The sequence below is a fragment of the Rhipicephalus microplus genome, chromosome 3, assembly GCF_043290135.1.
Source record: "Rhipicephalus microplus isolate Deutch F79 chromosome 3, USDA_Rmic, whole genome shotgun sequence".
In the NCBI taxonomy this organism is placed as follows: domain Eukaryota; kingdom Metazoa; phylum Arthropoda; class Arachnida; order Ixodida; family Ixodidae; genus Rhipicephalus; species Rhipicephalus microplus.
Window position 1 is genome coordinate 112,792,143 of NC_134702.1, and position 72,089 is coordinate 112,864,231.

The window sequence follows — 72,089 nt, forward strand, 5'->3', positions numbered from 1 at the left end:
AGCTTACAGATCGCTGGTCTGCAAGCGATTCGGGCAACGAAAATTCCTGACGGAGTTCTTGCCGCAAAACTTCGGCAACGCAAGCCACGTTATATTCTTGTGGAGTCACAAGGAGGTTTCGGATCTCCTCGCGAATGACCTCACGAATGAGCTCACGCAGAGAACACTCACTGCTGGCAGCCAAAGCAGAGAGGCTGGGAGATGTGTTGTTTGTTTGGTTGTGGAATCGGTGCCGTTGCTGCAGTGCTCGCTCGATTGTTGTAGCCTCTTTGATAAATTCCGCTACGCTTGTTGGCGAGTTGCGTAGGAGACTGGCAAACAGCTCTTCTTTGACGCCACTCATCACATGTCGGAGTTTTTTACCTTTAGGCATCCCGTGGTCAGCCCGCCCAAATAGGCGGGTCATGTCCCCCACCAACGTGGCGACACTCTCGTTGGGTTTTTGAATGCGTGCCTCGACGAGCTGCAGAGCAGAATCCCGGTAGTCAAAGTTTGCGAATGTCCAGAGAATTCGCTGCCGAAATTATTCTCATGAAGGAAGCGTTGACTCGTGGTTCTCCTACCACGTACGAACGTTGTATGCAAAGCAAAGTACAAGCGCGATAGCTTTTGTTCAGTGGGCCAGCGGTTGGCCTTGGCAACTCGCTCGTACTGAGCTAACTAGTCCTCAACGTCTTCATAAACCTCGCCGTGAAAGGTCTCGGGTATTTGAGGCTGCTCAACAGTAAGCTGTGAAGGCCCTCCAGCAGCCATTTCTCTAGGCATGGTGTCTTGCTGGAGAAGTTCGAGGGGGATCGCCTCGGGACTAAGGCCTCACTGTCGGCGACTGTAGCGGTGGACAGGAGTATCCAATTGAGGAACGCGTTGCGGTGGTGGACTTGAAGTGCCAGGGCGCGGAGGGGTCCCAAGCATCAGTTGGAGAAGTGCAGCACTTCCACCAATGTCGCGACGTGAAAATAACAGGACATAGGACGACGGTGTGACCAGGAAAAGCAAGGTCTGTATTAACAAAACAAAAGTTCAGCCGCTTCGACATCGTCTTCCTCGGAGCCACCGTGGGTGCTGTCCACGCTCATCAATTCGTCATCGCCTGTCTTCTTGCCCGATAAAAATGAGATGCGTGTCGTTCAAGAACAAGACCCCTTTCCAAGCTCATGATGCGCTCGTGGCTGTTTCGCTAGCTTCACAGTACCAAACTCGGTAATACGCAACTCGAACGCACGACATAGTTAAATTACACATACAAACATGATAATCATAACATGCATGTCATGTAACAACTTGCTAACATGTCACACTCACTACGTGCGCGCGGCCATTTCGCTAGATTTATATATGCCAAATTTGGTATTACGTGTCGTCAATAGATGACGGAGGTATGTTACTGGTGCAAACATGATAATTATGAGAGGCGTGTCTTGTGAGAACATGACTACATAGCACAGTCAAGGCGCCAATACATTTCGACGTTAAACGGGGCGCATGCTCATCGGCGTTCATATTGTCGGGTCACGCTGGCGTTGCCACACCAGACACCGCTCTTGCCATATACACACAGGCGCACGCCACGCTGCGTTGAATTGACGCATGCGCGTATTAGCGCTTCCGGCGTCAATCCGTAACGAAACGACGGAGGCACAGTGTTGTTTGATTACCGCATTGGCGCGAAATGTAGCAAGTCGCATTTCGCGCTGGTTGCTGTCGGGCCGCGCCGATTAACGCTAGTCGCGCCTGGTATGAGTCTATAAAGAGTGCTCGCATTTTGCTAACGTATACATCGCTGTGCCCAGGGTGCGTGCGCGTCAACGCTACACTGAAATATATTGGGCCTTTCATGATGCACTCGTTGCCGTTTTGCTAGCTCCACACATACGAAATTTGGTTTGACGTGACGTCAATGGAAGACGAAATATATGACTGGTGTGAACATGATAATTCTGACACGCGTGTCTTGTAAGAATATGACAATATACCCCGCTCGTAGCGTGCTTGCGGCCGTTTTTCTAGCTCCTCGTATACTAAATTTGGTATCACGTGACGTCAATAGACGACGAAGGTAAGCAATATATCAAAACATGATAATCATGACACAGAAATCATGTAAACACTACTGAAAATTCCTACATGTACAGGACCTGTACATACGATGTTATTGGATACGGGGCATACAGGTGTCACGGGTCATACGGGTGGTACGGGTCATGCGGGTGGTGCGGGTCATGCGGGTGGTGCGGGTCATACAGGTGGTATAAGTGTAACAAATGTATGGGTATTACAGGTTATGCAGGTGATATGGGTTGGATTAGCTATTTGGGTCAAAATTAACATGCAGTAAAAGAATGTATACATAAGAAAGGCATGCTAGTTCATGAAGCACACAGTAAAATAAACAATGTATGTAGGTATGCTGCAATGATATCAAATAAACACGATCAGGCTAGAGTAATGTTTTGACGACTCATTTATTTAGGTCGTTCAACATTTCAGCAATGAATCTATTCATTTTTCTTAACCTCTCCATTGGTGCCGTTTCACTGGGTCTCCCAGCAATGTACTTGCTGAAGGCATCTGTAAAAATGAGCAGGAATATGTAGCAATTAGGGACTTACTGGTTCATATAAATGATAAATTTTATTGTCCCTAAATTCAGCAAAATATACTAAGCATAAAACACTTACTTCCGACTGCCTCCAATTTCTTAGGCGTGAGTGCCCTCCTGGGTGGTGCCTGGTTTTCTGAGCGCACATAGCGCCGACAAGGGGCTCCTGTGATGCTCCTGTTGTGGAGGGCACTCACACCCCACAGAAGCTTGGTCGCCTCCTTACAGAACAAGCTGTCTCTCGGACGCGAAAGCAGCCATGCCCATTTTTCCTGCTCCAGGAATATGCCGTTTCCTAGGTGAATCTGCGCGAAAAATTGTGGAATCATAATAAAAGACTCAAGAGATATCTTGTTTTTGAAAATGTTATGTGCGTTCTTTGGTCGTGCGAGTATAGTTTTGCTGGTATGTATTCAAATAGTTCTGATGAATCTTACAATTCACTTCTGCAACTGCATGCCATCTTGTATAACACTGGCATACTAAACGTTATCCAAATATTCTTTTTCTAAAGCAAATACAGTTCACAGAATGTATGTAAGTCCACAGGTGCATATAGTGCTTATTAATGGCAATACTACACCAGCCTTCACAAGGAGAATCATTAATTTTTAGATACTAAAAGACTGGGCAAAAAGTGGGGTGGCATAGTAAGTTAGAAAAACATCAACACAATCCCTATTTAGAAATTTTACACTAATGTGGCTCCAGCGAAACAAAAAAGCATTCGTTTCAATGATCAATGAAAAGCAAATCACATACATCATTGCTGTCTTTACGTCTCACCTGAACAGTTTGTGAGAAGCTGTAAGACATTTTAAGAAAAAAGCATATTTACAATTTTGAGTGCTCTATATATGTGTGAAAGTTAAATTAACAACTATGTAACATATCTTACAGTTGTGTTACAGTTGTTAGTAATGTTGAGTCCATAATATTCTACTAAAGACCACCAGACACCCTAAAAGGCACTTAGAGCTGGCACTGACAAAAAGTGCTCTGGCACATTGCAGATAAAAATTTCTTTTGTCAACTCCAATAATGAGGAACTCAGGAATCAAAAAGACAGAGCCTCAATTCATTCCCCTTTTTCCTGACATTAGGACTTGTCACAAAAATATTTATGAAGCTTTTACTGAATGCCGTGACATTCCAAAAAAGGGTAATGCAGAAGATTGCACTGGTCATTCGTGAAATAACCTCCTGAATGTCTAAATTCACCAGTTCGTAATTTACAAAATTATCCGTAGTAGATGAATAAACTAAGCATAAACATACAAGGAAGTGAAAGTGCAATGCAAGTTGCATAACCATGTATTCAACCCAGTAGTGAAAGTATTGCACTGAATAAACATAAATTTACAAAAAGTAGAGCTACTTCATCGTTTAACTGAATAAGGGCATGCACACAGAGACGGACAATAGAAGAAGAAAATGCACACAACATAAGCGGTGTTCAATTGTCTGTATGTGCCCTTATTCCGTTAAAAGATGAACGAATACCAACTAGCCTAACTATCCAAGCTACTGTAAAGCTACTTACTTGATTGTCCACCTGGAAAAACAGCGGCAGTTCATCACTGGCACCCAAACCCTAAAAGGCAGAACAAAGGAAAAGTCGATCAGCTATAAAAAATATTAGGCACACAAATGCCAGCATGGCTTCCAGGTATGAAAGTTAAGCATCATTTCCAAAACTTTTTTTTTATTTTCAGACACAACATAACTATCAGCCCTCATTTGTGCTTTGTTCAGCCCAATAACAGCTGCTGAAACTTTTAACCCTATTGTTTTTCCAGCTTATGCTCCATAAATTGTTAAAAGCCCAATCACTGAGCTGCACAACGAACTGATCAGTGTTCTACATTGTGTTATTAAAACAACCTAATTTTAATCCCACTTAAGTTCATGGTTTATACAGTTTCTAAAACAAAGCTCCCTTTTAATTGACTATCACAATTTAATTCCTACAATTCGGTGTGTTTTCTAGGCCAAAAACTTGAGCCTAACGTGAAGTTTACCCATCATATTGCTTATGCTAAACAAAAAACTGCCTTCGGTGTACGAGCCCTCATTAAATCTTCTTTATTTATCTCCTGTGATGCCTTATTGTTGCCCTGCTTTCATAAACAGTCAAATCACCTAGCATTATTACATGGGCAAATATGCATAACAATAATCTTTTGCCAATAGAGAACATTCAGAATACACATAATTCAGGACATACAGGAGAACATTCAGGACATACACATTATTACCAACAGTTATTTTTACTCTAATGCTGCTCACCTTGTCTAGGCTAACTTCATACTACTTGCATCTGACTTGTTATCACTTAATCATAACGGTATTCAAACTAGCTTTTGTGTGAACTGAGTTATATAAAATGTTCAAAAATAATAATTGTGCAAAGTTTGCCCATAATTACAACTTCCTTACACCTAAACATACATTAACTATGGCAGAATGACATCCTACTTTCCAGTGATTAAATTATAGAACTTACTCCACACACATGAAGATTTTCATCTAAAAATAGCTTGTCAAGAATGTTTGTTAATGCAAAAAGCATATGCAATTACCGTATTTACTCGATTCTACCACGCCCTCGATTGTAACGCGCACCCGATTTCCACCGCGAAAAAAAAAAAACGTAAGACATCAATTGCAACGCGCACCCATTTTTCTCGCCGGCCCGCACGATCACACCACTCGAAAAAACTACTCCTTTCAAGAGCATATTCTATTTAAATATGAGGTACGGGCGAAGCTTGTGCCCATCTGACGTGTAACAGAGCTTTCCGTCACGGTAGTTTTACCGTGGACCGATGTCAGCACGCGAACTTGCTTCGCGCCCTTCTTCTCGGCGGTTGTGGTGCCAGGCATGTCGAAGTAAAGAGGCGTCTGATGGGCATTCCCGATTTGCCCAAGCAGGTAGCCGTTGTTGCGCCGCAAGTTTAGGACGAACCTCTGAAAACTGTGAAGCTTTTCATCGTACTCCTCCGCAAAACTTTTCGCATATGCATGTTCCCCTTCGGAGGGAAAAGCCTTTCCTCTAAATAAAGTTAGTTAGCCAGCACCTGCTCGCTTTAAACTGGCTCTGCATTAGACCTTTTTCCAAGACTAATTGCATAGCCCACACTTGGAGCATTTCTGTCGTCACGGGCTGCTGTGCCGCTCGCTGCTCAAGCACATACTTGCCGAGCAGCTCTTTAATTTGCGGAAACCGGCCCTGCTGTGGTCCACTGAAGCCTTCGCGTGAAGCTTTGCTGTCGAGAATCTTCTGCTTTTGTTTCCGCCGGTCCTGCACGCACGTTTCGGGAACTCCGAACGACCCCGATGCGGCCCGATTTCCGTCCGTTTCTACACACGCCATAACTTTTCTTTTAAAAGCGGCATCGTGGTGCTATCGAGTTTTTGGAGTCGGCCCTTCCACGCCGTCGATGCTAATGCACTACTAGATGACGAACTCCTCAGCACACGTACGAAGTGCCGCACATGGGAAACACATAGGCAGAAATGGCCGACGCGCCATGCCGACGCACGTAGGGGGCAGCCATTTTGGATTTGCCGATGGCAATAGATTGACCGTAATTTTTTTGTTTGTACTCGATTCTAACGCGCATGCTATTTATAAACTCGCTTAACCGGAAAAAAGGTGCGCGTTAGATTCGAGTAATTACGGTAGCTTAAAAATCTTTGTAAATTTACATTTAGGTTTTATGGTGAGTAAAGCTACGTGTACAACTATTATTATGTTGAATTCGACTGAGAGATCCAGAACAGCCGCCCAAGTCTTGAAGCGAGCACACGGCTTACACCGTTTTTAGATACTGTCAGTTGGGAAAGCCCGCTATGGAGGCGGCACCGACTCGTACACGCTCAGAGGGGCGTGGTGCTAACGTAGCTTTGAGAACGAGCTACCGCTGGCTTCCCGCGGCAGCGTTGAATTTGTTTTTTCCTTTTAGTTTGCTTGCTCAGATTACAGAGGCGGGAACTTGAAGGTTAGATTACTGTCACGCAAATCGTATTTAACATGGTACACAACAATCAAGCAAGCTTGAGTGAATTAGCAGTTTAACACAGTAAACATGCTGACCTTCAGTGCGCCGGGCTGTCTAAGTGGCTATGCCTATGAGGAAAACACTTGTGATCAGCAGTACTCCTTCAAACCCCCCAATTACCCTGCAGTTCTCAAGGACTGAACAGCTGCTATTCCATGAAAAGTCTTGCGGGAATTGGTCAAAACATGCATAAATAATCATACATTTCTTAGGTACAGGCCCGAACCTTATTTATCACTAAGTAGTACAGTCGAGCCCACATATAACGGCCCCACTTAAAACGAACTTTCGCTTCAAACGAACACTATCCGCGGGACCATGAAAACATATATTGGTTCAACGGCACAAAATCGCACTTACAACAAACGTCTCCGAGCGCCGCTGATCGGTTACAGCGAACAGTCAGCGGTCTCCCAACTTCCCGGGAAACCAATTTCGACCACCGATCAGGCATCGGCGAGGTGCCTATACATTCTTATTTTTAAACGCTGACCCTGCCCCCGCGAGCCTCTAGTTGCTGCTCCCCAACCCATGAAGAAAGGAAAGTGCCGACTGCGTTTTGTTATGCACCCCTCCGTCCTTTGTCCCCCCGCTACCCTGAGCCAGACGAGGCCCGCGTTTTCACACTGCCACCGATCTTTCGAAGATCGGTCGGCCATCTACCCCGTTTTTAATCGCTGGTGCTGTCGTTGGCATCGCCGGCCTGGAGTGACCAGACAATTTGCCAACATCGTCGGCCACCGACTGCATCCGATAGTCTGCGTCTAGTGCACGGGCGTACGCTACCCCACCGACTCTGATATTTTGTGATTCGTTTCGTGTCAAGGACTTGTTCTCGCTCGCTTATCACTCGACTCGGCATGCCTTCCGCTCACGTGTGGAAGCACGAAAACGGCTGTTAATTTGCGCGGGACGAACAGCGAAATATCGAAGTTTGTGAGGCCACGCAAACTCGCCGGCGCAACAAAAAATTTTTTGACCATGGCTGCCGATTGTTCGAACACCCCCGCGCACTGATCCAGGCGGCCATGCTTTGACTTCTGCGCGCGCAGGCACTCTTTCCAAGTTTTTCTACGTGCGAGTTTCGCGGACCTATCAAGCAAGCTACCCAACCTGCCTCCTTCTCATGCGTTTTGGTTTTCAAGGTCGCCCTTCCTCCGCATCCTCTCCTCTCTTGTCGCAATTTGAAAACTAATTTCCTGCTGTTTCACATGCAGAGGTAGCAGACGACGCTCCTTCACCAATCTCAAAGCGACAGCAGCGCCGCCTCCACCGGATATGAGAGGGGGCAGTCCTCGCGGCTGCGACAGCGCGTGCTTACCCAACTGACAGTATCTAAAAACGTCTTACACCAAGTCAAATCTGCCACTGGAACACATGAATGCTGTGCATGGGGTGTCCAGAAGCTGTTTATGCTTACGACACTTAAACCGGCTCCTGAACTTTTTCAACGTAGCCGATGATCTTCGGGCACCTGCACAGCCGGTCGGGCAACTTGTTCTTAAAATTCACTTCCACACACGGTTTGTGGTCGCTGCTGCTACAACTGTCAAAACTTAACTGCCAGTTCATTCAGCAGAGTCAAACGATGCCATTTTTAAAATGTAAAGATATCCATAGGGTGATGAGACACCACCTAAAAAAACGTTGGAGACAACCTTATTCCCCGATCATACCAAAAATGACAGCCCTGCATTGCCGGAGTTCCAGAAAAATCTACCTTTGCCAGATGAAACAACATGGAAGCCCCATTGCGGAGTGGTTTGCTCCGAATCTGCCAGTAGAAAGCGGGAAATTGCTCCGAATTGACCAGGGGAACCCGGCAAGAAAATTTTTATCCTGCTCAACCAGTGCGATTCGACATTGACAGATGGTCACACTGCATTTGCTCAACTTTAAAATACTTGTCTACATACCACTAACAATGACTAGATGTATATTGAATAAATAAACAAACTGAAAATGTACAGGAGGCTAGCTTGACAATATAACCCCTAAATCGGATTGAAAAAAAAAACAACAAAGAAACAGCCATTTCAATTATAAAGTACACACCTGGCTGGTAGGTTCTTGAGAACCACTTGAAGTGGTTCCAGGGTGTGGTACCGGTGGCATCAATGGGCATGGCTGCATCCGTGGCTGCTCTGAAGAAGGCGACGGAGGCTCTGGTAGCAATAAGTGCTGCGGCGGTGGCAAAGGCAGCGTTGCTGACCACCCTTGTGGAGACAACGGCGAGCACGGCCAGAGTGGTGGAGGCGACGGTAGTGGTGGCGACGGTGGTGGTGGCGACGGTGGCGATGGCTGCATGAACTGCAACGGCCTTGCCTGAAAATGCAAAAAAAAATCTAAATTACACTTTTGAAGCATACAGCTTTCTTTTTGCAAGTTGAATCGAATTTGTTTTTGTCAGTTTTATAATTGTATCTAACTTGTCTAAACTCACTCCATTATGCTTTTGTCCCTTTGTTTTTGGTGCAATACAGTGAAATCTCATTAACTCAAACATGCTTAATTAACAAATAACAATTCAGGGGACAGTGACAGCTCAATGTATGTCATCTAAAACGACAGTATTATCAACAGCAGTGCCCTACTTACCGAGAAATTGAGGTAAATGCACGGGAACAAATGCGCCGCAGTAGGACGTTCGCGAAATGATCCTTATGATGTCAGACAAACTGCCTACAATTAATCACTGGTAATCAAACTAGCTCACTAAATAAAGAACCTTCCAAGTATCAAAAGACGTAAAAAAATGCTGCTTGTTGAGTTGTTTCTCATGAAAAAAGAACCGCCGGGAGTTACAAAGGAGAATAGCGCAAGTGGTTAGAAAATTCAACTTTTTCCTGGTTAAACTAGACAGGCCGTGCCATCTTGAGCCAAAACATGTCTGCCGTTTCGGAGCCTATTGTAGGAAATTGATTGATGGCCGCTGTTGCTGATGCGGCTCCTGGTGCTTTAGTTTCGCTAGTAGTGTCGGCGACCGTACAATAAAAAGCCGGGCAACGTTGTGCACGGCAACAGTGACGTGAGACTTTCCGCTTCTTGAGGCGGGTAAATTAAAGTGCACTAGCTGATACAGACCACTAAAACACGATTTTATTTCAAAATAAGCACTTCCTTGGCACAAAAGGCTTCTGGACCGGTAATCCAACAATAAAGGTCGACAACTTTGATTCTCCAGCTCGCACATTTGCCTTAACTGTACTGCTGACATCACTTCAAGTCGACCTATGAGAAGTCTCCGTTAACAAAACATGGCAGCACAGCCATGTTTGCCAAGTCATAGTTGAGTGAGGTTTGTAGTACCATACTGGTTCGATTGTGCCACCATAAAGATATTTCCTCTTTCATAAGTTGTGCAGCAATGTGTGATGATGCACACGGTTGACTGAATATTGCATCGAAATGTTTTGAAATCGGCATGTCTAATCATTACTGAAGCAGGAAAATAACTGGGCACAGCTTCAATCCCCTTCACGGCTGCTTTAAAACAACAGATAACGAAAATCTTCCTTTTCCTTTAAGTCGATTGTATTGACCCGCCACGACTCCCAACAGCTTTCTGCACTCCCAGTTGTTTCGCAAGTGCCTCCGGGATAGGCAACCTTAGAACAAGCAATGACATCATGTGACGTCGTGATGACACGACCAATTTGGGAAACTTATTTCTGATGCCACGACGATGGCATCACAAGTTATTATTTGTCACTTTTGTTGGTGCTGACGGCCACTTTTCGCACTTGATGAAGCATCTTAATGCGTTGTCATAAGCTCATACCTTCTCTTGAATGCTCCTGTGGGTGGCCTCATGTTCATAGGCGCCATGATTAGTAGATGTGCTGCATTGGTGGCCGCAACAGGAACGGCTGGCCAATGTTTCTGTAAGAGAGCAAATGTGAAAAATAAAGAGCGCACATTTCTTAATTGCATCCTGAATGAAGCATTACTTTTTCAGAACTTCAATATATTACAACATGATTATTACAAACATAATTATGTTGTATTTGCTCAAAGCTACACCAGCGCGTCAGGCTGATATTTTGCCCGATTTTACCGGAGTGCTTTTTGCTAAAATCCTCGGGTGCCATAAAACTCTTTCATACTCTGAAGTGCTCCAACCAAGTTGCCTTACCAATTTACTCTCTAGAAAACGTGTTATAAACAAAAGGAAATTAATCCCATGCATAGTGTAGTATACATTCTACTCAAAAAGATGGGTGAAGTTGAGATATTGACTGAAGCCTGTTAGGGTGAGAACATGATAAATTAATGACACCAACCATAAAAAGGAATACAAATAAGACATTTCAGCTCTCATGATGGGAGTCTTGTTCAGAGTGACAACTAGACGGAGTGAAAATATGCTTATGAGGACTTCAAAAGTGACTCAAAACCGCGAGTGTAGATAAGAATGAAGGTTCCATGTGTTATCAATGGTTCAATGTGTTATGTGTATCCATTGTTTAAATCAGCATTGATTGCAAGTGGTGTCCTGAAGAGTTTTTTTTTTCTAAGCTTATGCCGTTATGCTAATCTATTTTATTGCTCAAGTTTTCAGGGTGTTTTGCCATTGATTGATATGTGGGGTTTAACGTCCCAAAACCACTATATAATTATGAGAAACGCCGTAGTGGAGGGCTCCGGAAATTTAGACCACCTGGGGTTCTTTAACGTGCACCCAAATCTGAGCACACGGGCCTACAACATTTCCGCCTCCATCGGAAATGCAGCCGCCGCAGCCGGGATTCCAACCCGCGCCCTGCGGGTTAGCAGCCGAGTACCTTAGCCACTAGACCACCCCGGTGGGGCAGGGTGTTTTGCCAAGGCATTGGAAGACACCTTTACCTCGTTGACATCATTTTACATGCTGTCTGACCTGATGTTCGAAATTTCCAGTCTCACTGATATATACACAATCACAGTCTACAAGGTATCCAATAAGCATCAAGATACCTTTCTTTTTTTGTCCTTCATCTTTACCAGCCGATAATGCAATTTGTAGGAACGGAACTACTTGGACATCGTAATGGTTTTTGAACTAGTGCCTGACTCGCACGCATCAGACACGTACAGTATAGCGGCACGTTATCTTGGGAACACACGATCAGATCTTTGCGGCTGAAAGAGCTGGCGTTTAACCAGAGTTCGAGTAGCCGGATGCTAAGAGATCTCTGTGCACTTGCTGTAGGTCAGCAGCCCCGCTAGTCTGCATTGTGCAGATGCTATTGGTTCTAGCGACAAGTGAGACAACCACCGATATATTCTGGTTTGTCAGTTGCACCAAGTCAGTGCCGGTACCTGATGTTGTGTGTTTTTTTCTGCAGACGGGAAACTTCAAACTGCGCTGGTCACATTTGACTAGGACTAGCAAGCCTGTGGCCGCACTTGCTGTCTTCCAGAAATGCTTTGGAGAAAGAAGTATCGTTGATGGCACACGGCACCACACACCAAATTTTTTGGGTGGTTTGTGGCTTCCTCGATAAGTTCCGCTTTTTCAAATAGATGCCGCAAAAAACAAGAAAAAAAACGAGAAAAAAGAAGCACTGCTCGTTAAATTGGCATGAGGGAACACATTTTAAAAACGACGCTGTTGGTTGGCGCCCAATGTGCCATATTCAATGCTCCTCACTGCTGGAATTCAAAATGGCAGCATAACATTATTGGCAAGCTCCCAAGCAGGTGATTATTCAAACACATTCCAGTTCTGCATGCACAATGAAATGCGGGTAGAAAAGCAACTAGCTCACTATCAAGAAGGTAGGAGTCAGTTACCCCCTGAGAATAAATGTAGAAATGATGGGTGCATATCTCGCCACACAATGCTAAGGTCACAGCATATGTTTTTTTTTTGCCATTGTAAACACGTCTCAGCTCATTTCGAAAAAAAAAGTAACCACATACCCATGCCCTGGATAGTATTGCGATACGGGCGATACATCGTAAAAGTATTTCACTACTGAGATACAAATACATTTTTAAGAAGTATCTCGATACAGCAATACAGACACTCAAAAGTATCTCTGAAATACTATCGCGATACTGCCCAGCCCTGCTCTTGAGACAGTTGTACACTAACAACTCCTCTAAGTGTCAGACAATTCAAACTGTTCCTTATAGTTTTCAAAGGCAGTCCTCTCTAATGGTCGATTCCTACTAAAGAGATTCATTTTTGTTACGGAATTTTTTTGAAGAAAACTAATAGTTCCAGCAGAGTGGGTCATGACGTTATATGCTCCTCCTCTGCTAAGCCGCCTGAATCCCCCCCCCCGGTACATATGAATATAATGAGAAAGAATGCACTTTGATGGGTGGTGTCTGATGGCATCGTGCCTGAAGCCACAATTTTTTCTGTTACCTTGCTGGAGCCGTCTAGAGTTTGGTGAAAAAGGGTAGGAGGAGCGGAGTCCATTCATACAGAACATATGCTTTGCTGGCTGCTGTTTCCTGCTAGTGCTGCTGTAACTACTGCACTGTCGTAGAAGAAAACAACATTCAGCAACTATCACAGCTGTTTCCATACTAAGTGGCCACTCTCTCACACAAATCTGATTCTATAAAGGGCTGCACTGTTTTGGTTTTCTTAACTCTGATCATACAGTTAACGTCCGATTTCTCGGACTACCGAAATCCTGGACATGCCTGATTTCTCGGACTGATCTGTGGCACCATCAAGTTCCCCATACAGTCAATGTATGTCCGAAATTTCGGACATTTATAGCTTTCACCGTCCGATTTTCCTGCTAACTTTTTACTGCTAACAGCGGAATTGAAGTCACAATCAGCACCACTATTTTGGTTCTTTTCGTACCCTCGAACCCACTGTGACGTGGCTGCCGTACCTTTGACACCGCAAATGCCGGAATCCAGCACACGCCAATTTGTAGCCAGCCGTGGCTTAGACAAACCTGTGGCCACAACTGCATGGTGCTGTTACTAATGTTACTATAAGGCTGTGATTCGGCGGGAAAGCTACGCTGTTGACCTATAGTCTGCCGCCGGCATGCTTCCCGACTCATAGAAGGCGGTAACACAACAGACTCCCAGGAACTGTTTTTGCCACGCCAGCTTTAAAATGTACGCCGAGACGACAGTCTCACCTAGAGAGGGCAGCGTGTGTAAAGAACTTCCAAATGCGGTCGTTGCTTCAACGACCCACACGGTGCTGGTGTTTCGATTTCAGCCAAGATAACCTTGGAGGGCTTTGCCGACGCTATCGAAAATCTTGAGCTGTGTGCGGAATTTACCGGTGATGAAATCATTCAAGTTACTAAAGGTTTCGACAACTCCGACACATAGATCAAAGAGGCAGAGCCTACACGGGCAACAAGTTCGGTGTTGACGCGAGCATGACATCGTCATAGGTGTACAGTGACAGCATGACATCAGCTGATATTGAGGCAAACATAATCGGGGCAAGTGGAACTCCGTGCAAACGAAAATAAGAGAGTCCTTTTAGCACTTAATTTTTACAAATGCAGTAGCGTCGGTCACATAGAATTTTTTCTTTTCGCTTTTTTTCTATTACAAACTGCTCTTTTCGGGGCAACCTAAATGATGCACTTGCTGAATTGCAACGAGAATCCTGTACTCTTGCTGTGACCTTTTCCACCAGTGAAAAATACCTATTCAAAAAGTGTAATTTTACTTGCATTCGTTTTTCCAGACTGCCTGATTTTCCGGACCTTTCGCAATCCCTTGAGTGTCCGCGAAATCGGATGTCGACTGTACAACATTAATCCAAAGGGCTATTTCAGGTACTACATCCTTATTGTGGAACAAAAAGCATCGAAATAACATGAAGATGCCAAAGTAAATGTGTTAGGGTACACATAACCACAGCACTCACTGACTGCATGAAAATTTTTTTTAAAAATTCTAAAAGGCAGCATGGAATAAATATAACTTACTGAGTTCGTTTTGCAGCATGTCTTGCAGCTTGTCATTTCTTTTCTCGAGTACTTCTATTCTTTCCTCTAGTCTTTTGTTTTTTTTCTTGAGCTGCCTCGTAATATTCCTCTCTTTTTCGAGCCGACTCAGCTCGACAAGCTCTTCTTCGGAACTCGCACTGCTTCGGCGCCTCTTTGTTCTTGGTTGCTGATTTTTTTCTTTTTTCTTTTTTGAATGCTAGCAAATAAACACATCAACCCAAAGCCAACATCACTGATTAGAAGCCGAAAACGAGCAAATATGCCAGGAAACATACACGCTCCATTGATACAAACATAATTCAGGTTGTAGCAACTACCTAGCATATGAAGTTCAGTAGGGTTGAAAGCTGGGCTAGTTGGTGAGATATCATTTCAACATATGGTATAGTAGCACAACTTCGACGAGGACCTGAGGACAAGAAAACACGCCACTGTTTGTGAGACTAACGAGTGCAGTGTTTTCTTGTCCTCAGTGTCCCCATCAAATTTGCGCTACTACACCATATGTTAAAATGATATGTAGCACATTCCAGCCATGACTAGTGAGCATTCTAACACCCTGTCACACAGCAAATCTAATGTCCTTCGTTTGCAATATCCTTTCTTTGCTGTCACACGGGGAAACTAATGCCATTTGATGAAAACGACCTTTTCTGTGGAACGAGTTCCTGCTACACAATCGCATTCGATTTCTGACTGAGTAGTCTCAATGTCAGGGACTTTTAGGGAAATGGCTATAACTTCAGTATATATACATTTTATAATTTATGAAGATCTCGTTCCTTACTAGCTCAACTTATTACTGGTTTGATGACATGATAGCAGGTGCATAAGTTAAAAAAAAATTAAGGGACCCTAACCCCCGAATGCAGAGATGTTACTTGGCTCGCAACTTCAACTTAACTTGAGCAAGTCGGCGCGAAGCAAGCAGCGGACTTCAAAACGCCCAAGTCAGCCTTTGCGTTTCATAGATGCTCAGGCTGTCTTGCTTGGTCAAGTCGAGAACGAGCTTCAAAGCAGAAACACGCTGCTCGCCTGCTAACGAGGGTAATAATGAAGTTGTTCGCGTAAGGCATGCATTACACCAAAAAAAGACCCTACGTTTTAAAATAACTATAAAAACGAAGGGTCACAAGCATATTGTTGCCATTTTACGGCTAACGAGCGGCACGTGGCGCCTGCCACCACAACGATGCGCAGTGTTGCTTCTGTAAAGCGTTCGTTGCCCGCTGGTTTTAGTGGCCACCCAAATGCGGTGCGTTTCTCCACGGTTGCTTGTTTGGAGGAGAAACAAGCATCGCGTTGGGTTCTTTCGTCGTTTTTTTTTTCTCATTCGAACGCCATGGCATGTATTTGTGCTGACCTGGCTCACGAGGTGATGCGATTTTTACGATATTTGCCTCTCTGTTCGCATGTGTGCATGCCTGTAATGGGCTAGGTCGCAGTTATTATGAAAAAAAAAAAACAAGTTCTGGGAACAAATGTGATTGGTATCCTTTTGTTGAGCTCAATAAACAAGAGAAAAAGCGGGGGTCAGGACATTGCCCTCAGCAGAATTCTGTCTTGCGGGGTGCAGCAATGTATCGCTGCATGATGGTGACGCAGATAAAAAAACCCGTGATAGGGGCACCTCTTTTTTTGTGTGTGTAATTTTACGTAGCGTTGTGCTACAAGCGATGCCTTTCTGACCGAGAAACAGCGCATTAGACGGGACGAAAGGATAGACGACGCACACGGACACAGCACCAAGTCAATTTTTTTTTTACCGAAAGAGGCGGAAAGTGTCGTCGTGTTATAGAAAAACAGAAATGGCCTTTGCGGTTACGGAACACTTCGGCGTTGTCGACACCGGGGCTAATAATACGCACGTGTGTGTAGTCGACACAACCTGTAACGCAAGGGAACTCAGCCACTTCATAACAGTCCGCCGGCTGCGGAAAGCGCACCAGCATCGCGTACCGGTGCTTTGCGATGAGTAGCGTAACTTTTCCGACTGCACGGCACAATGTCGACTACGGAATGCGGACGAAATTTCCGGTGACTGGTTCGAATGTGCCAGCGCTGTAAAACCTGAGAGCCATCAGCAGCTATAACACTGGATGCACGGGCTGTCTTCGGTTGTCCCCACTTTCACGGAGTGGCAACATAACGAGCAGCTGCCCCACGACGTTCTTCATGAATCTGTACCTAGCGTGGAATTGTTGCTCGTCGTACAACTCCATCGGATTTCCTTGGTCACGTAAAGCGGTTCCGATAATCTTCGGCAGGCAGTGCGCCTCGAAAAATGCTACGCTTATGGCGAGGCAAGCAAACTCAAAAGCGGCCACCTTTCACGCGACGTCCATTCGAGAGGTGGCCATGTTGCAATGACGCGTGAAGTCGCTTTCAAGCTAGCCCCGCAGCTGACTTGAAACTTGTCCCGACTTCGACCGAGCCAAGTCGCCTTCAAGTCATCCGCAAGTTCGAGAACGATTTATGGCGACCGGCAAGACTGTCTTGAGTCAAGAACGAGTCAAGTACGAGTCAAGTAACATCTCTGCATTCGGGGGTAAAGCTTTGTTTTTAGGAGTTGAAGGCAATATGGATATCCTGTTGCTACTACGTGCATCGAACACTTGGTGCATGAAACCTTTTCTAACTTCTTACGCACCCACTACGTGGCCTTAAGGGAATAGGTACAGTAGCGCATGTGCCTTTGGTAGTGGGTGACCAGTTTTAAACCTCCAAGGCATTATGATAATGACATGTTATGATGCCCGCTAGAAATGGCAGGTTGTACCACGCATTATTACTGCAATATTTCATGTTGCATTGTAAAGCATGTATACAGGATGTGTGTGTTTGTTAAGTATGAAAGGTGATTCCACTGCATTTCCAAGCAGAGGAAGTTCGTTCATTGTATTTCTAAACAGATGCGTGGCCGTGTGGTAGAACATCCGCTTGCCATGCGAACGAACTGCGTCTCAAGAATTTTTATTGTTTATTTTATTTGCATCATTCTCAGTTTTTCAGTAGTGCATAAGATGATTTTTCGCTCACAACCAATGATGCCTATGCCGGAATTTCTGCAAATCGAGCTCTCTAATGCCATAGCGTTAAAAAGAAGCTACTCTCCATGACAGCAGCTGAACGCAGGGCATGTTTCGTTTGTGCCCTGTTGTCATTATTGCCTGTATTGTGGATATTAATCATGTGGTGACCAAGGTGGTGACTACACGAAATCGTTGCTGCCGTCTCATTTCTGCAGCGGGGGAGTAGCTTGTGCACCTTGCTTCAGTTGACTGTACTCATGCCCGGTCATACCATCGGCCAACGGCATTCGAGTGTGTCGTGCAGCTGTGGCAAGTTTTTATTTAAAACGGCCACTTTTTTTATTATAGGTGCACCTTTCCACCCATAAAAATTATTTTTGTGGATACATGCATGTTACATACAAGTTTTATTATATGTTTATTTTTCCCAAAGCCATGGGTCAGGAGGGCTGAGGTCATGGTCATCATTTCAAAATGACATTTGTTTTTGTCATGGGACAGCACGCAGGTAAAATGAAATTAGGTCCGCTTAATGTAATTTGTTGTGAATGGCATTGAATTTGCCATGTGACAAGGGTATAACATCTCTCACATTGCAAAACGTCCCGATAACCACCACAGCCACCACAGTTGCAGTGATATTCGATTTCAAACAGTGCAATTTCCACACACCCCAGACTTGCGCTAAATTGTCGAGAAAAATTCTTAGCTGCATCACAACATCAATAAACACATAGTTACCATGACTGCAACAAAAACAACTATGCCACACCAACTTTTGCCACATAATAGGATAAAAGCAACAACACTAACACACAATGTCATCTAAAAAGCTGACAAATGCATATCTGTGAAATTTAACATAGGTCACTATGTAAATTGTAACCAAAATGCTGGAAGTTGCTGCTCTGTGCCTGCTATTCTCTCTAATGTCACTCTGTGCAAGGCAAAGTTACCATTTGTGTAACAAGCAGCCATATTATGCCTACCTAGCTTAGTGTACACTGATCAGATTTATACACAAGTTTCAAATAAATCAATTACTTTTCCAAAACTAACATTCTGGGTAACTCAATTAGGTTTACTTGTCATTGATTACCAGTTATCACTGACTTTTTCATAAATAATCAAGTTATAACCAGTATTCTACAGCACTTTTTGTCCTAATACCCTGTAAGGACAACCCTCCCCTCTTTGTCAGACAATGGCCACAACAGACTGCACATGCATGCTCCTTTCCTTAAGGCCTTCTCAACTGTTGCGAAAGCAATGGGAGAGTTTCTCAGTATGTTTTGCCACCTATCGGTTGTAAGAGTGCTGCAACCCTGACTTTGCATCTCCTGTGTCCCGTACACATCAGAAGACTGTTGCTCGATATAAAACCGCGAAATGGGAATTGTCCACTGGGAGGGTGATTATTCAAGAAGCTGTAATTTGATCACCACTTCAAAATTGATGCTCAGTGTACACTAGCTGCATTATCTACACATAGTGCCCCGTAAGAAGAGCTCTCCAAGACTTTTGTCCTTTCAAAGAACTTCTGAGCAACTTCCACTGCTATAAAACTGCCAAACACAGTCACGGGGGAACATGTCGTCCTTGTTTTGCAGCTTCATGAAATTTAGAAATATGCCATTTCAATACAGTTATAAGTGCTATAAGTACCAAATCTGGCAGCATAGTATTAGCACCTATATTTGAAAATCCAGTAGTCACTTCTTGCCCAGGTGCCTGATGCAGGTCACGGACGATTTCAAGAAAACAAAGTTTCATGTATGTTACCTTTTCAGTTGTCTCTTCTTCACTTTCTATGTCGTAAAAGACAGTGTCAGGAACTGACAGCCGTTTCTTGCCCATTTTCTGGATCAGGTCACTAAAGGTGGCTACAGAAATTATCAAACGAAATTAAATTTTAGCAGGCCACTAAAGCACCAATGTGGTATGAAGACCACAAATGCATGCAAAGTACAACTACATATCTATTCTACCACAAAAGCTTGGTTCTGCAGAAAGAAAGCTGTGCTGTACATGCATTCGCTTCTAGATGATGCAAATCAATGGCTGATGGTAAGAGTTATGCAAGTATTTAAACCTTGAGACAAACCACATGTTGCTAGTTATAGCACCATCTCAATTAATTTACCAGGTGATCACATATGAGCTATTGGAACACATCAAAACAATTAGTCAAAGCTTTTGAACGTAATTCAGTCTGTGTGAGCAACACCATTTCTAGGAATGCTTATTAACTGTTCCGCAGTAGCTTTTTGAAGTTTTATTTTATTACCATTGCAATCTATTCAAGAGAAAAAAATATCTAATTATATTAAACTCATCAAAATAATTTTGGCATTGCCATTTACTTATAGCTTCCGCATGCAGCAGTTCAAAGATCTTGTCAATTGAAATGTCTAGGTGCAAAGATTGCATCAAGTTCAAACTAGAACAAGATAATCAGAAAATATGTGTAGCTCAGCTGATCGCAAGTTGGGCATTCAGTTCAGTTTATTACCTTAAAGGCCCCCCTTTCTAGGAGGAGCATTACATAAGGGGTGGGGTTTTATTTAGGTTAACAATAAGCAGTAAGAGTTGTTTTAGCATTGAAGATGATTAATAATACGATCTTGAAAGGCAGATGATGACATTTATGGCGTTGTTACAAAGTATATACTCGCATTACCGAACAGGCCTAACCAGCCTGAACTGCCTATATGCCGACGGACCACACGCTTTAAATTACTCGACCAGCTGCACAATATGACATTCCACGGACATTCTAATTATCTTTGCGTCCACCGGGATGACTGTCACTGTGAATAAGTGCACAATTTGTCTTCTGGTTTTCTACATTACAGAATGATCACTTGCTCGCTGTTTTTCCGGCTGCGCACGTGTTTTGATTAAGCCCAATTGTGGTGCGTTTGTGGACTGAAAGACTGCTGAAACATTCCAATGACCTTTAGAGTATACATGAAAAATGTTTTGCCTCTTTGTATAGCAGCCCGCAAGATCATGCCGTATTCCAAATCATAAATTGAGTGCCCGAGACGACCACCACGTGCACACGAAAAGAGCTACGTAAGCTAATAAGCATGAACAACTTAGCAGTAGTTGCGCAACCACCACCAACAGGTCAAATAAGGCACACTGAAAACACAGAAGCCATTCCGTGCGTCTTATTTTGACTACGCACCGAATAACGCACGTGCAAGCAGCGACGTCTGCCACACATTTTTCCTGTATTGTAAAACGTATTCCTAAATGCCACCAAAATTAACACCTCAAAGAAGACAGAACTCACCACCAAGGAGGATGACGTCTCCTCGATAATACCCTTCGTCGACGTGCCCTGCTTCATTGGTCTTCCAATATATTTCTTTGTGTTTTTGGCAGTCAGCCACACTCGCCGGCTTAAAGTCCTTAATGAGCTTCACGCTCACTATAGCCCGGTAGCCATCGTCGTAAACGACGTAGGCCACCTTCGGTGCTGCCGGCATAATTAAGCGGGAGCGCAAAATCAACACTCGCCTTCAAAAACAAAAAAGAAAGACTTCAGGGACTACTGCCGTGGCACGCCTCACAGGACTCATCCAAAACATCCAGTACTTCAAACGTAGAGTACTGCTCTTGGATTGGCTAAACTGAACAAGCCAACGACCTGACTTGAAAAACGTTTAGTGTTTGTGGCGCTACCTTTTGTGTAAGAAATATACCATAGTATGTGTATTGTGACGTAAATGTGCGCGTAAAATAGTTCATTTTTGCCACTAGATGACAAAACATACTAGTAAGTTTTTAAAAAGAAAGGATTGTGTTTGAGTTTTGATGATTTGGACTGTTGTAGAACAGTGTAATCACAACTCATTCAACTCGAAAGGTCTGCTTAGTATTTTTAGTTTACTTACCTGTATTGCTTCTTGAGGGTGTTTTTTACTTCTATTTTGAGAAAGGGCTGGTGGGTTTGTGGGGCGAACATGTTATAAGGTAGCGTTATGTTTAAGGAAATGAGTTACGATACCAGCTGGAACATTACAAAACTTGTAGTTTGCTCGGATCCAAAATGCGAACACACGCCACATCTACCGCTTAACAGGACACTGGAGGAATAAATAAAATGTACTTGATTGCATCTTTTTTTTCTTGCTTATTTTCCAAGACGTTGGTAGACGTGCGTGTTTTACACATCACCCATAATGTTATTTATGAATATACAGGCACGACAAGATAATACCAATCAATTAAGGAAGAAACCAGCCTATAAACCACTGCACTGCTTTTATGCGATATTCACTGAACGACACAATAAAAAAGAAAAGCGCACGGCTTGCTATAATTATCGAAACGATAGGCATTCGCATATTGGAAATGTAATTACGGAATGATTACACTCCCAATAACAATATAAATGTTGTTGTTTAACGTTCCAAAACGATGACAAATGAGAGATGCGCCTTAGCGGCGACCACATGGAATCAATAAACGTCCACCGAAATCTAAGTACAAGGGCCTCAAGCATATTCGCCTCTACTAGAAATCCGGATTCAAACGCAGACCTTCGGGATCAGCAGTGGAGCAACGGGAAAGAATTGATGCACATGCCAGACGGCATGTGAATGTCCACCTTCGGGATTGTATTAGGCTAATTTAGGGATAAGTATTGAGTCCATCTTGGTAGGAAGTGCAGCCACTATTACACAGGACACACAACACAAGCGCTTATGTTGTGTCTTCTGTGTAATAGTGCCTGCACTTCCTACCAAGATGGATTCATGCCAACTGGCCCGATACAATTGTTTATTGACTTACATTTCTAGTTCGGTGGGCTCTTCATTATTAACGTCTCTTAAGCGCTTGTGTTGTTTGTTCTGTGTAATAGTGACTGCGCTTTCTACACAGATGGATTCATAAGAACTGGTCCGATACAATTGTTTAATAAGTAATGAGCCCGTCTTGAAATATCGGCATATAATTTCGACTCGAACGCGAAGATCAGAGCCAACATTGCCTTTATAGAAACCACATTCGTCACGACATAATATTTCTATCTCGAGTACTTGCGCGTACAAGTCGTCAAAGCAAAAAAAATAATAATAGCACGTTTTATCCCGTGAGTATACTCATGTGAGTAACATGTACATGTACTTCAGATCGGCAAAGGAGGACCAACAGTAATGCTGCAGCGATCGATGGTGCCCTGCGGCATAACTAAAATTGAGATAGTTGCATGTCGACATTGGCCAGCAATCACGTCTGCATCTTTACATGTTAAATTAATGCAAATATATGCATGTGCACAGAGGGCAACTATAAGCGGCAACATTTTCTTACGTCAATCTCCAGCGTGTTCACTATCTCAGGTTATCCGAGGTGTCTACCTGTACCCAGGACCCAGGATGCAGCCAAAGATTTCTTTTGGGGTGGGGGCAAGAGTTTGAACCCCCCCCCCCCTTAGACTCTGCAGTGACCTGCATGGTAGTAATGCAGCTGTGACCTGGGGTGGCTCGAGCGCGTGGAAAGTGGATATGTGGGCTTGAAGCATTGCGCTCAGAGAACTGCAAACATGGAGAAAAGACGGATATACAGAATCGGTAGTGTTTAGTGATTTTACTTAGTCCTTTTTCCGGCTCTTTTAGTTGATTCAGCGGATAAACTTTGGGGTCAGGTTTCCGGGAAGTGCTGTTGAGACATGACAAATTTCGACAATCGACAGCTGCCGGTAGAAAATTCTCGTTTCGGAGCTGGCTCTTTATACAGAGGCATTCAATGATGGGCTTATGAAGGAAAGTACTTTTAGGTAGCCATATCAGTGGGCAATAATAACAGTTATGAGCAGACCATTATTTTATGAAACTCTAACCATGGACAGACAATCTCTCGGTCCCGTCCTTTGTTAAAAAAAAGTCTGTGCAGTGATAAACTTGCAGATAACAAAAATAGTGCATTCCTTGAAGCGACTACTTTTATGACCACCTGTTATGTGCTCTACATAGCAAAAGTACACGTCAATTGCAAGAATCTAAACACCACTATCTACCACAGCGCCAACTTTTATTTAGTGGGTTGCTGATCGTTACATGTTTTGCTTTTACATTGTCTGCATTCCGCCACTATGTTTATTTTTCATACGTTTACATTCCAGGCACTATACCGACTATATTGCTACTGCGGTTAATGCTGTCATTCATCCGTCGTCATCCGTATCGTTACCTCCACTATCGTATCGTGGTCTTCAGTTGTGCTTTGCTTAGCTAGTCATGAGTCAACTAACTGCAAAGAAACGTCGAAAGCTGTATTTAGGACCAGACATTGAATTTGTAGTACCCCGTTCGACGCGATGGTACAGCCAGCAGTCGACCAGCAGCGCTTCGGCGACCGCTACGACTCGTCTCGCGGGTGTTTTGAACTCGCCACCAGACAGTTCTCACGCGTCCCAGACATCACCAGGAGATCGATGTCTCACGGACGGCTGTTCTGTTGACACGAGTTCTATAGGAGTACGAACAGAGGTGCCAGAAGGAAGCGACGACTTTTTCAACAGCGCGCATGGCGTAGGCGACAATGCATACCAAAGCCCCGAAGAATGCGCTGACAACGAAAGCAATCATTCAGAAAATGACAGTGAAGACGGTGACACTCGACCTTTCCGAGATACAGATCAAGACCCAAGCTCCGGAACCGAAGAAGATAGTGGTGACTATCTTTGTGGAGACGACGCTTCTGTAAATCGAGACCAAAACCCTGGAGCCGAAGGAGATATTTCTGGCGACCGTAGTTCTGTGCCCTCGTTCGACGAATCAGAATTGCTTGCCAGATGCGTCGCGGATTTTGGAACAAAAACACTTCCGGGATCAGCAACCACAATTGCAGTCGCTATCGTTCTAATAATGTCGTTCATAGCGGCTCACGGCCTTTCCTGGTCTGCTGTGGACGACTTGTTGAAACTTGTGGAAGCCTTGTTCGGTTTCGAAAAGTGCGGCCTGCCGCAGTCGAAATACCTACTGAGGAAATTGTGGTCCACGAAATGCGATTCCGTCAGCAAATACCATTATTGCTGTAGTCAGTGTGGCAAGCTGCTCGACATTTCTAGCGACAAAATCCACCTGACTTGCAATGTCTGCCAGAGTACTGTGAAGGTGTCGGACGTAAAAAGCGGGGGCACAATTTTTTCCATTCTGGATGTTGGAATGCAACTTTCCAGCACTATAGAAAGTCTCTCTGGTGTTTTGTTTGAGAACCTCAGCAAGTTGAAGCAGCAGGCAGAAGTCGGATGCCACTTGATTCGTGACATCACTAGTGGCATGATGCACCGCACTTTGCGAGAAAAGGGTGTGTTAAGGTGGAGCGATTTGACTATTACCTTGAACACCGATGGCAGCCCTTTATACAAATCATCTAATTCCTCAATATGGCCCATACAAATGATAATAAATGAACTTCCTGCGCCCTACAGGTATAAGAATGTTATTCTTGGAGGCTTATGGTACGGACGAAAACACCCCAACATGCTGGTCTTTCTGGAGAAGTTTGTTGAATCCTTGTGTAGGACTGGCGAACTTATTTGGAAATACTCTTCAACTGTTATTCACAGCAAGATTTACACCATCTGTGTCTGTGTTGATGCACCGGCGAGGGCAGCAGTTGGAAACCAAGTTCAGTTCAACGGCTTTTTTGGCTGCCCGTGGTGCCTGGCTTGTGGAGAAAGCCAAGAGGGTAAGTGCACGAAAATTCATAAAGCAGAGTGCCTAAACAAGCTTTCATAATGCTTGAGCATCATCAGTAGTCTTTTTTTCAGGCAATTCGAGAATGCCCAATAGTTCTGTTTGAGGAAAAGTGTTTGTGTGGCGCAAGCACACTTTGCAGCAGCTCACTGCTCGTTCAGTGTGTGGGAGTGCAAAAAAGAAAGAACATGTTGCCATTTAGTGAATATTCTTACAAATGCACCTACATGTGTCTTCTCGGTGCGCAAAATTTGAAAAAAATAATTCAGTCAGTGTAGGTACTACCGAAAGAATGTATGTCGAATATGGCATTTGAGCAGTATGTGCTCATTGTGCCGATATTGTCAAAAGGCATTGTGAGCAATATGAGTTGAAATACCAAATTGATGTTTAGTCAACGACAGAGGCATAGCCAGAAATTTCTTGGAAGGAGGGAAGGTAGTAAAGTCACATTTTTGAAATGGTAATTTTTTTGTTTTGTGCCACAACAAAATAAAATTTCCCGGGTCGTGCACAGGTCCGGTGCTCCACCCTCTAGCTTGTACAGAGGTGAATGTGACGTAAGCGCAATAATATTAACAGTATATATAAGTACATGTAGTATTTAACATCCTAAAAACCATATGAAAATGAGGGATGCCGTGATGGAGGGCTGTGGAAATTTCAACCATTTTATGTTCCTCTAACCTGCACTGGGAACACACAGGCCCCTACCATTTTGCATCCATAGAAATGCAACCACTGCAGTTGAGATCGAACCCGTGACACTATGGCGTTGCTAAAGATATCGTTTCTCTCTATAGAGCAGTCAATTTCATGAACAATTTTGCACTCACCAACTGCATTTAAACAGTAATATTAGTGTTGCATCTCATATTGCTTATGTCAGTACATATATCTACGGTATTATGGTCACCTTTGCGCAAACACTTCACAACACCATCGGCAACTGTAAAATCTAACACCTGCTGTTAAAACGAACAAAGGGTGGTAGATGGTCATCATTTGTTGCTTCTAGTGGGGATGAAAGCTAACTGTCTAGATTAGGTATCTCATTTTAATAAATTGAAACTGTACACTCTCACATTCTCAACAGAACCTCGCCTTTGCTCATTGAGTGTTCATGAACATGTATTCCAAATGCATCCGTGAATTTCATTGACTGATCCTGGACGTTATCTAGGAAGCTGACTTGAATCCTCCTTTTTTTTTATCCCGGCTGTGGCAGCTGCATTTCCGATGGAGGCGGAAATGTTGTAGGCCCGTGTGCTCAGATTTGGGTGCACGTTAAAGAACCACAGGTGGTCGAAATTTCCGGAGCCTTTCACCATGGTGTCTCTCATAATCATTTGGTGGTTTCGGGACAATAAACACCACATATCAATCAACTTGAATCTTTTTGTTTTAATCCATGCCATATAGCAAACGGGTGAAAAAAAAGAAAAACGATACTTTAGAACCATTCAGCTGGTTCAAGAGTGGCACACATAAACACTGGACAGCGGAAATCACAGACACTATCGAAGGTGAACACAGAAATTCACGACTGAATACACTGCAATATGCTGCATCTTGCAAAATTTGCTTGATTTCAAAAGTGCTGGCACGGTACAGGTTCAAAGGTAAACGTGTGAAGGCAGTGTGCTTGTCATGGCAGTTGTTGGGGCGTACCCACTTTCCTATGAACAAGTAGCTTGTGCGCCTGTATGGTGGTGCTTGTGCCCTTAAGGAATCTCTATAGCATTTGCTCAGTGAAATACTTATCTTGTTTCTGCTTTATTTCATTGCAGGGCGCCTAATATACTTGAATGCAGAACCTGATGTGGAGAGGACGTCAGCAGGCATCCGAAGAGACATGACTCTGGCATCTAGACTAAAGACCCCAGTCAATGGCTTGAAAGGGGTGTCACCACTGGTGAAACTCCCACATTTCGACCTTGTGTGGGGCTATACAGTGGAGTATATGCATAGTAATCTGCTGGACGTAACAAGGCAGTTTGCTGAGTATTGGTTCGACTCGTCAAACAGCAATGAGCCATACTACATGGGTGAGTGCACCATACACCTCATGGTTGAAGTATTACGGATAAATATTTTAGAACAGTGCATATGGCCCACTTTTGTATTGCTGCCAAATTTTTGACATACATGTGTTTGTATGATGCCGTCTCATGTACACTTTGGCATCTTCCCCTATTTGAAGGTTTGCTTGCTTGAACGGGCGATACTTTTTTTTTCTCGAAAGCTTCTTCTGGAAAATGATGGAAATCGGTATCAGAAAAGCCTGGAATTTGACCAATGTAGAAAATACTGTAGTGAACAATGGCACGTAGTTTATGGATAAATCAATCTAGGTCCACGAAACCAGCCAAGGCTTTTTTCAAAGTGCCCCTTCTAGTGTTCAAATGTAAACAGCACATTGTTTTCTCAAACAAGAATACTAATGCCACCTAGCGTAATGTTTAGCTGTAACAGGAATGTTGTTTTGGGGATTTCACATGCCAGAATCACCATATGGTTATCAAGCACACCATATGATTATCAAGCCTAGTTGAGGTTTCTGGAAATTTTTACTACCTGGAGCTTCCAAAGGAGCACTGACATCAAGTTTACTCATGTCCAGATTTCCGCGTCAACGAGTAGCTATTGTCTTTTTAGTAGCTATTCCCGACCTAAAACGCATCTGAGGTACGAATGAATATCTGTAATATTGATTTATATATCTGCTATCAATTGAGGTTCAAAATGAGTCGAAAGCCGTCAAATTGTAGTGCTGTCAGCGCTACCTCGCGGCCACACCTAGGCCGCTGCATAGCTGATGTTGCTTTCACAAAAAATGGTGACGTCACGCACACTGGCGTTTCGTCTGCTAGGAGCGCACGTGCAGTCAGTCCAGCTGTGTCTCTGATTATGTAGACTAAAGCCTCTCCATGCATTTTTGGCCGGCTAGCTTAAGCAGTGCCAACTCGTTCTTCCCCTCTTCCTTTAGCCCCGGCCCTCACAAGGAGCCTCATACTGCCAGAGAAACCCACCTTATTCACCAACACAGAATTTACCCTGGAGCAGCTCGGCGCAAAGTGAAGCGAGCAAATGTGGCTATTCTTAGGCGTCTAGTCTCTCTGTCCATCAGCGCATCAACTCACTGGCTATGTTGAGGTTCGTGGCTTGGAAAGGCATGAAATGCCACGCTATTTCTTCTTTTTTTTCACGCCTCGACGTGCCGGTTGTCACTGCGCAGCAGTTTCTCGACATTCTGGCACGTATTGTCACATTTAATGATAGTACTCATGCTGCGGAACACATGCCAAATCAGTCGATGCAACACTATAAAGTGCACGCACGCTTCAACACAGCAAGGAGAGTCAATAGTGAGAGCATGGCTGGGAGTCGGCTCCAAACACACTCAGATCGTCGACGTCATTGTTACTAGCGTATCGTCACTCAGGGTGGTATTTGTGGAATGTATCACACCGAACACGCAGCTCTTGTGTTGATGTCGCAGGGCAGTATATTTCCAGTTTTCTCTCCTTAGCTTGTCTACGCTGTTTGACATCGAATTAAAATAACTTCCTCGCATTCCATGCCATTCAAATTTGGCCAAAAAGGCCTACTCATACCAAGCGATCAAATCATGGGCATATCTTGATCTTGAAATTTGATGTCAGTGCTTCTTTAAGCATGCCCTGATATCATGCAGCACTTGCACTTCTAGCACTTCGCCTTTGTCAAAATGGTACTGCTATGCATGGGATCAAACTCATGTCTATTGGGTCAGCAAACAACACCGCGTCCACTATGTCACTGTCCGCAGCAGTAACATGAATGCATGAAGTTGCCATGTAATGATGTTTTTAGTGTTGCATAAAAAGCTTCCTTTGGAATGCTTCAGGGGACCATTAAATCATATGGAGAATTTCTTACTAGTAGTTGACTAGAACTGTTTGCTGCCCCCCTACAGGACGTCCAAGCACATTGAGGGTGATCAACAAACGCCTGCTGAACATTCGTCCTCCACATCATTTCACCCGGCTGCCTCGCACGCTACGAGAGAGGTGCTATTGGAAGGCGCACGAGTGGCGAAACTGGCTGCTATTTTACTGTTTACCATGCTGCTACCCTGTGCTACTGCCAAGATATTTCCGCCACTTCGCCCTCCTGTCTGAGGCAATTTTTTTCTTGCTTTTGCAAGAGCTGTCATCTGACCACATTGATCGTGCAGGTAAGAACACGTTGACAACTGAAAGCGCAATCACTTGCATTTTACAAAACTGTCTTCAGTTCACAGTAAAAAACAATCATGCCATTGAAAGAATAATCAAGTTCTCAAGAAGACTGTCTCTATAAGAGGTGATTTGAAATGGCCTTTGATGTTAGTGGGAGACTCGGAGTGAAATGGGAAAGGAATTGTTTTTTTTTTTTTGTTGTCTGCTGAGGTTTTGAACTTTGAAGGCTAATAACGTCCTTTACCGTGTTCTAATTTCGATAATTCTTTTTGTGTTCATCAGTATTCAGCACTACACAAACTTCAGTGCTGCAGAATTCAGAAGAAAAAGCGTTGCAGACCCCTTCCTTTTAGAGGGCTCGTAAACCACCGAGAGGTCGAAATTCAATTGTGGTGGGGAATTGTGAACGAGTGTATGACAAACACGGAGCTGTGAGAATTTTTCGAAACGGTGCTGTAATAGTGGAGTTAGACGCGTTTGATTATCGAAACCGTGACGATCATTCCTTTCGTTCTCTTCTACACTTCCCTTCATGGTATACTCTCCTAAAGCTGCTTTACCCTTTCGATGAGCACCCCTCTCTTGCTCCTCTCAATCTCACCTGGCATATGTCAGTGCTGACGCGCTGCTTGAAACACCGTCTACTTGCAGTGGCTGGGACTCCGTGAGTTGCATTGTAGCTGTGTGCTTGTTACGAACGAAATTTTCAGAAGCATAAAAAGGTTAGTTTATGGTCCCCAGGTCCAGGAAAATGGCCTATTTTGCGGCCTTGTGAACGAGCTCAGAACGCGCCCCTCTGACTGCGATTCGACACTGAGGAGTAGCTGCTGGTGAAGCAAAAGAAAAGCATCCAACAGCACTTGACCACCACTGGGGGAGAGGGAGAGCGAAAGCTGAGAAGACGATGTGGCGATAGGGTCAGTCGCAAGTTGCCCTCTGTGTCGAGATTTGAAATGAAATGAAATTAACAGATTTTATTTCTGGAGAGAATACAGAAAAACGAAGTGAAGCTAAAGGCCATTCGGCCTGACGTGGCTTCGCTACGCGAAAAAATTTCAGCAAACAGTGCTACATTGAATAATAATTATCACAATACAAGGAGCAGCATAATAATAGAAACACAGAAATAGCATAAAAGCAAAAATAGGTGGTATATAAGTACAAAAAATAGGCTGCATAGACACAGAATCAGACATCGAGGCTCTTTTCATTACATATTAAAAAAAAACACATACGTATTGATATATTCATATAATACACTCGCATATTAATACATACATGTACCCATATGTACGTACATACTACTGTATATAGACGCGTTTTGTACCCAACGGTGAGAGCATATGTGTAACCTAGTCAGAAGTTTATTGAAAACATGATGTTTAATATACTCAATTAATGAGATGTTTTATCTGATATTTAAATTGTGTTAATGAGAGGTTAAAATTTAATTGTTCACCTAAATGATTTATAAGCTGTGGGGCGTGGTATGCAATCGGGGCTCTGCCATATCCAGTCCTAGTAGCAGGAACGCGAAATGGTTGCCTACGGAGCGAGTATTTGAGTGCGCCTTCCGGTGCCGTAGTAGTGTGGAGTTTATTTTTATAAATGTAAAGGTATAGCTTATATTCATACACCTGTCTTGCTTTAAGTATACCATGTTTTATGAATAATGGACCGCTAGGAATTTCCCTTGCGTTGCCATAATAATCATTGAATAGGCGGAGAACTTTCTTCTGTGAGATTTCTAGTTTATTTAAATTCTTCTCATTTGTAGTGCCCCATACTAGCATACTATAATTTAAACTGGGTGAATAGCCACCATGTCAGAGGCTCGGCCTGGTGTAGTACGCACTGGTTCGCATGTGTTTATGTAGACATATACGTAAGGCATATCGACGTGAGGCATGTATTGGCTAATAATCGCAATGCCCTTGTGTGCATAAGGAGGGGGGGGGGGTGCAAAGCCAGCCCTAACATTGATGTAATAGAGAGGAAGGGGGTCTGTGACTGGGGGGGGGGGTGCACAAAGGCAGCCCCGTAAATTGATGTATTTGGAAGGGGATGCTGCTATGAACTTTTACCCCCCCCCCTCTACTGAAAGATAACTCCTGTGTACACCTGTGATGCTCTACACAATATTTTGAAATTCTTGTCACCATGGCGTGATGACGCTTAAAGGCGAACTTGGGCATTTTTGCGATATTTATAGATTTCAACAAAACGCTTGCTTCGTAATGTTTATTTTAGGCCATTCCACTTTTGAAAGTATTTAAATACAGCTTTTTTAATATGTTCATCTCTTCACTGGTGGCTTATGCGCAGTAAATGTTACTTCTTTGAAACAAGAGAGGCTGCATGAAAAAGGTGTTGTAATATTCTATAGCATCGTTGAGGAAATAGTTGTTTATTGCATTTTTCAGGACGGCTTCTGACATCCTTTGTATCCCAGGCAGCCGGGCTCTATGGACAGCGATGTATGAGCTTTAATGTGCATCAGCTTCTCCACCTGGCTGATGCTGCGAGACAGTTTGGTCCTTTGTGGGCCCATTCTGCTTTCGCATTCGAAAACAGTAATGGTTACCTTTTAAAACTTGTTAGTGCTGCAAAAGCTGTGCCTGCGCAGGTGCTGGAAAGAGTAGTGATGGCACAAGAGCTCCAGTTATTGCTTGCAGGGCTTTCATTGCCATCAAAAGTGCTCAGTTTTTGTAGTAACATGCTCGGTAACCCAATCACTGAGCATGCACGGCACATTGGAGCTGCATGGTTGTTTGGAACACCGAAACAAGTTTCTTCTCTCAGTCATCAGGAGTCTTCTTGCTTGCAGACATGGTGTGGACAAGTTCCAATCGTTCAAGAACATTTCAGATTTTCTATTTTGGGCACAATCTTTCACAGTGAATCGTACAAAGCTGGAAGGAAAAACAGCTCTGTGTTCGAGAGCAAAACTGGAGGCTTTTATTCTATTAAAAGAATATTTGAGGTGACAGATCCAACTTGTGCTTTAAATGGTGGGACTGTCCTTCTTTGCACAAGGATAGTTGCTGGCAACAACGTTGCAGGACTCCCGCCACACATTTCCGACTGTTTTTTTTCTTTAGTGTATTCGCTCCTCCCTCTAACTATGAACGACATTGGCAAAGCATGTGTTCTGGTCTCTTTGAATGACAAAGAAGACTACATTTGTGCAGTTCCTAACATGGTGGAACGTGACTAAGGTTACATTAATTTCACAGGCAGACACAGAAGTGGTAAAGAAATACATTTCAAAACCACGATATGATTATGAGGGATGCTGTAATGGAAGGCTTTAAAAGTTTTGACTATCGGTGTACTTCAATGTGCACCTTAATCCAAGCAAGTGGTTCAGTAGTTTTTGCCTTTATCAAAATGCAGCCGCCGTGGGCAGCATATGATCCCGTGACCTCTTGGTCTGCAGTCGAGCATCATAACTACCAAACCTCTGTGGCAGATGAGAAACATATCCAGTTAAGGCAGGTACACATTGCTGCGAACCACACAAGTAACTGAATGAGCTGCTTTTGATATGGCAGGTTTGTTCTTGTCATGAATGGTAGTATGTGAACTCATAGATTACTTTTATTTGTCTCTATATGAGCATGTTGTGGCCAAAAACGTTGAACAGCAGCTCGAACAACATCGTACATTGAGGCGTTCCATATGGCCTGGCGTAAAAGTGAGTGTGTTGCTCCAAACACAGTAGTCACTTCGTGGTCTTGCGAAAGGTCCTGAAAGTAATCTAAGATAGATTTGTCCACCCATGCTTGTAGGAAGTTCCGGATGGCTGAGTAAAAGTTAGTCGTGCCTAGCTGGCACGTGCAAGCTGCAGTGAACTTTCAGTAAACGAACATCTGTATAACATGGAACTCAAAATTTTTTTTGATTTCTTGATCAATGTTCATGAAACTTGGTCAGTTTATGTATATTTGTGTGCTTACTTCAAATATGTAATTATTTTCTTTTGTAAAGTGTACTTTTTAAAAATACAGAATATTTTGTTTGCCTTTCAAGGAGGCAGTTTTCTTTCTGAACAAGAGTTTCTGAACAAAGAGAGGTGGAGTGTAGTGTCGGGCAGCAGCAGCATAGCTCATGGCTTGGGGTTGCGGTTGCGATGTCTGAGCGATATTTATTGAGAGCCGGATTTTCTGTCTGACAATGTCTGCGATCGATGAAACTTGTGGCTGGCATGACAGAAACATTCAGCGAAGTTCTTCCCGCACTACGGCCATAATGGTCTTTCGAGCCTTGTTTTGTAGAGGTTCGTACTCTGGTGGTAAACATTGCTGCCTGCGGCTTGTTCGCTGCTTGTGGCCAGCGTGGGTGTCTTCACCGCGACGTGGAATGGGTTGACGGCTTGACGGGGGAGTCTAGCACATGAAAGAAGCAGCACCTCCACCAGATGTCACGGGGGCGTGACGGGGACAATGGGAGCAGACTGTGATTGCGAGATGAAGCTGTTTATTCGGCTGAACTTGTGGCCCATAAACTGAAGGTCAGATTACAGCGATTCCCACTGGCTCTGATAGCAGTAAACAGAAAGTTGGCCGTTGATTAACTGGCAAGTGGTGAGGTGCATCAGTGTTTATACATTTGCCATCGACTATTCTAGCATTCTCGTTAGCAGTTACCTAGGTTCCAGAATATTCTGCAATGTTCCAGAAGTGGGCGTAATCTTGACAAAGTGATCTACTGCAGTCTTGAAGCTTCTTGAACATCGCAGGTGCTGTTTGTGCTGAGAATCACTGGCAGTAAAGTAGTGCAATAACAAAACTTGAGAAAAGAATATGGCAATACAAAACAAATTAACAGGTGATGTAGTTCTGTAATTTGCTCAACAAACTTTTGGAAAAGCAGTATGTAGAGTAGTTCTAGATTTCAACTATCAGTGGAACAAAATTTTTTAAAGCAGTTAAAGTGTGACCGGTAAGGAACAGTCCATATGCAATGTCAGGTTGTACATACACTGGAATATATGAAAGAGAGAGGTTCCTGAATGTGATTATAAGTGTGAATGATCCTGCACAGCATAACGATTCGTTGTTGTAAGCACCCACATTTCAATGTCTGCAATAATAAAACATTAGCATGCAATGAAGCTGAAAAAATGTGAATGTAACAAGTGTAAATGACTCTTATTGCTTTTTTATGAACTTATTTCATGGTATTTATGCAATTGTGTCATACTGTGAGGTGGCTGAACAGTTGAAGTGTATTTCAGTATCGGGCAAACCAATGATTTGTAAACAGCTGACTTTCATTTTTTGTTGCATTTTAAAATCTTCATTTAAGGTAATCATTTTGATGGCCTTGTTAGTTGTGCTTTTGTATATTACAGCATTGTAACTGCAACTATTGTCTTGGCAGTGTTGTGTGTATGAACAAATAAATAAATTACATGATGGCTCTTCATTCCATTGCTGTGGAATGTGGATATATGCCTGTATGTAATTGAAGCCATGCATCATTTTGTAGTAAGCCGCAGAAAACCTCAATAGCCGCAGCTTTTTTTCTAGCCTTGCATTGTGGCAATGTTTGTTTTTGGAGGTTTTCTGTAGTAGCTGTACTGAGTGTCAATGTTTATTTTTGAGGCTTTATGTACTAGTTGTACTGAGTGGGGAGTATGTTGCACCAATAGTACAAAGCTATCTTAATATTTTCTTGCCTTGCATTGTATTAATTTCAAGATTTTATGTATTAACTGTACTGGAGTAGAAGCATGTCCTCTGAATCTGACTCGTACAGAATTGACCAGTTCATATGTAAAAATAAAGAAACATGTTTTTCATCTTTTTGTGTGGAAAGCAATTTGTTACGAGGACTGAAAACTTCATTACAATGTGCTCAAATTTTTAAACCTTTTCACATGCCATATGAATGAGACATAAAATATGATAAATGGCATAGACATACATAAGTTTCACTCTGACACAACACTAAAATATATACCAAGCAAGAGCAGGCTGTAGGCTATTTTACCTATCCTGAAACCCTCCACATGTATTCTAAACTATGTCAACATTTAGCCCGATATAGTTGCGTAATTCACTCTTTTTCGTTAGGATTAAGGAACATCAATCAGTAGCACATTTACAACATTTGTATGAATCGGCTTGTGTAGACAGCACAAGTTATATAAATGGACTTGAACATGTGGGCAAGTAAGCTAATCACAAATGTAACTAAAAGGTTTTGGGAATATATCTTATATACTTTGGGATATACTTTATTGTCATGATATATACAAAATAAAAATTGTTTACTTCATGTAAAAGGACCAAAAAGTAATTGAGCTAAAAAACTTATGGTCCTTTTTAGGCCCTTCTAATTTCCAAGGAATGTTATTCATGTCTTGCGTGAGTTATTTCAGAAAAAAATATACATAAAACTAATTGAGTTAAGAGATTTGGCATTTTTAGGCTCTTCATGTTTTCAAAGGTTAAGATGGAAGCACACAAAACACAATCTCTAGAACTATTTGCTCGTATTCAGCTTTTAAGCACAGCCAAGTACATTTCAGGAGCAAGCAAGCTTGTGTCACCCAAACACCATTGAACTATTTAAAGAAATGCATCGAAACTTGAACTGAATATTTGAACCAATTTTGTTTTAATACATAAGTGCCGTTGGAAATACATGGTTCACCGGTGCATACATGCATACGTACGTACAACAAGCTGTTTTCAAAGGTTCAGGTGAAAGCACATGAAACAAAAGTTTTTTGCCCTTATTCCTATTCAGACAAATAAACACAGCCAAGTACGGTTCTTAAAAGAGCAAGCTTGTGCCAAGCCAACGAAACTCTCCGATTGACCATTTCAAGCAATGCGTGAAAACTTAAACTGAAAATTTGACGTAGTTTTGTTTCAACAACCTAGTACTGCAAAACGTTTTTTTAACTTTTTATAATAAAATTTTATGTGCTTTTTTATTGAGGGGAAGTATAGATGGATGAATGGCATTATTGAGGTCTTTCAGTGTTTAGAGCACAGAGGGCAGCTGCTACGTCAGAAGTGAGAGGCCTTGCCCCTCGACTGTGTCATGCCCTCTTATAGATAGCCCAGAGCTGTGCCTCAAGATTCGAGGTGCATAGAGATCATTCGCACTTTTCCTTGGTAATCCTGGCTCCTTGTGCCTTGAGGCAATGCCAGAGCATGTGAGTGAGACTAGGTGTAAGTATCTCTCCGGAATCTATTTCAGGTTGAATTGTCTGTTATATTTTTTGTGTATTGTGTATATACTAGGAAGTTATTTACTATTTACCAGTTTAATGAAAGGATTATTCATTGCACAAATATATTTGAATGATCTTTTGCATAAATATCATAACATAAATTGTGCAAATGTAAGTATGCATACAACTAAGGTGAGCACAAATGAAATTACTTTGATAATTATGTGATATACTTATCTAATTTGCTGTAGCGTATATTTGCATCTCATGATATATACTAATTAAAATTGGTTATTTCTTGGGGTTGCATGTGGACAGCTAACTAATAGAGCTGAAGAAAATTTGGGTACTTCAATAGCAGAAAAAGTTATACTTGCCTAGATATTCAGTCTAATAAGTTCTATTCATGTTCTACATTCATTCTTAAGGGTGACATTGAGCCCTATGCAAGTCCTATAGATGGTCTCCATTCAGCCCCATTAGCTCCTATATTGTGCTAGATGCGACCTACATAGCATTCCCATAGCTCCTACATGCCCCTATATGTTCTTCCCAGGTCCCATTCAGCTCCTACATAGCTCCTACATACCCCTATATACGTCCCATTCAGCTCCTACATAGCACCACGAGGGTCCTGTATAAGCCCTATATACCCCATTTGGTCCTCCCACAGCTCCTTTATTAACCCCTGTAACCCCTGTATTGAAGCATACGGATCCTGTATGAAATTATATGGGTTTTTTCAGTAGGGAAGCATCATTTACTTCCGCCTCGTAACGTCGCGCTGATTTTAAAGTGACATACCAACGTTTCTCATTCGTGCTTCACATGTAATTGATTCTGACGTTACGTGGAATCCGCCAATTGTTTATGTCAGAACCACTGACGCACGTGCTATCTCTTTTCTCAATATCTACACTTTCCGTTACTTTCCGCTTGCGTTCGTTGGCTCTTTCATGTGTCTGAGACATGGTCGAGATAGGCCTGGCCAACGCTGCCCTAGCCTTGAGCAGTTCCTAAACGAATTGGCAGGTGTCCGGAAGGTGCTGTTGTCAGTAGAAAGTGCATATGTAACTCATAACAACTTATCAAGACATAACTCAATGACTGCGTAGCTCCATGACTGCTAAGGCACTGGCGGCTTTGTCAACACACACTTCGCTCTAGGGGACTATGAATCTACCCTCTTCGTTAATAAATGCCCAGCTTCAGGTTCTCAGTCTTCAGTTCATAAACCGCTGAGGCAAACTGAATGTTGCTGTCTCACGAAAGTTTTTCGCTGGATAGGACATCCAGCCCTTTGCTGATGATCCTTAGGTAGCTTAGCTATCTATTGCACTCTTCTGAAGCATGCATAATTAGTGACACACTATCAACGTCATCAAGCTCAGGCGGAACGGCGCACCAGGACTCATTCTGCGCCGCTTGTGCCCCCTAACAAGAGAACAGCTTTTATATATTTATGACACTTAAAAAAATCCCTTTCATGAAGGAACACCAGACGCGATATCACTGCTATATCAGTCCTTCTGAGTGTGCGTGTTTTTGTTATTTATTTCACTGCACGTACAGACATAAACATCAGCTGTCAGTACAGTGACTTCCTCTACAGCTTCCCTTTGTCCGAAATTTCGTGGCTCAAACCAATGTTAGCTAGTGAGGAACTAGCTTCGGTTAGCACTGTTTTGGAGAAATAACCCCATGGCAGTTGTCCTATTGACAGAGGCTATCCTTCACGTTGTACTGTCACAATTTTATTTAGATTTTGCTGAACGTGGAAAATGGCCATTTTAATTACTCCTTGATGTCGGTTTTCAAGATCGCATAGCACTAGTAACCTTTTCGCAGGATGGGCTTCACTTTATTTACTTTAACCGACCATCTGCGGGCACTAACGAAAGAAATACTTAGTATCTTTGAATATTGTTCTACATGGTACCTCTTCTCTACTTAAAATGTGCGGCACTGCTGAAAAAACATGCAGGCAGCATGGGAACTTCACAGTTCTTTTACACTTTGAGGATTTGTGGGCACATAACTACAAACACGCGGGATATTGACAACGCCTATAGATGAACATATATATGTTGAGAACCATGCATCAATATGAGGTACATCACATATTGCAGATCCACAAGATAAGCAAAGACGGATAGGGTGCCGTGTTTAGCCTAAACATAAGCCGAAAAGAGGCGGGACAAATGATCGAAAAGAAATCTATAGGATAAACACTGACCATCAACTGAAAAATTTTTTATATCGACGAAAAAAATTAAAATGATGCGGAAAAGCAAGAAGCAACATGCCTGTGGAAAATAGAAAATAAATTTAAAGAGACTTCGAACATACCTGAATCATTTCAAATCAAATGTTTTCAACAGAAATTCTCCAAGAACGTTTGTGCCGCAATATTGATAGGTATCTATATTTCGTACTCCTTCTTACCTAAATTCCGCTCTTTTTTCTACCACTCATCATCATTGACTTAATTGAAGTTCTACAAACGGATTCTAAGTAAAACAGTGATTTCTTGCTCATGGGCACATTAGGTTTTAACAATACCGAAAATGAAACCTTTATTACAAGACGTCTGGTAAGCGAGTAAACTTGCAAAACGCATACCAATACTTCAAGTTTTTCCCGGAGACTCCACGAGCTCCTAATCTAAACAAAATGCTGCAAATTATTTTCACAGTGGGCGAAAGACATAAAATACAAAGTGCTAAAACTGCATTTGAAGAAAAATGTCCGAAATAAGTAAATAATGGAAAATGCATGACGAGACACCGACGTTTTTGCGCCGGAATCGCGGTATGAAATGTAGAAAATTTTACCTATATTCTCATTTTTTCTCCCGATGAATTCAAAACTAGTGTTTGCAAAGATCAATCTTTCGGCTCATATTATTGCACTGGTTGAATTAAGTATCTTTTAACAAGCTGTTGCAGAGCGGAGCTTATACTCAGAAACCTGTGCGCTTACATTAAAACAAAAGCAAGTAAAACAATAGGTTACCCCGCCGGAAGCACCATAGTTGAGGGGGTCCAGGCCTGGATAAAAGGTGGGTCGCGTGAATAAGCCGGCTTGTAAGCTGATGCTGTTGGTGCCACGGTAGTAGTCGCCGTTCGCTTCTCCCCAGTCAAAATCAACGCTCTTTTTAACGACCCACATCTGACGCGCTGTAAAAGCCATAGCTCTTGTCCACGATGGGAAAAGGTGCTCGACGTCCGTGTCCGGTAAATCTTCTGCAGCAAAGAAAAAAAAAACATGAAAAAACTGCATTGCTTGCTACATTACACATTTGAGCCAACACAAATACCAACCAATACACTTTTTATACACTGGTTTTATGATTGTCGCGATTAGGCTGTTAATCGTTGAATTCAATTTTCGTATCCTATGGTTTTTGTCGGGAGTGCTGTAAGTAGCTAAATTGCAATATAGCTCGTAAAAATGATGATTTGTTCTTTTCCTGCCCGAGGAACTTATTTTTAAGCCCTCAATACTTTAATATTACATCCTTTTAGTTCATACTTTTAAAAACGTAAGCTTCAATATCGCAGTATTTAGTCGGCACTTACCTCTGGGCTGACTTTTTATTTAAAAAAAGCTAAGTTCGCAGAGCTGCGTATCGAACATTCATTTTAAGGGGTTGTTTGCCGCTTCAAAGCCATAGGTATCTGCATGCTGTGTTCTTAAACAGATGTCCGAGTACAAGTGTAACCTGTAAACCTCCTAGCTACGTACACATGAAGAGCAGTTGTGGGATCGCCAGTGTTCATACGAGTGTCGCTGTGGCACTTTAAGTCATCGGTGTCTGCATTAGCGCACAGACCAGTATCCGCACTGGGTGAGGGGTAAAAATAATCGCATAAACATGATTTATGCACATTTAGTGATCCCAACTTTTTGCCTATTATTGCTAATTGCTTGTACGAGCGCATTTTCTGTTCCTTTTTTCTCACGCGCTATCTTATGGTTGCGTAAAGATATGGAATATAAGGTAATTTGTGCACGAATTTTCTTTCTTGTTACGTTAATGATGGTTATGGAGGACCTGTCATACAAAATTTCCACTGGAACTATCCGTTGGCCTTTTGACTGGAGCACCATTTCCGAATAAAAGCCGCAAGAACCGGTTACGATCAAATCGCTTGTAAATATTGCCCCTGCTGCTCTTCCTGACCAGCGTTCGGGCTTGACGAGCATTTTCTCTAAATTCTTTCATGCGTAATATTGGGTAAACTAGGTTGGTCTGGCATCACCGTCAACAAACTTGATAAGTGACCAAAGAAGCTTTGTTGCGGCAATGTATTGCTGATGAAGGAGTCCTCGGGTGGGCTTTGCATTATTCACGTTTCCACAATGTGGCATGTACACAATGTTTACGATCGTACTTTTTACAAACGTGCTTCACACGCTGCAGTTTTCTACTTTTGAAGATCAAACGACAAACTAACATTGGAAGTTGACTATCAATAATGAGAAGGATAATATTTTTAATAAATAGGTTAGCTGAATAGGTATAATGGTCAATCATAATGAGTTTTAGGCGCTGTTGCAGGATTGCCTTAAGCTGCTATACCGGTGTTATGCCACACTCTCGTGAATGGAAACTCCGTCGCACGTTCGTTGATGCATTACATTGCCAAAACCTCAGGAGCATCACGCAACGTATAGGTTGACCGGCCGCCTCGTCAGCAGCGTGACCACGAGGAAAAAAACACACCTTATTAGCGAAGTGACTGATGATGACTGGGGCTAAGCGTTCATCCGTCTGTCTGTCTGTCCAACCATCCTTGCGTCCCTCTGTTCGCCCGATCGTCCGCCCGTTCGTGCCTCCATACGTCCGTCTATTGTCCTTTCGTCCGTCCGTTCTTCTCTGCTTCTGTCCATTTTTCCGCCCATGCTTCTGTCCGTCCTTTCATCCGTGAGTTCATCTGTTCGTCCGTGCTTGTGTTCGTCCGTCTGTTCGTGGGTGCGTGCGTAAGTCTGTCTGTCCTTCCACGCTATCCTCCGTCCTTCCTTCTGTCTGCCTATCATTGCTTCTCTCCGTCTGTCCACACTTTTGTCCGCCCGTCTGTCCATCCGTGCTTCTGTCCACTCGTTCGTGCTTCAATCCATCTGCCCAGCCATGCATCCGTCAGTCCACCAATGTCTTTCTGTGTCCATCCGTTCATCCATGCATCCGTCTGTCTTTTTGTCTGTCTGCCTGGCTGTCTGTGTGTCTTTCTTTCTGTCTGCGGGAACAAACAACGAGAAGCGAAACAATACAGTCTTATGCTTTACCAACCCAAGCATTCTTATGGACTAGAATGTTCATTGAACATTCTCGTCGAGCATTCCATCGTCCTCCTTCTTCCTTCTTCTTCCAGGAAACTCTCGCGTCATCAACTGACCACACTTCGATATCGGAACTTCTTAGCTCAAAACACATCGACCACTTACGCACTGCTACTGCAAGTCTTGTCTTCTCACCCCTGTGGCAAAAACTGCCCTTAAGCTCTTCATTTGCTATTGAGGACAAGGCTTCACCTGCTGGTGAAAAACTAACTTTTTCATCTCTTGCCTGTAAGAAAAGCATGGACCTGTTTGTGGAAAACACACTTCGTTTCCTCCTGCGACTTCCACTGCTGCCTGCTTGCACTAGCCACTGGGTTGTAAAAATTCCTAAGCATTTCGTTGGCGTGCTGCGCAGCTAAGGCTTTGGAAGGGGTCGGGCTTTCATCGAGCTCTTCGGACCTGTGAAACCACCAGAAGGTGATTCACTCCTTCCTTCTCGATATGTCTTGAGTTCACTCGTATTGGATCTGAGGAGGTTGGCTGGAGTAGCGGTGGCGCTTCTGGGAGGAAGAGGAGGCGTGTGTGCATAGTTTTTTAATGCTTCTTTCTGTATGCGCTGGCTTCTGTCACTATGAGTGGTGCCTTGTATTGTCACAAGCAATAAAAATTGGGTGCGCGTGTCTTCTTGCATGCTCCTTTGTGACACCCAGACATTGCCATTTAGGCATCGGCGCCGGAAGCAGCTGAATGGTGGGGAAATGGGGCTCCCTTGTTTCATGGTGGATTGACTAATTCCATATATCGATAGAAGTAAGCTGTTCTATACTATCTACTTCACAACTACAAGCGATACACGCAATCTTTTTCAAGAATTTTTTCTTTGAAATGTTCATTAACATTAGGCCATTGGTAAATGGTGTATATATAGTGCTCGGCATTCGTCATTTGAATACCATGAGCAGCATGACCTAGTTGGTTATCACACTGCTGAGTAGGAAGTTTCAGGTTCGAATTCCCGGTAACACCCCTGAGTTTTTTTTTTCTGAATAATTTTTGTGCCTAGTGAAAAATATATACATACATATCCGGGAAATGACGGCAACAACAAAAATCTGCCAACATTGTCCATATAATTGCTATCGCCAATAAAGGTATACCATCTACGCTAAAGCGAACAACATCAAGATGTGAAACAGCGGTCGCTAACGCTTACGCTGACGGCGGTGTTGGCGCTGGCGCTCATGGCGGCGTCGTAGGAGCGAAACCTGAGGAGGCGAAAAGCGCTCAGTGATGGGCTGGTCTTGCCTGCTTGCACATGCCAATGACTGCTAAAGGGCAACGAAAAACTAAGGACCCAGATTGCACACAGAGAGCCGCAGTCTACCTTGAGTTAGTGCGCACACCGAGAATTTTTAGTTTTCAACATTTCACAGGAGTAATCTTCCACCGGCACTACCTTGGAGATCAAGATCCAATGCCTATAGACCATATCACTGTTATCAAACAGGTCCTGGCTGGCTTCTGTTTATGTGTGCCGGCGTAACGTAGTAGTATTGGTGAAGAACTTCAGCCTTAGCGAGTAGCAAGTTCATTTTCAAGAATTTTCTTCCGCTGTCTGGTGAAATATTTGAAATGTATACACTTTCTTCTAAGCTAGATACAACTTCATAAGCGTTAGTCCTTAGTTTTGAGCATCTTCCATTTACTTGAAAGCGAAAAAAGAGTCTTTCCTTACCCTAGCGCAACCTAATAGACAAGATTCCTGCTTCAATGTTCGTAATAGAGTGACCGGAAGTGTCTTGGGTGGCAACACGTGCTTCTGCTTGTACTATATCGACATCGATCGAAAAGCTGAATAGATACACGATGGCCAGTGAAAGATTGTGTAGAGCTAGCAGCCGGCTCACCGCAATTGTCTAGAGGCTAAGGCACACCGCTGCTGACCCGCAGGTAACGGAATCGAATCCCCGCTGCGGCGGCTGCATTTCCGATGGAAGTGGAAATATTGCAGGGCTGTGTTCTCAGATTTGGGTGCACGTTAAAGAATCCCAGGTGGTCGAAATTTCCGTAGCCCCCCACTACGGCGTCATCATAACCATATGGTAGTTTTGGGACGTTAAACCCCATATATCAATCAGTGTTAGCAGTCGCTTTTTTTAAATTCAAGAATCTCGATAGCAGGTGCTGCGTGCATCGGCGTTGTGAAGTGCGAGATAAAGAAGCGCAGGAGAGCAGAAAGACGTAGGAGACGCACATGCGCAATGAGGGTTCAGGCGGCGTGAGGAAGAAGGCCTAGAGGAGAGTTACGCAATGATAGTACACTAGCAGATGCATCCAGTATAGGAATCGCAGGGCCAGAGAGAGAGAGAGGGAGCTAAGGAGAAGAGAGAGAACGGGCACGCGCATGTCAAAGGGAGCGCGGACGCCACCGGATCTAGTGAGCTCAAAGAATGCTTCATATCTAAAGCTTTGTTACATAATATTGTCATCATAACTCATCAATATGACATCATAAATTGCCTATATTAGGGTCACTACATCAAGATGTTACCTCATGGCATTGTATATTCGCCAAATATGGCTGTTCATGATAGCAGCTCGCAGGAAGGAGAGCTACATCTGATTTAGGAAGTGGTGCATAACCACGTTCGATGCTGAAGGCCTCCATTGTGCGGCGAACCAAGAATCATACAAGTACTAAGAAGTAAATGAACACAGCTTTTGCTATCTAGTCCGCTTCAGTGCACGAGGTACCCTTCAAGGTTCTTTCTTAAGAATAGATATGCACACTTTCAATGTCCCTCGTAGCTGTTTCTGTTTGGACCTGAAAGGCATTAGCAGGTCACACGTAATTTTTCATACGTTTTAAACATAGCAAGCTCTGCTGGCACTTTACTAAGCTAGAATAATATGTATCTTCATTTGGTTTCAATCATTTCTCGTCTTTTGTAAGAAATACAACTTACTGTAGTATTCCTCCATGCTTTCCTCGGTTAGGTTTACATATTCTGGTGTACCGATGAGGAACGTGATGTTCTTCAATTTCTTTATTGCATAACTTAGAACTGGCTCAATGAACCAGCTTGAAGATCGCATCGATGCTTCGTAGGCGTCTCGAATGGTATACGCCATCGTCCTGGCTTCTTCGATCGCCTCCGGGGGCAATACTGCTCGAAATAAAAAGAAAGGCTTAGTATACACACCCTGAAAAATCTCTAACACTCTGTCACAAACTATGTTAATTAGGTTATGGTGTATGTGCTGACGCTTTCAAGTTGTGTTTATACATGATGTTGATAAGATTTTCTTGACAAAAAACAAATGAAACCTGCTTATCACTGCAGCATGTAAAGCAATGCTTTCAAGGAACCCAAAGCTCAAGTATTAAGGTGAGAACAAAATGCGTTTTCCGAGTGAGAGTCTTCGTAAGCGCTAGCTCAAGCCGGAAAGTCTACTCCCTTCCCACACCTCGAACATCCCTTCAACCTTTGTTTGACAGAATGACGCATGAGGTTCTAACACTGTCGCAACCAAAGGCTCGAACGCTTTGAAAACGGTCGCACTATTGGTTCAAGGCATGTTACAATCTGCATCATGCGTGGTGATAGATTCACTGCCTGACCGGCACCACGGTGTTCCCACTTATGTGGTATAAGAAATCATAACGTCCATCAACTATATATCTATATATATATATATATATATATATATATATATATATATATATATATATATATATATATATATATATATAATGAGATCTAACAGACAGTAATGCCAAGGAATGTACAGGGGAAGTTATAAGAACCAATGGAATGTAAATAAGAACAAAGAAGAAAGAAAAGTGGATGAAAAAATAACCAGCCGTGAGCAGGAATCGAACCTACGACCTTCGAATAACGCGTTCGATGCTCTAACCGCTGAGCTATCACAGCGGCCTTCCCTCCATCCACTTTTTTTTGGGTTTCTATGTGAATTTAGAAGTAGGAGTGACAGTCAGCGCCATCTATAAGCCAAAAAACGAGTGTGAAAACACTCTTATTCGCATGTTTGGCGTCACGTAGCACGTGAACTTATTATGAGCGGGCAGCTGATTAATTGTCCCTCGTTTTTCGTGTTTTACACAATATATTGAGATTCAACAGACAATAATGCGAAGGGAGGTATAGGGGAAGTTATTAGCCAATTGTAGAGTAAATGGGAAGAAAGAAAAGTTGGTGAAAAGATAACTCGCCTTGGGCAGGATCCGAACCTGCAACCTTCGAATAATGCGTGCGATGCTCTACCACTGAGCTACAACAACAGCTATCCCCCCAGCCACTTTATTGGGTATCTGTGTCAATTTAAACGTGGGAGTGTCAGTCAGCGCCAATAGTAGCCGTGGCAGCGAGTGTGGCACACTCTTTATGAGCCTTTTTCGCGTCACGTAGCATGTGAACCTATTACTAACTGGCAGCTAACCAATAGTCCCTCAGATACAACCTAAAGGCACTAAGTTTGCCAGTGCGAGACCCTCGTTAATGAATAAGAGAAACAAGTGTATAGTTAAGGGCTCGTGTTTTGTGTTTTACACAATATTAATGAGATCTAACAGACAAAAGTGCAAAGGAAGGTATAGGGAAAGTTATTAGGCCAGTTGTAATGTAAATGAGAAGAAAGAAAAGTGGGTGAAAAGATAACTCGCCGTCTCGCCGTGGGCAGGAATATATATATATATATATATATATATATATATATAAATAATATTCTTTACATATAAATGTGACCCCGCTGCGGTGGTCTAGTGGCTAAAGTACTCGGCTGTTGACCCGCAGGTCACGGGATCGAATCTCGGCTGCGGTGGCTGCATTTCGGATGGAGGCGCAGGAAACTTTGTAGGCCCGTGTGCTCAGATTTGGGTGCACGTTAAAGAACCACAGATGGTCCGAATTTCCGGAGCCCTCCACTACGGCGTCTCTCACAATCACATGGTGGTTTTGGGACGCTAAACCCCGCATATCAATCAATCATATAATAGTGAAGAAAAAATTTGGTTGAAAAGATAACTTCTTTCCACGGGCTGGAACCGACCCCGCGACCGTCGACAAACGCGTTGAATGCTCTACCAACTAAGGTAGTATACCGGCTATCCCGCCAGCCACTACACTGTATATATATCAGAAATAAAAGTGGGAGCGTCAGTCAGCACCACCAGTAGCCATGACGCAGAATGTCGTATGCTCTTATGAGCCTGTTTGGCGTCACAAATTGGCGTCACGGTTGATTACAAGCTGGCAGCCGACCAATAGTGCCTCGTATATTATTCCCACCGCAGGTTCCGTTCCCGCCCATGATGAGCAATCATTTCGCCCACTCTTCTTCACATTTTCATTATAATTTCACCTAATAACTTTTCCTATACATTTCTTGGCAATATTGCTCCTTAGATCTCATTATTTCGGCAAACACGCGAAAACGAGCCCTTAAGTATACACCTATTTCTTTATAAATATATAAATGAATAAATAAACATATATACATTGTGAGCATTATTCATGCGCGTCAATTTATCATATGAACAGACTCATCATCGCCAGCCTGACATGTGTTGTGGGGCAGAGGCTCGGCAAGTAAAAGAAGTGTCTTGCAGCCAAAACGTTGTCTTACGAGTGGTGGAGAGTGCTTTTTGGTCCCCTGGTCCTCTTTCTGCAGCGCGTTTTCGTTATCTTCGACTACGAACCATCCCTGGAGCTCCGGTCGGGTTGCCGTCTGCGCAGTCAGCCCACGGTCATGTCGCAAGTCGAGCACAACAACACGGCTCCATCCACCCCGCCTACACCCCTGGGCATGTCTTCATGGACTGTCACCGCCCCTCAAAAAGACCCCCCCCCCCCCGATGTTTGCCGGCCTTCGCGGTGAAGACGTTGAAGACTGGTTGGATGAGTACGACCGTGTGAGTGCGCTTAACTATTGGCATGATTCTGTGAAGCTGTCCCACGCACCGTTCTATCTGACGGGGGTCACTGAGACATGGTTTCTCAACCATCAACTGGATTTCACGGACTGGCCTACCTTTAAGCAGCAGCTCCGTCAGATATTTGCCAACCTTTCTGTCCGTGCAAACATAGCCAAACGGAAGCTTGCTGAACGTGTTCAGCTCTCCGGCCAGTCTTATACCTCGTACATTGAGGATGTCCTCGCCCTATGCCGTCGCATTGACCGCTCGATGGCGGAACATGACCGCGTTCGCCACCTGCTCAAGGCCATAGGCGCCGTCGCATTTAACGCTTTAGCGGCAAAGAACCCCACCACGGTCGCGGATATCATCAGTACGTGTCAGCGACTCGATGACCTTCAACTTATACGTTTACAGCCTGACACAGGAGATCTCAGGCCAACGCATGACAATGAGCTCCAGTCGTTGATACGGTCCATGATCCGCGAGGAGCTGCAACTCCAGGCCACCTCGTCGACTTATGAGCTCCCCATAGCGCCTTCTGCAGGCAGCCTCCGCAACATCGTCAGGGAGGAGCTGGCATCCATGACGTGTGAGCAAGCCCCGAGCTCGCATACCACTCCAAAGCCGACATACGCTCAGGTAGTTCCAGCGTCACCTTCTCAGCAATCACCGCAGTATGTGTCAACTACGCAGCCCTCACTGAATGTCCTTGCCCCAAGGGCACCACCTCCTTCTTTCCATTCCTGGCGTCACACTCGACCGATTCGCTATTATTGCGGAATACCTGGCCACATCTCACGGTTCTGTCGTCGACGTCAACAAGATGAAAGGTGGGGCTATGGTCACTTCGAGAGGGATGAGTTTGCCAATGCTCCATAACATCGCCTCCCATATCAACTGTACCAACGCCGCTCACCATCTCCACAGCATTTCGACGCAGCCAGTACATTCCGCTCCTCACGCCGTCGTTCCCCGTCCCCTATGCGCCGTTCCTTGTCACCACTTCGTCCGGCTACCACGGCGTCTGATCGCCACCAGGAAAACTAAACAGTGCAGCTTCAGGAGGCAAAGCTGCATTTAGCGGACTGCATCGAACTCCTCCGGAACGCCCTTCAAGTGTACCTTCAGTGTGTGTTGAGGGTATATGAACTGAAGCCTTGGTTGACACAGGTGCATCGCTCTCAGTTATTAGTGTGGACTTGTGTTCCCGTTTGCGCAAAGTAAAGACACCGTATGATGGCTCTCCCCTTTGCTGTGCTAATGCGGTTTTCGTTGAGCCTTCTGGTTTTTGCACAGAACTAGTTTTTATTGAGGGCATCCTTCACCATATAAAGTTCCTCGTTCTGTTATCGTGTACTAATGCGCTCATTTTAGGGTGGGACTTTCTCTCCTCAGCTTCAGCCGTAATATCTTGCCGTCAGAGGATCATTCGTGAGTCAGATACTGCGCTTTCATACGATAAAGATGCTCATAGCCAGCGCTTCGTCACCGCTGATGACTGTATTATTTCTCCAGGCAATGAGCATATTCTGACCCTGACATCTGATAAGATCAGTACTTGTGATGTGTTCCTAGCACCATGCGGATGCTACATCTCTGGTGGGCTTACCATTGCTCCTAGCCTGGTGCGCTTTCATGATGGCAGAGGATTAGTTACGGCAGTTAACCCTACTTTTTTTGCCTGTTGCACTGCCCGAGGGCACCAGTGTGGTTTGCCTCAGAGACACCGAACCACTTTTTCTGGTGCCCCTTCACGCAGACGCACCATCTTTCTCTACGAGTACTGAGGACGATGCTACGACGGCTGCTTTACCAGCCACAATAAATCCTGATCTCACGTCAGCGCAAAAGCAAGAACTTTTGGGTATCTTTCAAAAACGCAGTGCTTCATTTGATGTAAATTCCAAGCTTTTGGGTCGCACTTCTGTCGCCGTACATTGAATTGAAACGGAAGGCAATACAATTGTACACCGCCGCCCATATCGAGTGTTTTTCGCAGAGCAGAAAATCATCGAGAACAACGTTGCTGATGTGCTCAAACGAGATGTTATACGGCCTTCGTCCAGCTCGTGGTCATCCCCTGTAGTGCTAGTCCGAAAGAAGGACGGTTCGGTGCTATTCTGCGTCGATTATCGAGCACTTCATAAGATCACGCGAAAAGATGTGTACCCGATCCCACGAGTCGACGACGCACTTGACTGTCTGCAAGGCGCTGAATTTTTTTTCAGCCTGGATTTACGGTTTGGTTATTGGCAAATACCTATGCACGAAGCGGACAAAGAAAAAACTGCAGTTGACCCACCAGACGGGTTATGAATTCAATGTGCTGCCATTCGGTTTATTTAATCCTTCTGCCACGTTTGAACGCATGATTGACACACTTCTACGCTGCCTAAAATGGAGAACATGTCTTTGTTATCTAGATGACATTGTCTTTTTCTCCACTTTTTTTCGTCAGCATCTTGATCGTTTAGACGAAGTTTTGACGAGTATTTTCAATGCTGGACTTCAGCTAAACACAAAGAAATGCCATTTCGCCAACAAGAACATCAAGGTGTTAGGCCACCTTATCAGCAAAAATGGCGTTCGCCCGGATCCTGACAAGCTTGCTGCCGTGATACGCTTCCCTCGGCCAGAAAATCAGAAACACCTACAAAGTTTCCTGGGCCTGGCGTCCTACTTCTGCCGCTTCATCAGCCATTTTGCTACCATCGCGTCGCCACTGCATAAGCTGCTGACATCCGCATCATCTTTCGCTTGGAACGACGACTGCGAGCGTGCCTTTCAAGCCCTAAAGAATGCTTTAACATCCGACCCTGTTCTGTGCCATTTCGACGAGAAGCCACCTACATGTCTCCACACCGACGTGAGTGGCCATGGCATTGGTGCAGTTCTTCTACAGCGGGATGCCACCTCACGGGAAAGAGTTATTGCGTATGCTAGTCGTGCTCTTACGGCTGCTGAACAGAACTACTCCATAACTGAGCAGGAGTGCCTTGCTGTCGTTTGGGCCGTACAAAAATTTCGACCGTATCTTTACGGACGCCACTTCACAGTCATTACAGACCATCACGCCTTGTGCTGGCTATCGTCACTCAAAACTTGTCTGGTCGCCTCGGTCGTTGGGTGCTCCGCCTACAAGAGTACGATTTGACGTCATCTATAAGTCTGGCAAAAAACACAAAGATACACATGCTCTCTCGCTGTCCCCTTCCACTGTAATCATCGAGTACGTCAGGTGATTGCTCGTCTGGTGGGCAAAACTCTGCGTCACCCCTCACATTATCACAACTTGCGGTTATCGACACGCCGGCTTCAAATCGCTACACCGAGTTCGTCACACGCCAGCCTGATGATCCATATTGCAATCGCATTATCCAACGCCTAAATGGTATATCATCTACTCCTAATGCTAGATTGTGCCAACAACTACGGCAATTTAAGCTCGTTAACAATGTGCTCCATCGTTACGTTCACACTACTGACGGACATCGCTGGGTTCCAGTGCTTCCGCGTTCTCTAAGTCACCAAGTCCTCGAAGCCTTTCACGGCGACCCTTGTGCAGGCCACTTGGAATTTCACAAAACACAAAGCCGCATCAGGAAACGTTTCTTCTGGCCTGGCATCTCTACCTTTGTGGCCAAATACGTTGCATCTTGCCATCTGTGTCAACGGCAGAAGCGGCCAACTTCTTCTCCTGCCGGCCTTCTGCAACCCATCTCGTGTCCCGAGACTCCTTTCGCCATCGTTGGCATAGACCTACTGGGACCTCTCCCCATCACACCAGCAGGTAATCGTTGGATTGTGACTGCTGTCGATCACCTGACGAGGTACGCAGAGACTGCTGCACTACGCACAAGTTCTGCTTCAGACGTCGCAGACTTCTTTCTCAACGCCATTGTATTGCGCCATGGTGCACCTCGCGTCCTCCTGAGTGATCGCAGCAAAACGTTCCTGTCCACTGTAATAGAAACCCTGCTCACACCTGTGGTACAGTACATAAGACGACGTCAGCCTACCACCCCCAAACTAATGGGCTGACAGAGAGATTTCATCGGACACTAACAGACGTGCTCTCGATGTACATCGCACCAAGCCACGACAACTGGGATACAATTTTGCCTTTTGTGACGTTTGCCCATAACACCACTGTTCAAAGAACTACTGGCTACTCGCCTTTCTACCTCTTGTACGGCCGTTCACTGACATCCACTATTAACGTCTCTTTCCTAAATGTTCCAACTGACGCCTCGTTAACCGTATCAGAGCAGTTCATCACAAGGCTTAAGGAAAGTCGGCAACGGGCTCGCCTTAATACAGAAGCCAATCAGCAAGATCGCAAGCAGCGCTACGACGGCTCTCATCGCGACGTCTCCTTCAGTCCTCGGGATGAAGTGGTGCTTTGAACGCCCATTCGTACTCCAAAATTGTGCGATAAATTGCAGTCACGCTTCATTGGACCGTATACAATCAATGAACAAACGTCACCGGTGAACTACCGTGTCACTCTCAGCGACCTTTCTTCGGATCTTCGCTGTCATGGTTCGGAGATTGTCCACGTATCGCGTCTGAAGCCATTCGTTCGACGTTCCGTTTCCGTCTAAGACGCGTCCGGGCTGGCCGCTCAAGCTTGGGGGGGGGGGGAATAAGTGTGAGCATTATTCATGCGCGTCATTTTATCATATGTACATACTCATCATCATCAGCCTGACATGTGTTGTGGGGCAGAGGCTCGGCAAGTAAAAGAAGTGTCTTGCAGCCAAAACGTTGGCTTACAATATATATATACATACATATATATATATATATATATATATATATATATATATATATATATATATATATATATATATACAGATATATATATATATATATATATATATATATATATATATATATATATATATATATATATATATATGCGAACGCACTTGTCGCCCGGAGCGAGAAAGGAACAAGAGGATCAAGATGATCTCTAACCAGTCGGCCACTTCTGAGCTTCCCCTAACGACTTAATAAACGGCCCCTTTCATCCTCTACCGGTCTCTTTCAAACGTAACAGATTGTTTGAGGAGCTGGGTAAGCACTTCAACGACGGATCAATCACTGCCACAGCTTCGGCAAAGACGTCCACTTGCCGGTCTCCCACCATCTGCCATGAGTGACTTCGACATGCCCGAAGAAGCAGGCGTTCCAAGGACAGCACCTTCTGGTCCGCTTCAATACTACCGAGTTCAACCGCCCTTGGGAGGAGAACCCGAAGAACATGTCGACGCCTGGGTCACCAAGTACAAACGTGTGGGCAAGTCCAACGGTTGGGATGCGACCGCTATCTAGCCAGCGTATTGTTCTCCCTGACTGACACCGCACTGGTATAGTACGAGAACCGCGAGGACGCACTCACGACGTGGGACCTTTTTGTTGGAGAGCTCAGGGCGTGTTTCGGCGACTCAGTTGCTAAAAAGAAGCGGGCTGAGCAAACACCGTAACAACGGGCACAGCTACCAGGTGAGACATGCACCACTTACATAAAAGAAGTGTTAGGGCTGTGCAAAGTGGTCGGTGCTACCATGTCGGAAGAGGACAAGTTGGTCATCTGCTCAAAGGGATTGCTGAGGACGTGTATAATTTTCCAATTGGAAAAGAAAGCCTCACTTCTGCGTCCGACGTCATTCAGCATTGCCGAACGTTTGAAACGCTCAAGATGCGTAGAATTGCGCCTAAGTTTGGTCGACTGGCTAACCTTACAACTGTTTCCAGTGTGAACACGAATCTTGGCCTCGACCTCTTTTCTACCATTCCACAGATTGTTCGCGAGGAACTGTGCAACCAAGAAATGTCGTGTTCAACAGCTGACCTTCCCCAGTTGTGTCTGCTACGTGAGGCTATGGATGCGCCTCTTTTGACCCCATGGCAACCGACGATGAGCGCGGCAACTGTGGAGTACAGCCCAGCCCCACAGTCAAGGATGACAACCAGATTCCCCGCGTCGCGGTGTAACCGACGCGCTCAGCGCATGCTTCCTCGAGACCCGACGTCCCGTTACGACGTACCCGACCCCTACATCCGTTACACAAGAACAAATGATGATGCTCGCTTCATTGACGAGCGACGAACATTTCGACCTCGGCCGGTGTGCTATTCCTGCGGTGTGCCAGGCCACATATCACGGTTTTGCAATTGTCAGGTGACTCCTCGGTATCACCAACCATCCGACTTTTCACGACCCTTCGAACAGTCTCATGGTGTCCGGCGGCCGGCCCACATACCACCTGATGACAACTATTGGCCCAGCAACTTCCGACACCACTCTCCGGCATCTGACAGGAGTTTAACACCCCCACTACGACCTCGTGCTCATCGTTCTCCTTCACCTCTGCGTCGCAGAGCGCCCTCTTCGCCACCGGGAAACCAGCCAGCGTGGCCAATGGAGATGAGGTCGCTGAAAACGTGCTACTGACAAAAATACCTCTTGTGTGTATGTTTAAAAACAAAGTGCATGTTTTGGTAGAATAAGTGCCTCTGATGGCCTTGGTGGACACAAATGCAATGATTTCCGTGATTAGTGCTTCCTTTAAAGACGTGTTAGGGTGGAAAGTTGTTTTTACCTGGGATGAAACTTCGACGTTCTGTGGAGTGAGTGCAGAGCCGCTGCGCCCTATTGGTATGTGTAGTGCTGAAGTAATTTTGTGAGGCCTTATGATAACGATGGAGTATGCGATTATTCCTCGGTCGACACATGACGGCATTCTCGTCATGGAATTCTTGTAAAAATGTGGTGCCACTGTTGACTGTCGCGCGGGGAAAGTCTTTGTGAGTGGCCAGATGCCGTCAGAACTTCTGGAAACTCCAGGGGACGACCAAACTACGCTGTGTGTCTGTGGCAATTAGTTCATACCTGCGTTGTCTACCGTTCGTGTTCCTGTTGTTTGTCGCGGCGCGGATTCTGACGGCTTCGATGTTAGCGTAGAACCAATGCACATAAACTGCGTGAAAAAGAATGTGTTGATTTCCCATTATATGGTGTGGATCGATGGCGGACGAACTGGCCTATGAACTGTAAACGGTTCCTCTGCGCCCGTGATACTACCCAATGGTTTGAAATTAGCATCGGTCAGCAAAGAACACGCGACCTTATCAGTGGTCGAGCTCACAGACGTGCCGGAAGAACGTGATGGAACTAGTTGTCACGATTTAGACGGGGTGCTTATGGCAACGATAATTAAGTCACTTAGCTCAAGCGAGCGCCGAACTTTAATGAATGGGCTGTTGAAGCACGTGTTGGTATTGTACTCTGCGCAGAAGGGCAAAGTAATCCCTATTCTTCTGTCTCGAACGCCGCATACCATCAATACTGGCGTGGCAAGTCCGATTCGCCAAAGACCATATCGTGTTTTCCGGTCAGAAAGACAAATAATCAACGACCAAGTGCAGGAATTGATGCAAAAATGAGTGGTACAAGAGTCAGTCAGTCCGTGGGCAGCACCAGTTATCCTTGTTAAGAAGAAATATGAATCTTGGAGATTTTCCCTCGACTATCGCCGACTGAATGCCATGACTAAAAAGGACGTATACCCGCTGCCCCTTATAGAGGACGCAGTAGACTGCTTACATTCCGCCTCCTATTTTTACTCCGTACACTTACGATCCGGTTATTGGCAAATTCCGATGCACCCCAAGGACAAGAAAAGACTGCCTTTGTAACCCCTGATGGGCTTTTTGAATTTAACGTGATGCTATTTGGACTATGCAATGCACCGGCAACGTTCGAGAGGTTTATGGACACCATTCTGGGTGGCTTGAAGTGGAACATCTGCATGTGCTACCCCGACGACGCCGTCATCTTTGGCCGCACGTTCAGTGCACACAACTCTCGTCTGGATACTGTTTTGAACTGCATCCTAAACGCTAGCCTAGTTTTAAACTCGAAGAAATGCCACTTCGGAGACCGCCAGACGCTTGTGCTCGGGCATCTCATTAACAAGGATTGCATCCACTCTGACCCCCGGAAAACAGAAGCAGTTGAGGCGTTCAATGCGGCGCAGTCCGTCAAGGAGCTTCGTAGTTTCCTGGGGCTTGGTTCGTACTTCCACCGCTTTATTCCGAAGTTTGCCGACGTTGCGTATCCTCTGACATGCCTCTTACGAAAGGACAATTCTTTTGAATGGACTGCGGAGTGCGATTCTTCATTCCGTGAATTGAAGTTTTTGCTGACGTCATGACCCGTCCTTCAGTACTTCAGTCCTTCTGCTCCGACAGAGCTTCATACGGATACTAGCGGCTTGGGTATTGGGGCCGTTCTAGTACAACGTTACGGTGACCATGAACACGCCATTGCATATGTATGTCGCTCCCTAAGCAGGCTGGAACGAAACTACACGGTCACGGAACAAGAATGCCTGGTGACAATATTTGAAATTCTGCGGTTTAGTTCTTCCCTCTACGGACGCCCATTCACAGTCGCAACCGACCACCACTTGTTGTGTTGGCTTGACAACCTTGGTGACCCTTGTGGCCGCCTTGCGCGCTGGGCACTCCGGCTACAAGAATACAGTTTTACAGTCTCTTACAAACGTGGTCATCGACATGCTGACCCGGACTGTCTTTCACTTATGCCACTCAGCACGACTGTGAATCTGATGACTTTGACCACCTTGTAGCGTCTGTGTCTCCAACATTCCCGGACTACCCCAGTTTCAGAGCAGAACAGCGGAAAGATGCTAAATTAGCACCACTAATCGCCGATGCATCCGCTTCCACTATTGCAAGCCGTTTCAGCATGCGTGATGGACTGTTGTTCAAAAGGAACTTCTCCAGCAGTGGCGCGCGTTTCCTTCTAGTGGCCCCAGAGAGCCTGCGAACAGTTATTATGAGTGTAATCCACGACGACCATATATCTGGACATTTAGGTTTGGCGCGGATGCTTCACCGGACTAAAGAACGCTTTCATTGGCCTTGTAAGCAGAAGTCTGTTGAGAGTTATGTGGCAAGCTGCATGCAATATCAGCGTCACAAATGTCCATCAACTGGTCCATCTGGTCTTCTACAGCCGATGCCAACTCCAAACGCACCTTTCAAACAAGTGGGGTTGGACTTTCTGGGCCCCTTTCCAAAATCGTCTAAGTGCAACCGATGGATAATTGTTTGTGTCAACTACCACACACGCTACGGTGAGACGGCGACCGTCCCCTCTGCAACTGCCAGTGAAATCTCTCGTCGTTTTCGCTACAGTATGCCATCCTCCGACACGGCCCACCTCACCTGATTATCAGCGATTGTGGACGACTATTCACAGCGGATGTCGTGGAGGAGCTACTCCGTTAGTGTGAATCTCGCCTGCGTCACTCAACATCATACCACCCCCAAACTAATGGGCTGACGGAGCGTACCAACCGCACCATTATCAACATGTTGTCTATGTATGTCTTATGCGACCACAAGAACTGAGATGACGTACTCCCGTTCATTACTTAGCGTTAAACACCGCGAATCATGAGATTACAGGTTATAGCCCTTTCTTTTTGCTTTATGCACGTTCGCCCCGGCACAAAATCGACACAATATTACCTTTCTGTGATCACGACAACGTCACTGTCACTGAGACTCTCTGCCTTGCCGAAGATACGTGTCGCATAGCTCGACTACGCACATTGGCATCGCAAGACAAAGCTAAAGCACGCTATGACATTCACCACCAACCAGTGATTTATCGCCGTGGGCATCTGGTGTGGTCGTGGACTCCAATGCGCAAACGTGGGTTATGTCAAAAGTTCTTGGCCACTTACGATGGACCTTTTGTCATTGTCGATAGACTTACAGAGGTCAACTATGTAATAGCTCGTCTCACGGCGAGTGGTCGATGAGCTGCCAAAACTGAAGTGATTCATGTGGCCCGCCTGAAAGTGTGCCCGCCACGACAACTCGAATGACTCGTCCGGCGCCCTTCGTCTGCGCTGAGAGCATAGTTGCGCACATGCACGAAGACAACGAAGCGTATACGGTGAAGGCACTTGTCGCCCGGAGCGAGAAATGAAGAAGAGGATCATGAGGATCTCTAACCAGTCGGCCGCTTGTGAGTTGCCTCTCACGACCTAATAAACGGCCCCTTTCGACCTGTACCGGTCTCTTTCAAACGTAACAATGTACACACACACACACACACATATATATATATATATATATATATATATATATATATATATATATATATATATATATATATATATATATATATATATATATATATATATATATATATATATATATATATATATATATGTTTGCGTGTGTGTGTGTGTGACGTAGAAAAAAGGCAGTGACTGATGATAGAGAGGCAGATGAAGCAATCAGAAAGGAATAAACATGAAGTATGAGCCGGCCACGTGTCCAATTCATCATAGTGTCGCACAAGTCGGCATTATGGAGACCGGCCTGCCCTTTCATCGGTCGCTCAGCATCAACGCAGTTCTTCGCAACACACCCTGACCATTCATGGACTACCGTACAAGGGCCTAGCATTACGCATCAAACAGCATCATGTAGGAACCATACGATGACCTTCACAATCCTAAGTACACCGGATCAGCGGACGAACGACCCATAGAAGACTGGTTCAACTTCTTTGAGCTCCACGCCACCGCTGCATCAAGGTCGGAATGGGAGATGATCACCAACTTCAATGACTACCTCCCCATTGAGGCATTTAGGTTTTTCCCTCACCCACATCTTTGAAAAGGACGAGTCATGGAAAAAATCCCCGAATAGATAATCGCCCGTTTCAAAGACTACGATAAGGACCTCCTTATTACCAATCATCTGCACACAATGCCACTCAGCCGCCACAATTCACGCTCTTTCCTCATGAGACTTAGCTTCCCGTATGTTTCTCTTCTGTATGAAAGTCGGCTTTTTTTATATCATCGCTCCAACAAATGACGCGAGACGTTGCTCGCCCTACTGCTGTCCTGCATGCTTCGTTTCGCAGGCATCGTCCACTGCCTGGTTTTCTACCACGCAGCTTTTTAAAGGCCCCTAACAGTCGCTATTCGTGTCATATGGACACCTTGTTTACGGTAGACCAGCTGACGCACGGGGAAAATACCAAACAATGCTAGGATGACTCGAAGAGTGAAAATCAGTCTTCACGTATGGAAGCAGCTTACTCCCCTTCTCGCACACTCGGCCCACCTTCCTGGTTTTCCATCACTTGACTCTTTCGTCGCTCACACTGCCACTGTGGTCGGAATAAGGCTGCGGAACTCTGAAGACAATCAGCAAAGCTCAGGTCCCACCATTCATATTCATGCATCTTAACAACTGGTCTCCAAAGTTGTGGACTCAGAGGTACAGTCCCAAGCAAAGTCTGACGAAATCAAGCTTTTGTCGGTGTCACCGTCGAGTTTCCAGCCACACAAGAGTCCAACAAACACAGGAGGCTTGGAAGAATTAACTCTCCAGCACTGCCCCGTGCCCGAAGCACTCAATAAGAAAAGCATTGCAAGAACAGAACATACAGATGATCACCTGTTTTAACGACTACGATAAGGACTTCCTTATTACAAATCATCTGGAGACAATCCCACTCAGTCGCCACAACTCACGCTCTTTCCTCAAGAGACCTAGCTTTCCATACGTTTCTCCTCTGTACAAAAGTCGGCATCCTGTCTTTTATATGGCACCATAGACTTGCCGAAATCCGCATTTCAAACCTGGTTATGCCACTTCACTTGTGGTACCCTCCTGCAGTGCTCACCAATTCAAAAATTGAACCAATTTAGAAGTACATTGTACATCAAACCTCGTACGCAGTTGTCTTTCAGAAGCGTCCGTAATAAACCACGTCAGCGAAGCCTCTGAAGAGCATGCTAGCAAGGATGGCGCACCACAAACTATGCCCGATAAGCAAGACACTGGCTCAGAATGCACTAGCTGTCTACAGAACAGGTCAACTTGCGAAGGAAATGAATGCCCGATTCCGGAAGGGGCTCCACTAAAGCCATCTTCTAAGCAACTTCAACAAAACAAGCAAAGCTAGCTCCACAAACACATGCGACCACGAGATGTACTTCAACAATAGGATCCACAAACTCTAAGTTCAACGGAAGCACTTTCACTTATTGAAAAACACTGGAAAATAAGATCTCCAACCGAGAGACTAGTCCTAGACGTCAGACTTCCTCATATAAAGGAAAGTCGCCAGAGAAGCTCATTGCGCCTGCTTTTATATCGACTGCGACACCACAGAAAACGCCGAGAGGGACGCGGAAGCCCAGCTTACACACCGCAAGCACTTAGGAACTTCGTCACAGTCTGTCGAAAAGCACGCAATCTAAAAGCACCGGGAGTGCAGTATTCACGGCGATAATCTGACCCCGACGACATCCGAGCTGCCGATGCACAAAGCGTTCCAACATGGCTCAGTTCTCACAAGACTTCAAGCAGTATAGTATTCTTGTGTAGCCTACTCCGTGGCCCACTCTCTCCGGAACGCAACAGTCAACCTCGCTAACCACAGTTATAGAATTCACCGGACTGCTCCCTCGGCCTTGAAAATTGACTGCTCCCCGGAATACAATAACATATATATATATATATATATATATATATATATATATATATATATATATATATATATATATATATATATATATATACAATAACATATATATATATATATATATATATATATATATATATATATATATATATATATATATATATATATATATATATATATTAAATATATATATATATATTTATATATATATGTGCTATGATGACTGGAAGACGTGGCCTGGCTCATACGCATGTTTATTCTATTCTCACTTCTTCCTCCTCAGCTTCTACCAACCATCGCTTCATACGTCACACAATTCCCCTTCTCCCCAAAAGAAGGCATGGATTACGAACAAGAAGTATTCAACAAGGAGAGATTGAAAAATCACAAATGTCAAAATTCATAATCGGTTCTATGCTTCAGGGGAGTTCAGTAAACTTTCAGAGACTTCAGGAGATAGTGCAGCAGTTCGCTTTACGCAGGAGTTATGGTGGGCGAGGCTGACTGTGGCGTTCTGGAGAAGATAACCGCGTCCTGCACAACTGTGCTGACCATGACACGTCTTCATCAGCTGCAAAGAGCCAATGAGACTGGACGTCCTTGTAGCATTTGAAGTTCGGATGTTGAAGGTGTCGAGTTGTGTTTTGTGACGGGAACAGACGGTGTGCTTCCAGTTTGCATGTGCTATGGTAGCAGCTCATGAAATCAGAATTCTGTCTCGGTCTCTGCGTTCTACAGATGGTGCCTTCTTGTCTCTTTCGTCATTTTCTGTGGTTTCAGAGCTGTATACGTAGGCGCAGTCTTGATCTCTTGCGCCAAATGCGTTTCTGGCGCCGATACCTTATGCGAAGATGCCTGACATCTTGAATTTGTTTTAAGAGGTTTACTTTGCGTCGTCGTCCTTGTCGGTGTATCCGTTGAACTGTCAGCGATTCTTGGACTTTCTTTTGCTGGCGTTGCTGATGTTGCTGTGGAACGCATTGCGGTGAGATCACTTCTTGAACATCGCGCTGGTTTCATTGACAACTTGATGTGGTGCCCAGTCGGCAGCTGGTAGTCTGCGGGCTGTTATGCAGTTCGGGCAATGAAGATAATTCTTCAGAGTTGGTAGAAAGTTCCTCAGAAGCTTCTTGTACCCTATTCACTACGAGAGGGTCTTGCGCATTCCAACGTGTGACGTTCGATGCATCTGAGCCTTCGGTGTTGGTTCGACTGTCGAGTGTGTATGCACCAGACGGCGATGCATGAACCCGTGCGGAGGGAGCATGGTACGACAGAGTAATTTCCCGGTGCGTCAGCTCGTCTATCGTGAACACGGCGTCCTTATGAGGCAAACTGTAAGCGTCAGGAGCACTTAAAGAGCCGCGTGATTGAAACCCGGGTGGTGGACAACGTATTCGAGACGAAGAATGAAGTGCATTAGGTGGGTAAAGAACGTCTCGTGTCATTCGCTGGAGTGACGACTTTGAAAACACCGGCTGTCGTGAAGAGAAACGTGGTGGAAGGCTATGTTCCTTGAGAAATGAGCGCGGATTGTGACGGCCGAGTGTTGTGTGCAGATGGTCGGTAATGAAGAAGTCCTCGTCATAGTAGTTAAAACGGGTAATCATCTTTTCTGTGATCTTTTCCCATGATTTGTCGTTTTCGAATATCTGTCAGCTAAAACTTAAATACCTCACCGGAGATGTAGTGAGTGAAGTTGGCGATCATCTCCCGTTCCGACCATGATGCAGCGGTAGCGTGGAGCTCGAACAGATCGAACCAATACTGTACAGGTCCATCGTCCGCTGCTCCGGTGTACTTGAGGATGGGAAGGTCAGTCGATAGTTCTGTCATGATGCTGGTAACTGCATGCGCCTGAGATCACCTTTTCTGTGGTCGATATTCAGTTGACGCGTATTGCCGGTAGCTTCGTGAATGATTTGAGGCTGATGAGTGGCGGCCAGGTCTTCATCCTGTCGACTCATGTGTTGCTATGATGAATGGGTGACGTGGCCTGGCTCATACGCCATGTTTATTCTATCCTCACTTGTTCCTCCTCAGCTTCTACCAACCATCACTTCATACGTCACACACACACACACACACACTTAAATATATATATATATATATATATATATATATATATATATATATATTGTCTGCGGAATGAGAAAGAGACATTCGAACCCAAGGGTCTTTCTTGGTCATGGCCATCCTTGGTCATGACACTCCCATGACTGCGAAGAGTGTGGAGCGGCCGACACTGCTTGTCGTGGGCGGCATCACTGGCCTAATCACTGTGGTCAGTCCTGGCTACGCTGTGCTCTGCTTCAAGAACTCCCAATCTGTTTTATGGTGGCCGGAGTTAGCTTTGTCACTGGGTTTGAACTTAGTAACAATATGGGGAACGAGACTAAGAGAAGCCTTATTCCTAGAACAGGGCAGAAACTGGTAGAGGCGGTTACGTAACATGCAGTGCCAAACAAGTCCGTCTGTACATTCTGGACCACGTCAAGAGACGTTTTTTTGGGCGAATAGATATCTTAGTGAGGTCGAGTTCCCTCAATGACCTGTGACATGTCTTGTGCTTTTACGGATTTGTTGTTGGAGAGCGGGCATTCTCTGGCGTTCCCGTATCACCACTTCTGGAAGCTGCGTGGTGTACATGAAGAAAATCTTTGTTCGATGCCTGCCCAAGAGGCTGAGGCTTGTGTTGCCCACTCTCAGACTTCCTAAAGACGTTGGTGTCTTGTGAAAAGTCGTCTATTAGGGCCTACTTAGGGCAGATGTTTGGCAAATCGATGATCTCACTTAGTTCCACTTTCGTGTTTTAAAAGAGGACGTCGATTGAATGCGTGGAAAGGCATGTTTCAGTTGGTAGCGCGTTCAACAAGACGTGGGCCGGAGCCTCCATATACTTAAACGATGGGTATAATGGTCTATCATACTCGATATGAATGGAAAATGCTCTCAGCTATTGGAATTGGTGCCTCGGCGTCGCAAAACACGGTGGAGACAAAGCAGGGCTCCAGTCTGGTGTCTTTACCAAACCCAGCTGTGCGACTGTTTACCAATAAGCTACAGCGCGCAGTTGCAGCCTCGAGGTGGAGCTCTTCTTGAACTCCATCTCTGTTCGAGGTCAAGTTAGACTCGCTGAAGGCACAGGTAATCGGGCCTGAAGCGTAAATCTGTGCTACACTCCAATCTGCACAACACTACTGCTTCACGCCTTTAAGTGCCGTACCGTTGCACTGGCCCGAAGGCTGCTTCCTTCTACGGATCATTTCTACGGCTCAGTCGAAGCTTTTCGCGCTGCTAGAGTGTTCACACAAGCCACCTAACTGGCGGCGTCATTCTCCAAACCACAACATTTTTGTAGTTCGCAGACTGAAGGCAATAGTTGCGTGGCTGATGGAAACTTAATGCATGTTGACGCCAAACCAATTCCTCATCAGGCACCTCGAGGACACACCAGAGCTCGGTGAAGTTACCGGCTGAACTGAATTTGATGCCTTGCTGGTTGGCCGCAGCCAGTAGGCCATTTATTGTACAGAGGTTTGGTACAGCAGCTGGAAATAGTGGGCGTTAAGCTCCAAGAGCTAAGATCTATAGTAGATGCGTTCGAGTCGAGGCGGCCACGGACGCATGCCGAAGACCGACTGCCGCAGTAATGAGATGAAAGTGCCACCTCCTCAACAGCAACGACCCCGTTTATACTCACATTGTCCTTTATAAACATATCCCGACAGAGGGCGCCCCAGAACCAACAAAAGCCAGTCCTATTTGAGGTCGGACTGGCATGGTGGATGGACGTGTTTTTGAGCATCCGATCGACTGCACAGATAAGTGGCTTTGCGTGTTTCGAGCTTGCTTTTATAAATAATAAGGCAGCAGTTTAAACCTTTGTAACACTTATTACATGTACGAATTTTTAGGGGGTGATTCACCAGGTATTTACTTGTTTGTGTGTGTGTGTTTTGTTTGTTTGTGTTTTTTTCTTACCTTCTGTGGGGCAGCTGTACGTACACCGAACTCGCTATTTTTTGTAGTAGAGCCTAGCCTATCTTTTTTGTTTGGGCAGGAATTGTCGTATGCCGTGTTTTGTAATTATCAAGTGGGACAATTCATAAAGACAATTTGTTTCAATAAAGTAAGGTTTAAAAAGCTGTAAAATGTTCAGGATCAGGGGTGGGTTTGAACATGGATGGAACATGGAACATGGAAGAAGATGAGTGCTACTCAGAAAGGCAGTTGTGTATGACTCAGTCGGTGAAGAAGACGAAGTTTGGTTGGCTGGGGACTCAGACTGGTTCCGCCATTACCACTTGACGTGTCGTGACCGCTCTTCTGTTTTATAAAAGAGTGCTGTTCTAAAATGCCTCATTATAATTGGTGGAGAGTGCTGGGTAACGCCTAATCCTGGAATTGCGAAACCGTACGTTGCCTCCAGTTGCTACGATGTCCACGAACGACGATCAGCAGGCGGCCGCCTCGGCTCCAACTACTGCAGCTCCTGTATGTCTCGGCTCCTTCCGGCAACGTGATCCGCCTAGTTTCAGTGGAACCGATGTCAAAGACGTGGAAGACTGGCTCGACGAATACGACCGGATGAGCAGGCACAACAAGTGGGACGATGCGCACAAGCTTACTGTCGTCCAATTTTATTTGACTGACGTAGCCAGTCTGTGGTACCGCAATCACGAGAGAGACCCCCCCCCCCCCTGGTCGGCCTTCCGAACGGCGTTCGCGGACTTGTTTGGCCGTCCAGCTCTTCGCAAACTACGGGCCGACAGCGCTTGCGAACTAGGGCTCAGCAGAATGGTGAGAATTACACCAGTTATATCGAAGATGTGGTCGACCTTTGCCGGCGTGTCAACTCAGCCATGACAGAAGCCGAAAAGATCACACACATCTTGAAAGGCGTGACTGACGACGCATTTCAGATGCTTGTCGCCAAATGGCCGCGAACGGTAGCGGTAGTGATCCAACTTTGTCAGAGCTATGATGAGCTCTGGAAACAGCGTGTCACCACTCGTCGTGCCAACGCACCATGAGCAAAATCTCCACTTTAACGTCGCCTGGCACTACTTTAGGCCACAACACTTTGCATCTCGAGATCAAGCAATTTGTACGAGAGGAGGTCACGCGCCAGTTGTCCCTCGTGCCTTATACCTCCGAAGGTGCCCCATCTACTTTAGCGCCATCAATACAGCTAGTAGTCCAGGAGCAAATGTCCGAGACGCTACCAGCAGCTCACGCGCCACCTGTGGCTGCTCCATTGACCTATACCGAAGCACTGAACGGAACCCGACGTCCACTTGTCGTGTACAGCCACGCCTATTTGTCACTAACACCTACGTCCACGCACCCCTTTGTCGTATCGACTGAGCCTATATGTACCAGGCTGCCCGTCCTTTCTCTAGACCACCACCTCCGCGCTTTCAGAACCCTTGGCGCACTCAAGACAACCGCCCCATATGCTTCGCCTGTGAAATTGCGGGGCACGTGGCACGATTTTGTCGACGGCGTGAGTTTTTCCTGCGTGACGACGTCAGGCCCAACAATTATGCTTTGCCCCAAACGAGCAGAGCCTGCTGTATCTGGCGAGACTGCGACCGTGGACACATTTTCACCTCGCCGGAACTTCAACAGACACCGGTCACCTTCACATCAACGCCATTCCCTTTCGCCTATGCTACGTCAACCTCGCCCTGTCCCTGAGGAAAACTAGGAGCCGCAGTACCGGGTGCAAGAACTGCGGATCTTTCGAACTCCACAAGACCTTGTTTTTCGCCGCCCAACGTCGTTGCTGTGTCCGTTGAAGGCATACCTGTATTATTATTGGTTGATACTGGCGCCGCAGTGTCTGTAGTGACTGACAAACTTTGCCGTCGACTGAAAAAAAGTCACAATGCCTCTTCACGACTTCGTTTTGAGCACTGCGAGCGAGCAACGAATTCGCCCTTTTGCTGCATGCACAGCACGTGTCGCTATTGCTGACGATATTTATGTCGTCGAGTTTGTAGTACTCCCGCAGTGTTCCCATGACATTATATTAGGCCGGGACTTTCTCTGCACTCATCATGCCGTCATCGACTGTGCTCGCGCCGAAGTGGAATTCGCGCCGTTATGCGACGCTGCTTCACTCGACTCGTTCCTTCCACCTGCACAAGTTTTCGTTGCCGCTGACACTTCGATACCCCCGTTCTCATCCGCCCTACTTCCGCTTTCCTGTGACGTCTCTAGTGGCTCAACTGTTCTTTTTACGCCTTCTGAAACCGCTGTTCGCCGCAAGTGCTTTCTGATTCATTTCGCCGTTCTGAATGTTCACGAGGCATCGAGTGCAATTTATGCTTAAAATCCGTTTCCCTCGCCTTCCAATTTACTTTACGGAGAGTGCTTGGGCTTTGCCGATGACATTGATCCCTCGAGTGCACGTGTAGTTCCTGACCACTTGACTACGCTACCTGTTGATGCTGTTGATTGCTGCGCCTCATCCGCTTCCCCATCATTCACTGACGCAATTTCGTGCTGCATCGACACCAACCTTACGGCCCAGCAGCGCACCGCCATCATCGCCCTCCTCGAGCGCTTTCGTGCCAGCTTCGACCATCAGCAACTGACTTTGGGCCGTGCTTCCACAGTATCTCACGAAATCGACACTGCCCTTCACGCTCCTTTATCGTCCGTATTGGGTATCAGCATCTGAGCGTCGCATAATCGCGGAACAAGGTGACAAAATGTTGAAGCGAGGTGTTATTGAGCCCTCTAACAGCCCGTGGGCATCCCCAGTTGTTCTAGTCAAGAAAAAGGATGGCTCAATAAGATTCTGCGTCGACTGCCGCCGGTGGAATAAGATCACATGCAAAGATGTTTACCCGCTACCCCGCATAGACGATGCCCTTGACTGCTTACAAGGCGCGGAGTTTTTCTCGTCACTAGATCTGCGTTCAGGTTATTGGCAGGTTCCCATGGCTGAACCTGATCGCCCCCAAGACGGCTTTCGTTACCCCTGATGCCTTATACGAATTTAACGTCATGCCATTCGGGTTCTCCAATGCGCCTGCCACTTTCGAGCGCATGATCGACAACATCCTCCATGGCCTGAAATGGCAGACATGTCTGTGTTATTTAGAGATGTCGTGATATTTTCAAGTGACTTTTCAACGCATCTTCAGCGGCTCGAGACAGTGCTTACTTGTCTCACCTCCACTGGTCTACAGCTCAACTTGAAGAAGTGCTGCTTCGGCGCTCGAAAACTCTTAATTTTGGGCCATGTTGTATCTAGAGATGGCATTCTTCCGGATCCGACGAAACTCCGTGCCGTTGCCGAATTTCCTAAACGAAAACCTTAAAAGAACTTCGCAGCTTCCTTGGTTTATGTTCATATTTTCGTCGTTTTATTCGCAACTTCGCCTCCATCACACCGCCCTTGACTGACCTTCTTGGCGGCAACAACGACCTTTCTAGTTGGTCGTCAGCTTGTGATGATGCATTTGCCACACTCCGCCACCTTCTGACGTCACCTCCTATTCTGCGACTTTTTGATCCTCTTGCCCCGACGGAAATACACACGGATGCTAGCGAAGTTGCCCTCAGTGCTGTGCTCGCCCAGCGTAAACCTGGATTTGATGAGTACGTCGTCTTTTACGCCAGCCGTGCACTCACAAAAGCAGAAGCCAACTATTCAGTCACCGAAAAAAAGTGTCTAGCCATCATATGGGCCATAGGCAAGTTTCGGCCCTATCTTTACGCGTGCCCATTCAGCGTGGTTACAGATCATCACGCACTATGTTGGCTCTCCTCCTTAAGAGATGCCACCAGCCGGCTCGCCCGTTGGGCGCTTCGGCTACAAGAGTACGACATTCACGTCGTTTACCGATCTGGCCGACAACATTCCGACACAGACGCTTTTTCCTGATCACCTCTACGATGGAGTGACAAGTCGCCGTCTTCGCCTGCCCCCGATGTATCTGCACTTAGTGTCAGCGACATGTTACAGGAGCAACAAAACATCATTGGATCGCTTCACTAATCTACTTGTTGAGTCGAGCTCCCTTGCAAAATATTCCTAGAGGTATGCGCCATCAAATACAGCACTTCGTTATCAGAGTTGGTTTGTTATACAGACGGAACTATCACTCCGAAGGACGCCAATGGCTCCTAGTCATTCCCAGTCGTCTCCGCTCAGACATATGCGCCTCCTTTCACGCCGACCCACAATGCGCCCATGCTGGAGTGTTAAAAACCTACACCCGCCTGTCCCACCGCTACTACTGGCATGGAATGTATCGCTTCGTTCGTCGCTACGTACGTTCCTGTCTCGCTTGCCAACGCCGGAAGAATCCTACTCCAAGTTCTCCAGCTCCACTACAACCCTTACCTTGTCCTGCATGATCATTTGACCGTGTTGGTATCGACCTGTATGGACCTCTTCCAATTACACCGGCTGGACATCGCTGGGTAATCGTCGCTATCGATCACCTTACGCGCTATGCAGAAACTTCACCACTGTCTTCTGCATGAGCGAGTGACGTCGGTCGTTTCATACTGCATCAGATCATTTTACGTCACGGTGCACCACGTGAACTCCTGAGTGACCGAGGGCGTGTGTTTTTGTCGGACGCCATCGAATCGCTTCTCAAGGAATGCCAAGTCATTCATCGCACCACCACCGCGTATCATCCTCAAACTAAGGGCATTACAGAACGATTCAATCGTACATTAGGAAATATGCTGTCAATGTACGTCGCAACCGATCAGACCAACTGGGACAGTATTCTCCCTTTTGTAACATGCGTGCATAATACTACTGTCCAGACAACCACTGGTTTCTCTCCATACTTCCTCCTTTATGGTCGCGAGCCCTCTTGCACGCTAGACACCCTCCTTCTTTACCACCCGGATGTTGCTGAGTCGACGACGATATCACAAGCTGCTAAATACGCAGAAGAGTGTCGCCAGCTTGCCCGCTCCTTCACAAGTGCTGAACAGCAACGACAGAAACACCACCGCGAAAACCCGACGCCTCCGGCTTCTTATGCATCAGATGACCTTGTCTGACTTCGCATCCCTTCAACCAGCCCTGGTCTCTCATCGAAAATGACGTACAAGTATGACGGCCTTCACTGTGTGATTAAGCAAACTTCACCCGTCAATTACATCGCCGAGCCGCTAGAGCAGCCCCATGATCAACGGCGCCGTGGACGTGAGACCGTCCACATAGACCGCCTAAAACCGTATTATGATCCCTCTATTGTCTCCTGCCAATGAGTCGCCAGGATGGCTCTTTTCTGGAGGGGAAGAAAATGTGGTGAAGAAGATGAGTGCTACTCAGAAAGGCAGGGGGTATGACTCAGTCGGTGAAGAAGACGACGTTTGGTTGGCTGGGGACTCAGACTGGTTCCGCCATTACCACTTGACGTGTCGTGACCGCTTTCCTGTTTTATAAAAGAGTTCCACTTTAAAACGCCTCATTATAGTTTGTGTTTTATCTTACCACCCTGTGGGGCAGCTGTACGTACACCGAACACGCAATTTTTTGTAGTAGAGGCTAGCCTATCTTTTTTTTTTGTTTGGGCAGGACTTGTCGTATGCCATGTTTTGTAATTATCAAGTGGGACAATTCAAAAAGACAATCGGTTTCAATAAAGTATGGTTTAAAAAGCTGTAAAATGTTCAGGATCAGGGGTGGGTTTGAATATGGGCGCAAGTGCAGATGCGAACAGAGAGGAGGCTGACGCAAAGTGTAGGCAATGTGAGGTCGAGGAAATGCTGGAGAAAATGATGATTGGCCAGACTGAACTGCTAATGAGAATCACCGAGCTGGAGACTGCGTTGGGGATAGACAAAGAAAGAACGAGATCTATGGGGGAAAGGCTCAGGTCCGCTCAGGAGTCACTAGCGAAGTTGAGTAAAAGAGCAGCCGACAGATAGCACGGTAGAGCACCGGCAACCAGAACAGCGGAGAAGAAAGTGCGAGCAACTTCAGAAAAAAACAGGTTCAGCTGGTTCAGTGGTCGCAAGACCCAGCTTCAGCGAAGTAGTGGTGGGGTTTGCAGGGGAAAATGCAGCCGGCGTCGCAAGTGCAAGTAACCCCCTGGTGCAGGACGCTTCAGTTGATACGTGATAATCACCGGAGACTCGAATTTAAACCGATGCGCTGAAGCAATCATAAAGAAGGTAAAAGAAGAGAAGAGAATTGCAAAAGAGACGTTCCCAGGACAAAAGCTTGAAGCAGCCATGAGGAAAGCGGGCGCGGAAATCAAAAATACAGCTGATGAACAAAATCTTGTGATAATTTCAGGTGGTTTAAACATTATCCTAAATGAAGATATGACAGGACTAGCGACCACAATGCCGAAAGGGATCGATGACATGTGCGCTAGTTCTCCTCCGGTACAGCTAGTGATATGCACGATACCGGAGGTACCGGTGCGTGACAGCAACCTCCAAAGAGTGGTTGTCAGCGCAAACCAAGGGATATGGCGGATGAATCAATATAAATGCTTTGAGGTGGTGGAAATAAACAGGGAGGAGCGTATGTGGGGTGGTTTTCAACGAGACAGAATTCACTTCGATGGGACGCCAGGTCATGAGGTAGGTTGACGACTTGCAGGACGCGCAGTAGCTTTTTTGAAAGCCACGCCGGTCCTTCGGTGTCCAGGATAGCTAGTAACAAAGAAAACAACCAGAGGGCTCTTTGACAGGTTGTATACACAGATACGATTCCAAAGTGGCACCAATATTCAAGACATTTCGAGCCTGGGGCAAAAATTGATGTAGCCACGAGGACTGAGCCAATTCAGACGCAGAGTATATTGACATGTAGAATGGAAGGAATAGGCTTAAGTAGAAAAGATAGAAGAACAGCTAAAGAAGGAGAGGTTTATGGTATGTGGTTTCATAGAAACACATCTTAAGGACATGCAAGAACCACCTAACAATCTGGACTACGCATGAGAATATTGTATTAGAACAGAAGGTAGCAGACACGGGGTAGTATTGGGGCAGACAGACTGGCAAATGGTCAAGCAGGCGTATTGGTGGTTAAGCAGGCGTATTGGGGCATTCATTCATAAAAGTACAGACTGGCAAATGGTCAAGCAGGCAGAAATAAATAAATATGGGTCAAGAAGCTTAGACAGTGGACACAAACGTATCAAGTTGAACTTTAAAAGAGAAATATAGTTCAAAAGGTGGCACTACAAGCAACCACACGGTAATACCTATTCGGAAAAGCAAATAGAAACAACTGAAAAGATTGAGAAAATAATCACCGAGCATACTTAAACAGGGTGGACGTACACAAATGTAACTGGCTTGTTTGAGTTAAAGATTTCAAAGACACGAGTCGAATCAACCGAGAAAAGCAGGCACAAACCCAAGAGCTAGTGTATGAGGAAGTTATGAGAGCTATAGTAAGACGCCAGGAAGCCTCCAAGGAGCACAAGTATGCTATACAGAGGCGTGAACCCGAAGATGATGTCAAAAAAAGATGGGATAACTCTTTGAGCTGCAGAAGGAGAGCGCCCGATTTGATCAGGGACAATATTAGAAAAAAGGGGGCTC

The 72,089-nt window shown here is 45.0% G+C and overlaps 2 protein-coding genes across 3 annotated transcripts; one reads left to right on the forward strand and one right to left on the reverse strand.

Annotated features, from left to right (window-relative positions):
* Nucleotides 1-2,443: 2,443 nt before the first annotated feature.
* On the reverse strand, nucleotides 2,444-14,965 carry LOC142803879 (BEN domain-containing protein 5-like). 2 transcript variants are annotated; one of them, XM_075890142.1, is made up of 6 exons: nucleotides 14,574-14,965; nucleotides 10,445-10,545; nucleotides 8,719-8,988; nucleotides 4,143-4,193; nucleotides 2,679-2,904; nucleotides 2,444-2,568 (listed from the first exon to the last, which is right to left on the reverse strand). In XM_075890142.1, exons 1-6 carry the CDS (start codon nucleotides 14,590-14,592, stop codon nucleotides 2,459-2,461), a joined length of 777 nt encoding a protein of 258 aa, XP_075746257.1. In that variant the 5' UTR covers nucleotides 14,593-14,965; the 3' UTR covers nucleotides 2,444-2,458. The 2 variants fall into 2 exon arrangements, with proteins under 2 accessions (XP_075746257.1, XP_075746258.1); XM_075890143.1 differs by lacking the exon at nucleotides 4,143-4,193 and having other exon boundaries at nucleotides 14,574-14,963.
* Nucleotides 14,966-24,238: 9,273 nt separating this feature from the next.
* On the forward strand, nucleotides 24,239-42,507 carry LOC142802904 (uncharacterized). Its single transcript, XM_075887988.1, has 6 exons — nucleotides 24,239-24,345; nucleotides 25,215-25,336; nucleotides 27,135-27,392; nucleotides 29,303-29,563; nucleotides 31,991-32,290; nucleotides 42,458-42,507. Exons 1-6 carry the CDS (start codon nucleotides 24,239-24,241, stop codon nucleotides 42,505-42,507), a joined length of 1,098 nt encoding a protein of 365 aa, XP_075744103.1.
* The last annotated feature ends 29,582 nt before the right edge of the window (nucleotides 42,508-72,089 follow it).

Excerpts from the sequence above, each read along its gene's own strand:
- LOC142803879 (XM_075890142.1), bottom strand. Across the intron at positions 8,989-10,444 it reads ACAGGAGCATTCAAGAGAAG|GCAAGGCCGTTGCAGTTCAT; the intron begins GTATGAGCTTAT and ends TTGCATTTTCAG. Across the intron at positions 2,905-4,142 it reads TTTTCCAGGTGGACAATCAA|ATTCACCTAGGAAACGGCAT; the intron begins GTAAGTAGCTTT and ends TTTTTCGCGCAG.
- LOC142802904 (XM_075887988.1), top strand. The coding sequence starts at position 24,239 with ATGACAGTGAAGACGGTGACACTCGACCTTTCCGAGATACAGATCAAG. Across the intron at positions 24,346-25,214 it reads TTTGTGGAGACGACGCTTCT|CAAGATTTACACCATCTGTG; the intron begins GTAAATCGAGAC and ends TGTTATTCACAG. Across the intron at positions 27,393-29,302 it reads CAATGAGCCATACTACATGG|GACGTCCAAGCACATTGAGG; the intron begins GTGAGTGCACCA and ends GCCCCCCTACAG.